The 72,089-nt window shown below is 44.0% G+C and overlaps 1 protein-coding gene across 6 annotated transcripts; it reads right to left on the reverse strand.

Moving 5' to 3' along the window:
- Positions 1–13,566: 13,566 nt before the first annotated feature.
- LOC115458967 (coiled-coil domain-containing protein 126-like) lies at positions 13,567–43,866 on the reverse strand. 6 transcript variants are annotated; one of them, XM_030188826.1, is made up of 5 exons: positions 43,769–43,866; positions 33,739–34,024; positions 33,419–33,540; positions 27,268–27,678; positions 13,567–15,968 (listed from the first exon to the last, which is right to left on the reverse strand). In XM_030188826.1, exons 4-5 carry the CDS (start codon positions 27,503–27,505, stop codon positions 15,784–15,786), a joined length of 423 nt encoding a protein of 140 aa, XP_030044686.1. In that variant the 5' UTR covers positions 27,506–27,678; positions 33,419–33,540; positions 33,739–34,024; positions 43,769–43,866; the 3' UTR covers positions 13,567–15,783. The 6 variants fall into 6 exon arrangements, with proteins under 6 accessions (XP_030044686.1, XP_030044687.1, XP_030044683.1 ...); XM_030188827.1 differs by having other exon boundaries at positions 33,946–34,104; XM_030188823.1 differs by having other exon boundaries at positions 33,750–34,104.
- Positions 43,867–72,089: the final 28,223 nt, after the last annotated feature.

Raw genomic sequence — 72,089 nt, forward strand, 5'->3', positions numbered from 1 at the left:
CATGACCAGCAGGAAAAAGGTGGTGATAGTGCCATTGTATAAGTCTCTGGTGAGGCCTCATTTGGAGTACTGCATGCAGTTCTGGAGACTGCACCTACGGAAAGATATAAACAGGATGGAGTCGGTCCAGAGGGTGGCTACGAAATTAGTAAGTGGTCTTGAATGCAAAAATTATAGGGACAGGCTTATGAACCTCAACATGTATACACTGGAAGAGAGGAGGGAGACATGATAGAAACGTTTAAATATCTCAAAGGCATTTATGTACAGGAAGAGAGCCTTTTTCAAATGAAGGAGAGCTCTGGAATGAGGGGGCATATGACAAGGTTGAGAGGGAATAGGCTTAGGAGCAATCTGAGGATGTATTATTTCACAGAAAGGGTGGTGGAGGGGTGGAATGGCCTCCCGGTGGATGGTGGAGTCGAGGACTGTTCCAGAGTTTTAAAAGGCATGGGATAAGCATGTGGGATCGCTTAGGAACAGGAAGAATTAAGGTTTACAGAGGATGGGCAGACTGGATGGGGCATATGGCCTTTATCTGCCGTCATGTTTCTATGCTTATGTTCTTATAAAGAAAAAAAAATTAACAAATTAGCCACAATTCTTCTCCTGGACAAAAATGATTGGCTTGCCTCCCTATTATACTATTTTGCCTACACCCACTTCCCCCATCCACTTAACCCATTGGCAACATCTTTGCTTTATCTTCCTACAACGACAATTACAGTTCAGGATGCTACCATTTGGACTCCCAACGGCACAAAGCATGTTAAGTGGCCACCACACATCTCTGCAAAAGCAAAAATACATCTTGCTATATCTAGGCAACAGTAACATAACTGATACACTCTTGTATTCCGCAGCTGCCTTACAGTTCAGTGTAGATAAAGTGTTCTACTACTTATCATTTCTATAGCGCTACTAGACGTATGCAGCGCTGTACACTTGAAGATGTAAGAGACTCCCTGCTCGACAGAGCTTACAATCTAATCAGGACAGACAAACAGAACAATAAGGGATAAGAGAATTACTTAAGATGGGAATGACACAACAGACATGGGTACTGAACAAGAGAATAGGGGTTAGGAGTTAGAAGCAATCATCAATCCTAAAATAAATTCAAAGTTCTAACGTTGTGCTACTATACAGTATCATTCTACCCAGCTTCAAAATATTTGTAAATAGGAAAAAAATTTTAAACTACAGTGAAACCTCGGTTTTTGTTGACTTCGGATTTCGTCGGTTTCGGTTATTGTCGATTTATTTCACGAAATTTTCGTCTCAGTTTTCGTCGATCACCTCGGATTTCGTCGGCATGCCCACGCAGCTAATCTTGCGTTCTCGCATGTCGTTCTTCTGGGACGTTGTTTCCGGTTGTGGGATCACACTGCTGCTGTTTTATGAACAAAATTTTGTCGTTTTGCCACACTACTGCTGCTGCTGGTTGAGTGCCTGTATAAAAGTCCCTGCTGGTTTTGACCAAATTTTCGTTGCTTTGCCACACTACTACTACAGCTGGTTGAGTGCCTGTATAAAAGTCCCTGCTGGTTTTTGACCAATTTTCGTTGTTTTGCCACACTACTACTACAGCTGGTTGAGTGCCTGTATAAAAGTCCCTGCTCTCATCATGGGACCCAAAAAGTTTCTATAGGCAGCAGTCCTTCAAAGAAAAAGGACAGGAACACGATTGAGTTGAAGAAGGAAATCATTGAAAAATACAAGTGGCATTAAGATTGCTGAAATCACCCGCATGTACGGGAAGTCACCATCCACGATAAGTTCAATTGTGGCAAAAAAGGAAGCAATAAAGGAGGCAAAAGTAGCACAAGGTGTGAATGTGATATCAAAACAGAGATCACAAACAATTGAAGATGTGGAACAGTTATTATTAATTTGGATCAATCAAAAACAGTTAGATGGCGATTCTGTTTCTGAGGCCATCATATGTGAAAAGGCCAGACTGCTGTATGCCGATCTCATTAAGAAAATGCCCGGGACGAGTGCTACTCCACTAAGTGATTTTAAGGCCAGCAGAGGCTGGTTCAAAAAATTCAAGAGGCACACTGGCATACACAGTGTTACTAGGCATGGAGAAGCTGCGAGTTTGGACAGGTCTGGTGCTGAAAAATTTGTGTCTGAATTCAAAGATTACGTAGAGGCTGAAGGATTCATCCCCCAACAAGTCAACTGTGATGAAACTGGCCTGTTTTGGAAGAAAATGCCAAAGAGAACGTTCATTACACAGGAGGAAACGGCACTGCCAGGACATAAGCCTATGAAAGATAGGCTTACTCTTTGTTGTGTGGTAATGCTAGTGGTGATTGTAAAGTGAAGCCCTTACTGGTGTACCATTCAGAAACTCCTATTTAGCAGAAACAATGTGATCAAAAGTAAACTGAGTGTGATGTGGAGGGCAAACAAGAAAGCATGGGTCACGAGGGCAATTTTCATTGAGTGGATGAATGAAGTGTTTGGCCCGAGTGTGAAAAAATACCTCCAGGAAAATCATTTGCCCCTTAAGTGCCTCCTGTTAATGGACAATGCTCCTGCACATCCTCCAGGTTTGGAAGATGCACTATTGGAGCAGTTCAGTTTTATAGTGAAGTTCTTGCCCCCTAATACCACACCACTCATCCAGCCCATGGACCAGAATGTCATTTCCAATTTCAAGAAGCTGTACACAAAAGCATTGTTGCAAAGGTGCTTTGAGGTGACATCAGATACAGAATTGTCCTTAAGAGAGTTGTGGAAAAATCATTTCAACATTCTCAACTGCATCAGCCTCATAGATAAGGCTTGGCAGGGAGTGACATCCAGGACGATAAACTGTGGATGGAAGAAATTATGGCCAGGATGTGTGCATGAGAGAGATTTAGAAGGGTTAGATCCTTCACCTGATGACCCTACACATGTTGTGCAGTCAATTGTTTATTTAGGTAATTCCATGGGTTTGGAGGTGAGTGGTGAGGATGTGGAAGAGTTGGTGGATGACCACAGTGAAGAACTCACCACTGAAGACCTGCAAGACCTTCAACTAGAAGTGCAACAGACAGCAGATGAAGAAGTTCCTTCGGATAAGGAGGAAGAAACTGTAGAGAATGTGCCTTCTTCAGAGATTAAGGACATCCTCTCCATGTGGAGTAAAGTACAGGTGTTTGTGGAGAAAAATCACCCAGACAAAGCTGTTGCAAGCCGTGTCTGCAACTTGTTTAATGATAATGTCTTGCCCCATTTTAGGCAAATCTTAAAGAGGTGACAGAAACAAACCTCTTTGGACAGGTTTCTTGTGCGGCATGGGTCCACAGACTCTGAAGCTGGTCCTAGTGCCAAAAGAACAAGAAGGGAAGTGACCCCCCCCCCCCCAAGAAGCTGGTCCTAGAGCCAAAAGAACAAGAAGGGAAGTGACCCCCCCCCCCCGAAGCTGGTCCTAGTGCCAAAAAAACAAGGGAAGTGACCCCCCAGATAGTGTCCGTATGGAGGGGGATCCCCCTTCCAAACAATAATCTCTGCTCCTCTCTCTCCATCTTCCATACACCTAGAAGAGCCTTCAGAAAGGTAAATGCCATGTTAAATGTTCATTTATTCTATACATTAGTCTTTTTACTTCATTTAAAAGAAAAATTGCTTGTTGCCTTGGTTTTCGTCGATAGTTTTCGGACGAATTATCGACAAAAACTGAGGTTTCACTGTATTTATTTATTGCATTTGTATCCCACATTTTCCCACCTCTTTGCAGGCTCAATGTGGCTTACAATACATCATGGATAGTGGAAATATAATAGAAAAATAGGCATTTAGTGTTACAGAAAATTTTTGGTAACATGATAATGATAAGACATGATAGTAGTATGACAAGCAGATATTATAAGACATTTCTAACTACGTGTGGAGATTTATGTATATTCACATTGGTTGATCTTTGTGTTAAGCCTTGCTGAAGAGATGGGTCTTCAGTAGTTTGCGGAAATTCATTAGTTTGTAGGTCATTTTTAAGTTGCGCGGCAGTGCGTTCCATAACTGTGTGCTTAAGTAAGTGAAGTTTGACGCGTGCATTACTTTGTATTTTAGAGCTTTGCAGTTAGGGAAGTGCAGATCAAGGAATGTGCGGGATGATCTTTTAGCATTCCTGGGTGGTAAGTCTATCAGGTCTGAAATGTAGGCTGGTGCATCTCCATGAATGATTTTATGAACTAGGGAGCAAATTTTGAACGTGATGCGTTCTTTGAGTGGGATCCAGTGTAGTTTTTCTCGTAGGGGCTTGGCACTTTCATATTTTGTTTTGCCGAATACGAGTCTAGCTGCAGTGTTCTGGGCTGTCTGAAGTTTCTTGATTATTTGCTCTTTACAGCCGGCATAGAGTGCGTTGCAGTAATCTAGATGACTGAGCACCATTGATTGTACCAGATTATGGAAAACATTCCTTGGGAAGAAAGGTCTTACTCTTTTTAAATTTCCACATTGAGTGGAACATCTTCTTGGTTGTGTTTTTCGCATGGCTTTTGAGTGTTAGGTGTCGATCGATGGTAACTCCAACAATTTTTAGGGTGTCCAAAATAGGAAGGTTCAGATTTGGTGTGTTAATGGCTGTAAATTTGTTCTTGTTATGTTGAGATGTGAGTGTTAGGCATTGGGTTTTTTCTGCATTAAGTTTCAATCTAAAAGCATCCGTCCATGAATGCATGATATGGAGACTTCGGTTGATGTCGTTGGAAATGTCCTTTAAATCTTGTTTAAATGGGATGTAAATCGTTAAGTCGTCTGCGTATATGTATGGGTTAAGGTTTTGGTTTGATAGTAGTTTGGCTAAGGGTACCATCATTAAGTTGAATAGAGTCGGCGATAGGCGGGATCCCTGTGGGACTCCGCATTCGGGTATCCATGTGGCAGAAGTAGTCGAGTTGGATGTCACTTGATATGATTGTGTGGTTAGGAATCCCTTGAACCAATTGAGAACATTGCCTCTAATTCCGAAGTATTCAAGGATATGTAGTAATATTCCATGATCAACCATGTCGAAAGCGCTTGACATGTCAAATTGTAGAAGTAGTATGTTCTTTCCTGTTGCGATCATTTTTAAATTTAGTCATGAGGGTAACTAGTACTGTTTCAGTACTGTGGTTAGACCGAAATCCTGACTGGGAGTCATGGAGTATTGAGAATTTGTTCAGATAGCTTGTGAGTTGTTTGGTCACCAACCCTTCCGTTATTTGGTCAATAATGGAATGGATGCTACTGGCCTGTAGTTGGTTAGTTCACTGGCGCTTTTCTTTGTGTCTTTGGGGATGGGGGTGAGTAGAATATTTCCTTTCTCCTTCGGGATTTCTGGTAGTGGTATTCCTTCAATGCAACAAAAGGCTAATAAAATCTTGCATATATATGGGAGTCTTTCCATAAAGTATTTTTAAAACATGGGTACACAATTTAAAATGAAGTCAAGCATCCACTAGTGACCAATGAAGCTTAATCAGCAATGGTGAAGCCCTATCAAATTTATGGGCCGAGAATATAAGACAAGCAGCTGTATTCTGGATTGTCTGAATCCTTTTCAGCAAAAACTTAAAGCATCCCAGACAGACGCTATTACAGTAGTCTATCTGACCTATTATAAAACTTTGCATGATTAGCTTAAAAGCATCCAAATCAAAGTAAATTTTTTTTACCCTTCTAAACTTTTTAATTACATAAAAGTTTTTTTTAACCAAGGCTTCAATTTGTAAATCTGGACAAAGTACTAGTCAGACTAGATAAGAATTTGAATTGAGGATTCCATATCATCATGCTGATCAATCCATAGACTGGTGGGTTGTGTCCATCTACCAGCAGGTGGAGATTGAGAGCAATCCTTTTGCCTCCCTATATGTGGTCATGTGCTGCCGGAAACTCCCCAGTATGTTCTCTATCTCAGCAGGTGGTGGTCACACACAGCAGCAGCTCTGGCTAGGCCTCCAAGTCTAATTTTTAGGTTTTGTTGAGTGCCTGGGGTTGAGGGCTCTTCTTGAGCAAGTGCAAACCTGGTGGCGCCAGGTCCCTCCTTTTCTCCCCCTCCCGCTGGCTCCGTAAAAAAAAAAATTTTTGAACGTCCTTAAGGGCGTTTATTTCGACGTTTATTTAAACGTTTATTGCAGCTACTCACTGGGACACCAGGTCGTTACAGCTCGGAGCGAGAAGCAGGTAATTTTTACCTTTTTATAGCGGGCAGGGGGTTCCCCGATTGATCTCCACGTGGCCTATGGCGTCGGAGGGCGAGGGCGCGAAGAATCGCTCCCCGGACCGCGTGTGCGCTTCTAGCGGGGATGCGGGGGTTTTAAAGTCTGATTCGCCCTTGGGTGTCAGTTTGGAGGCCGGTCAGTGTCCCGGGTCTTCCTCTGGCGCGGCGGTTTTTCCCCCATAAACGCCCATCCCCCGCTGCTCGCCTCCGCCATCTTGGCCGGCCACTCTGCTCGGACGGCTTCTTCTTGGGCCGCCCTTGAGCTGGGAGACGTTCATGCCATGGCCGCCCTTGATTTGGGCGACGGCAAAAAAGCGGCTAAAGTTAAGCGCCGTTCTTCCCGCGCGGCTCCTTCGCGGAGTGTCGCGCCGAACGCCATCTTGGATGCGCAGCATGGTTCTCCCCCGCTCTTGCGAGCGCCGGTTGAGGGTGCGTCTAGGGCTGTGGCCCAGGCTGCTGAATTGCACAGTTTGGGGGTTTCTCCCCGAGTTTATTTTGCTGCTGCATCAGGCCTTCCTTATGCAGAACGCTGCCCCTTCTCCCTTGTCCGATAAAGGGGTTGAGGCCCCCGGAAGTAACGCCCTCGGGTTGATGCCCAGGCCTTAGAGGACGCTGTTTCCTCTGATGTAGATGAGGGCAGCGTATCGGAGTTCTCCCAACGGTCCTTTGGGGATTCCTTGGAGGAGACGGATTCCCGCTCGGATGGAGCAGATGATCCCTCTGCAGCACGGATTTTTCGCTCAGAGGATTTGCCCAACCTGTTATTGCAGGCCATGAGCATTTTGAAGATTTCCTCTCCGGAGGACGTCTCTCCCTCAGCCCCTGTTGGCTCCGCCATTATGCTGGGGACGAAGCGCCCGCCTAGAACCTTCCACGTGCATGATGCCATGCACACCTTAATTTCGGCTCAATGGGATGTCCCGAAGCGAGCCTCAAAGTGGCTAGGGCTATGTCCCGCCTCTATCCTTTGCCTGAAAGTGAGCGTGAGGCCTTTGTTTGGCCTACCGTGGATTCTTTAATCACTGCGGTGACTAAGAAAACGGCGTTGCCGGTGGAAGGTGGCACGGCACTAAAGGACGCCCAAGAGAGAAGATTGGAAGCTGCTTTAAGGTCGTCCTTCGAGGCGGCTGCCTTAAGTTTGCAGGCCTCAGTTTGCGGCTCCTATGTGGCCAGGGCGTGCCTGACGTTGGTGCAGCGGGCTTCCCCCTCGGATCCTTCCTTGAGGGCTGACTGGCCGGCCCTGGAATCGGGCTTGGCTTGTTTGGCAGACTTACTGTATGATGTCTTGAGAGCCTCGGCTAAAGGCATGGCTCAGACAGTCTCTGCGCGGCGCTGGCTTTGGCTGAAACATTGGTCTGCGGACCACGCCTCTAAGTCCCGCCTGGCTAAGTTGCCTTTTAAAGGCAAGCTGCTCTTTGGGGTCGAGCTGGACAAAATCGTGACCGATCTCGGCACGTCTAAGGGCAAGAGGTTACCAGAGGTCAGGGCTCGGGCCAGTGCTCGCCCCGGTATCTCCAGAGGACAGTTTCAAGAAGCCCGTCGGTACCGCCCGGGCAAGTCGGGCTCCTCTGCCCCCTCTTCCTTCAAAAGGAACTTCTCCCCCCAAGCAGCATTCCTTTCGCAGAGACCGCCGTCCCGGAGGTACGCCCTCCGGTCCTCCCCCAGGGTCTCGTACCCAATGACGGGGTCTTGGTCCATGGCCCAGTGCAGATTGGAGGACGCCTGTCCTCGTTTCTGGGCGAGTGGACCAAAGTAACTTCAGACGCTTGGGTGCTGGAAGTCATCAGAGACGGCTACAAGTTAGAGTTCTGCCGACCCTTAAGAGACGGGTTTGTACCCCATAATTAACAAGTGCCTTATTTAACAGAAGAGATCCCAAATTTATTTATTCATTAGGATTTATTTACCACCTTTTTGAAGGAATTCACTCAAGGCGGTGCATAGTAAGAATAAATCAAACATAAGCACAAGACAATTACAGCAGTAAAAATATTCAAACAACAATACAACATATGGCATAGTATACTTCTTATGATATCAATATGTATTAACACATTTTAATAGCGTAGGTTACAAGCAAAGATGGAACATATAGATAGGTAAGAGAGTAAGAGGAGTCAGAAAATAAGGGGACTAATTTAAAGAAAATTGCACATGAAGTCAGAGAGGTAATTAAATATTATCTCAGCTAGGGTAGGAGTGGATAAACATGTCCTGCTTCAGTATGTTCAGCAAATGTTGCAGTCCGGGGTTGCAGTGCAGCAGACCTTGGACAACCTGATCCGCCTGGGTGCGGTCGTTCTGGTGCCAGAAAATCAGACTGGCAAGGGACGTTACTCCATTTACTTTGTGGTACCAAAGAAAGGAGGTTCTGTCCGGCCTATCCTCGACCTCAAAGGGGTCAATCGGGCCTTGAAAATGCGGCACTTTCGCATGGAGACTCTCCGCTCTGTTATAGCGGCAGTGAAGGCAGGAGAGTTCTTGGCTTCCTTGGACATCAAGGAAGCGTACCTGCATATTCCCATCTGGCCTCCTCATCAACGCTTTCTGCGTTTTGCAGTCCTGGGACGACACTTCCAGTTCAGAGCCCTCCCTTTCGGGTTGGCTACTGCTCCGCGGACCTTCTCCAAAGTAATGGTGGTCATCGCGGCCTTCCTGCGGAAGGAAGGAGTACAAGTCCATCCTTATCTGGACGACTGGTTGATCCGAGCCCCCTCTTATGCAGAGTGCGGCAAAGCTGTGGACCGGGTAGTTGCTCTTTTGAGCTCTCTGGGATGGATCATCAACTGGGAGAAGAGCCAGCTGCGCCCGACTCAGTCCCTGGAGTATCTGGGAGTTCGATTCGACACCCAAGTGGGCAGAGTGTTCCTGCCGGACAATCGGATTGTCAAACTTCAGGCTCAGGTGGACCAGTTCCTAGTAGCCTCTCCTCTTCGGGCTTGGGACTATGTGCAGCTGTTGGGCTCTATGACGGCCACGATGGAAGTAGTGCCCTGGGCCAGGGCTCATATGAGACCACTTCAACACTCTCTGCTGCAGCGCTGGACTCCGATGTCGGAGGATTATGCTGTGCGCCTTCCCTTGGACCCAGCAGTGCGCAAGGTGCTGAGCTGGTGGCTGCAGACAGACAGGTTGTCTGCAGGAATGCCTCTGGTGACCCCGGAGTGGATTGTCGTCACGACGGATGCCTCTTTGTCGGGCTGGGGAGCCCACTGCTTGAGAAGGACAGCGCAGGGGCTCTGGTCTCCTGCAGAGGCAAAGTGGTCTATCAACCTCCTGGAACTCAGAGCCATTCGGTTGGCGCTTTTGGAGTTCCTCCCAGTACTGGCGTTGAAGCCAGTACGGGTCCTGTCGGACAATGCCACGGCTGTGGCCTATGTCAACCGCCAGGGAGGTACCAAGAGCGCCCCTCTAGCCAAGGAGGCCATGAATCTATGCCAGTGGGTGGAAGCGAACCTGGAACAGCTGTCAGCGGCCCACATTGCCGGAGTCATGAATGTCAAGGCGGACTTTCTCAGTCGCCATACCTTGGAGCCCGGAGAGTGGCAGCTATCTGCTCAGGCGTTCTTGGACATCACGAAGCGCTGGGGCCAGCCGAGCCTAGATCTGATGTCGTCATCGGCCAATTGCCAAGTGCCGCGTTTTTTCAGCAGAGGACGGGACCCTCGATCCCTGGGAGTAGATGCTCTTCTCCAACAGTGGCCGACACAAGAGCTTCTCTGTGTTCCCGCCCTGGCCCATGTTGGGCAGGGTGCTAGACCGGGTGGCAAAGCATCCGGGCCGGATAATCCTGGTGGGTCCGGACTGGCCCAGACGTCCCTGGTATGCGGACTTGATCAGGCTCTCAGTCGACGATCCTCTGCGGCTGCCAGTGGAGCAGGGCCTGTTACATCAGGGTCCCGTGGTGATGGAGGATCCCTCCCCCTTTGGTCTTACGGCCTGGCTATTGAGCGGCAGCGTCTGAGAAAGAAGGGCTTCTCAGAGAAGGTCATCACCACTATGCTGAGAGCGAGGAAGCGCTCTACTTCTACTGCTTACGCCAGGGTTTGGCGTATCTTTGCAGTGTGGTGTGAAGCAGGCTCACTTTCTCCCTTCACTGCTCCAATTTCTTCAGTGTTGGCGTTCCTGCAAGAAGGTCTGGAGAAAGGCCTGTCGCTCAATTCCCTTAAAGTCCAGGTAGCGGCTCTGGCTTGCTTCAGGGGCCGCCTGATGTGGTGCGCTTTCTCAAGGGAGTTAATCACCTGTGCCCTCCTCTGCACTCAGTGGTGCCTGCATGGAATCTCAACCTGGTGCTAAGAGCCTTGCAGAAGCCGCCTTTTGAACCCTTGTCGAGGGCATCTCTGAAAGACCTGACGTTGAAAGCAGTCTTTTTGTTGGCTATCACTTCATCCAGAAGAGTTTCCGAGCTCCAGGCGCTCTCATGTAGAGAGCCTTTTCTGCAGTTCACTGAGGCAGGAGTGACTATTCGCACAGTGCCTTCCTTCCTGCCCAAGATTGTTTCTCGCTTCCATGTGAATCAGCAGCTCTGTCTCCCTTCCTTTCGTAGGGAGGACTACCCAGAGGAATACTCTGCTCTCAAATATCTGGATGTGAGACGTGTCATCATCAGATACTTGGAAGTGACCAATGATTTCCGGAAATCGGATCATCTGTTTGTCCTGTTTGCAGGTCCTCGTAAGGGTCTGCAGGCTGCTAAGCCTACAGTGGCAAGATGGGTCAAGGAAGCCATTGCGGCGGCTTATGTAGCCGCGGGGAAGGTGCCGCCTATCCAGCTGAAGGCTCACTCCACTAGAGCTCAGGCGGCCTCGATGGCAGAGGTCCGTCTCCTTGGAAGAGATTTGCAAGGCGGCAACTTGGGCTTCGGCCCATACCTTCTCCAGGCATTACCGCTTGACTGTGGCTGCTCGGGCGGAGGCCCGGTTTGGAGATTCAGTGTTGCGGTCAGGGATTTCTATGTCCCGCCCTGGGTGAGTACTGCTTCGGTACATCCCACCAGTCTATGGATTGATCAGCATGATGATATGGAAGGTAAAATTATGTATCATACCTGATAATTTTCTTTCCATTAATCATAGCTGATCAATCCATAGCCCCTCCCAGATATCTGTATTGTTTATATTCTGGTTGCATTTCAGGTTCAAGTTTAGTCTTCAGTTCCTGTTCAGGAGGACTTCGTGTTCAAGTTTTTCAATGGATTCTTCAAGAGTTGAGACGAATTTGTGTTACAGTGAGCTGCTGCATTCCTCTCCCCTCCGTTTTTCGGGGCTGGATTGAGACTTAAATTCTGCCGGCGCTCCCTCCCGCTTCGTGTGGCAGTAGGGCAGCTTTATACCCCTCCCACTTCGGCGGTGTTAGGGTCAGTCAGCTCCTCCCGCGGTTGCGGTTGCAGGATAAGCCAGATCCCCCCGCATCGGCGGGTGTGGTGTCCCTCCCCCGCTCCGCGGGGATGTGCTGGACGGATTCCCCTCCCCCACTTGTGTGGGGATGAGCTGGGTTAATTCCCCTCCCCCGTTTCGGCGGTGGTGAGCTGGGCAGAGTGTCCCTTTGTGGGTGTAATTCTCTAAGTGCTGAGTCCTGCGGATGGAGCTTGGATATCGACATACTGAGGAGTTTCCGGCAGCACATGACCACATATAGGGAGGCAAAAGGATTGCTCTCTATCTCCACCTGCTGGTAGATGGACACAACCCACCAGTCTATGGATTGATCAGCTATGATTAATGGAAAGAAAATTATCAGGTATGATACATAATTTTACCTTAGCTATTCTTAAAATACAGTCATTCCATATTTCTGATCTATTAGAAGAAATTTGGTTTTATCTTTGTTCAATTTTAGAAGATGAGAAGAAATCCATTCCTTCAAAAGACAAATACATTATGCAATCTTGTTTGAAATATCTGTTGTAGATGACAGCAAATAAAGACATGTATGGTACGTCCAGTCTGCTCAACAAGATATAGTAAACTCATAGCATAAGGTATAATGTGATACTAGATATGTATTCTTGATCTTGATTTGTCCTTGCCATTTTCAGGGCTTAGATTGTAGAAGTCTGCCTGGTACTGGCCTTGTTCTCCAGCTATTGAAGCTGAATCTGTCCAGCCACGATCAGGGGACAGATCGTAGAAGTCTGCCCACCACTGACTTTGCTTCCCAATTAATGGTGTTGCAATCTATGTCAATCTCAAGAGACCATCCTCCTCTGAAGGAATCTGGGGGTCTCAATCAACAGGGAAAAGTCCAGTCTTGTGCCAAACAATCCATATTTTTCATAGGGGCACACATAGATATAAAGAAGACAAACTTTCTTCCCAAGGGACAGGGTATTGGCTTTCATCCTTCTCAGTAAGACTAAGTTACTCACACTCGGCCACTGCCCAGTATACTAAAGCTGCTAGGACATATGCTGGATGCAAAAAAACATTCTGCCATTTAGCCAGATTACACAAGATCGTTAAGTGGCACCTTAGGAAACACAGGGATCAACATGTCAACCCCTCAACAAGATGGTATATCACCTTAAGCAACCTGCTGGGGTGTGTATGTGTTTGGGGGGGAGGGGCTGCAATATCACACGTCTGCCTGCCTCTCACAACTGAAAGCACAATATTGTAGGACCCCCCTCCACCCACACCAAGCAGGAACCCTGGTGGACTCCTGCACACCTTGAAGCTGCCTAGTGGGAACACGGCACATAGCATATACAGAGGATTGCACAGTCTTCAGCAACATTATTCAACAGTTAAAATAGAAATCACACTTGACACTTTGTTCTCAATTTATTATGTAGAATGGACATAACAGAATATAGTGCATCTTATGTAAATGTTTTACAGAGCTTCTGTGGGTTGGGACCTCAAATGGGGTGGGCTGTCCATAGGTACATCAGTATTCTGCACCTCCGGGGGGGGGGGGGGGGGGGAGGGTCACACAATTTTATTTGGCAGCAATCATGGGATTACAAGCACAAAAAGAGTGGGAAACACTGATTTACAATGAAGCTAGGAACCCAAGAAATGTTGCCTCAGGTTAGCAATATCATTACATAGACACACAAATAAATGTATGTTTTAAGGAGATCTGACATAAAGCTACATTTCTTGGGTTCCCAGCTTCATTCTAAACAAATTCTGTATAAAGCATGGTCTAGAATGAATACCATTCCCTAAATTGAAGTGTTAATGTTAAAAGTTTCACAATTATTAAACCATCAAAGGAAAAAAAAAAAACAGGACAGCCTGCTGGCAGTGCTGTGCACTGCTATAGGAAATGTCTCTAGCTCATGTCCTTGATCAGTCTTGTACATCTTAGTTGAGGCTGGGAAGCAGCATTTACAGCTTACAGGGAGGGAGGAATCATGATCAGCATTAAGCCTGACAGCAGGTAACTGGATAGAAAGCTCATGAAAGAGTTCTGGTGCCTGGCTCCCCACCTTAGGACCGCTACTACAGCAGTAGACAATGAAAAAAGATGAGTCTAAAACAAAGGAAAAAATTTCTAGGGAATTACAAATGAAGGCTCACTGCACCAGGACTCCAGCAGTGGTTTTTGATTTGATCTGGAAGGTTAATTGATAAAAGGAGGAGCTATTAGTTCATTCCCCAACACCCCCCCCCCCCCAAAAAAAAAAAAAAAAAAAAAATGAAAACAAACCCTACACTGCAATATTACAGCGTGAATTACTACACTTTTTTAATTTCTACCAATAACTCCATCTTCAGAAGCCATGATACATATGTGAAACAATATAGACTACATTCCTGATGACCTTCCTTGTCTCTGCAGAAACTGATACCATAAATCAAGAGTGGCTATTTACAAAATTATATCTGTGGAGAAAAAGGTCAAATTTACTCATAACTGTTAATTTCCTTTCCTTGAATCTTGTTAGACCAATAAGGTGAGTCCCCTTAGCAGCAAACGGAAGTAGAGATGCTGACCTATTCCAGTGACCAGTATAAGGGCTGGTGCAGCCTTTGAATTTTTTAGTATGCTAGTATCACAGCAGGATTAGGTCCACTCTGCCACACACCAATTTAAATGCCATCGAACCGATTGCCCCTTCCCAGTAACGCTTCAGAGGAGCCTTCCTTGCCTCCCACTCCAGAGGTGCCACTCTCCCCTAGTAAGCACATTAGGGTGGGAAATTGTGGCAAAATGGCTGCTGTTTCTGTCACATCTGGCGTAAGGCCTTAACTTGGGGGGTGAGGGGTCAGGAGGACCATGATTCCCCTCCAAGAGCTCCTCCGTGGCCAGCAAGGATAAACTCAGGTCAGGTACATTGCAAATAGGACAAAAGGAGCTGGTGGCAGTGCTAAGATGCCAGTTCCCACACATCATGCAACACTGGCTGCCTGCCATGACACCACCTATGAACCCAAAACCTGGCAGACCATTCTTCAGGAACTTCCCAGACTTACCACCCACTTGCTCTGGCAGGACTAACTGGCTTTTTGCAGGGTGTGTGGACTTTCCACCATCTTACTGCTTTTTATTTATTTTTTAAACAGCTTTATTTTCTTGACAATCTAATCCAAAATTCAATAAAAAGAATTACAAAAATAAAAAATGAGGGAAATCCTATGGCCCGTAAGCTAAAGCCTGAGACTGTGGAAGGCAAAACACACCCAAGTTCAACTGGGGTAAGGACCAAGGTCTGATCCCCAAGAATTCTATAGTTTTCTGTCTTCTGAATGTATTTGTATATTGTAAACCACTCTGACTGCTACGTAAGAGCAGTATAGCAAGTCTTAATAAACTTGATCCCCAGGAGCAATGCAGCCTAAAGACTCAACTTTGAAAGATGCAGGCTGTGGACTGTGCTTTGTGGATTTAGGTCTACTCCAGGAATCTTCACCACCAGACCGGGGAGGGGGGGGGGGGGGGGGAGAGAGAGACAAATACTGGATAATTCCAGGCTGCAGCAGCCCATATGTTGGTGATATCACTGGAAAAATTCATTATCTCTTTCTCCATCTGCCGGTAAGGGAACTCAACCCACTGGTCTGGACTGGTCGAGCAGGATAAGGAAAATGATTTCCTAGTCAATAATTAGAGTCACTTCTGACTAATAGTGCAAGTGAAGGTACTTTTTGGTTCACAACTTTTTAAACTCTTCAAACAATTTCTTTGCACAATACCAAAATAGATCAATTTTAAGTATACACTCTAGTACGCAATCATTTAAAATAATTTAAATATAAGTTGAGGCCTCTTTAACACGAGCAGAAACATTATTATAAAGGACAATAATCCACATCTTTATAAATTTAATAAAAACTCTTCGGATTAATCTTGCATGATGAGCTAAGAGACTCTGAAATATAAGCTTGAACGTTAGCTCTAGAAATGTATATAGCGGTCGACTCTCTGGTCACACTGCTTGTGTTTCTTATCCATAAGAAACTACACTGCCTTAGAAGTTCTTTTTGAAAGCAACATACTGATCTCATGTTCTTATAGACACAGAAATGAAGACTGCCTTTATGAAATGTCTGTCGCTGTAAAATGAAGCAATATTTACCATCATCCTATAAAAGAGAAGGACTTAAAACCTATAGCGGCTTCTGCTGCTATCTCACAGTGCCTGTTGTACTGGTGCGCTTACTTGCGATCATCGGCACCAGGTTACCACTTGTGCCATTGGTGGTGTTAGCTGACAAGCCATTTCCAACAAAGTCATCAACTTTACTTTCCAATTTCACCAAACGCTGCAAAATATCATCCAGAAGGACTGCTATTGTTCTCTTCAGGTCAGCTAAAAGGAACAGAAGAGACCTTAGTACACAGCATCTTGATTCCTTTGTGTGGAACTAATATTCACATTTACTACAGATGGAGTGCTAGTATACAGTGTCTTGCAAAAATCTTCAGCCCCTTGTACGTCTCCTGCTCTGCTGTCTAAAATATACAATTCAAGATGCATTCAAGTAGGAGTTTTTCATTAATCTACACAACAAATCAGGGATGGAGCCATAGCTGGGCTAATGTCCTCATCTCCATCAGTGTCAACAGCATAGAATGAGGGGGAAACTGGACACAGTTTCAACTTCCACACTGCCACATGCCCACCTGTGTTCACCTTGGATCCCACCAAAAAAATGTGTCCTGGCTACCCTACTATTTCAATGTGAAAGAACTGTAAAAATATTCAAGGGATAATAATCAATGTTTAAAAAGTCTATTCCATAAGTCTTCACCCTTTGGCTCAGTAGTTGCAGGAAGAGCCTTATAACATTTAGGATGTGTGGCTACCAGCTTTTGCATTGCAGAGGGTGCTGCTTTTGCCCATTTTGCATGGCTGACGATCTTCTGTGGACTGCAGTCTTTAAGTCATGCACAGATTTTCTATCAGATTCAAGTTTGGACTTTGAATGGACCACTCAAGCAGATTTTACTTTCTTTCTAAGCCACTCCACTGTTGCTTTTGGTTTATGCTACTGAAAGATAAATCCTCACCCTAAGTCCCATGTCTACAGCAGGTGTTTTCCTCTAGGATTTGCCTGTGCTTTGCTCTATCTTCACAAGCCAACTCCCTCTGTTGCAAAGCATCCCCACAACAGAACGCTGCCATCAGTGTGCTTTACTGTATGGATGATTTAAGCAGAGTTAGGTGCTTGTGTTTGCCTTATGCCATAAAATACTATAGCAAACTGACCAAAGTTCCACCTTTGGTGTGATCAGACCACAAAAACTTCTACATGCATGCAGTGTCCTCTAAATGTTTCTTTACAAATGCTATATGGCACATCACATGGACTTTCTTTAGCAACAGTTTCCTTCTTTCCACCTGTGGGGCATAAATGACCCCAATGTTCTTATGTGCAACACAGAGCCAAACTTATCCAACTATGATGGATTTCTGCCTGTGATTTCACTGCTGGAGCCTTGGTTTGTGGGACAGACGTGAAAAGAAACACTGTGCTGCTATATTTATTTCTTGCCGTGTACTGGTTCAATCCAGCTTTGGACTTGGTGCCTTCAGACAGCCATTATCTGAGCAGAACTACCTACCAAACCATGACATTCCTGGATAGGGATTGTCATGAGAACATCATAGATATTGTCCCTTGGTCAACCACATAAGAAGGACTTTATCAAGTTGGCTATATCAGTGTAATGAAGCATATGCCACCAATCGCAGAGATTGTTTACGGAGGCCATGCAAACAGCCATAGGCGTGAAATGTTAATGCCTGGTTGGAGATGGAAGAGACACACATGCTTCCTCTCTCTCTTGCTCCAGAGAAAATTTCTGAAAAGTTCAGTCTCTTGCCTTCACCCTTGCTTGCTCACCCTCTGGTGTCTTTCAGCTCGCCACCTTTGGTTGACTGGAACAGAAAGGACATCACCTTATAAGGGATCACAACTGCTTCTGGGACAAGGTTTCATAGGGCAAAAGCCACCACTGTACAATATTTTAAGGTGCTTATAAATTTTCTACTACTTGGGATAGATAAAGTGTTTTTTTATTTTTTTTTATTTATAAGTGTAAACTGAGCCAATTGGTGTCCTGTCTAATCTTTAGAGGATCGTTGTTATTTTGGCTTTTTGCTTAGTGTTTTATCTAGAACATTAGTACTAGGAATTATAATTCAACCATTATTAGGAATCTGTACTGTATTAGTATTTACTAGCCAAGGTAAATCCACTACCATATTTTGCCAGATACTGCATTGCCAGACACTAGCATATCTGTGAGGGCTATTGGGCCCAGGGTTGGGGATAGGTGAGAATACCCCTGGATATCCTGTGAGCCAGTCAGATCTATCTCCCACAGAGACCATGTATGTGGAATAATATTGAAATTGTTCAAACAGCAAACTAGATTCCTCTAGCTCTTTTAAAGTAATCTTAGGCATGACAATTGCCTTCCTCAGCAGTTTCCTTAACCCACAGCTATTGATTTTGGAAGGACAGCTTGATCATAACAATGTCTTGGTCACATAAACCATTATGTGCAGGTATTTAACAAAGAATACCTGCACATAAAATATTTACCATTATTCAAGGCCAAAGAATCATATGTGCCTAGGCGAAAGACTTGGACATGATAGTGTCTCAAGGTACATTTAAACACACTGAAATTTTCTTATTGGCTTCCCCCACTCTGTACTGTTCACTAGCTTTAGCCTGAGTTCTAGTTGTTCTGTGTTCAGCATTTTGAGATCTTTAAACAAAAATGACAATACTTTGGCCAGGAATATTTGAATCACTTCAGCTACTGTGGCTGGACACATGTAGGCCCTATTTAACTTATTATAGGCCTTGTTAAGGCAATTTCTGGAAATGAAGCTATTTAATTTACTCTTTATTTGATAGACCACCTTTCAGTCATAAACTCTCAAGCCAGTGTACAATATCTAGAAATGACTGAAAAGAAATAAACTCTGATGCATAATGGAGGAAAATTAATAGCACAACATTAGTTACCAAAGCAAAAACTGGAACTGAACTGTAAACAAGAGGTGAAAGACACAGGGTAAGGGAGAGATAAAAGAGAAAGTGGATATGACAAAGGGTGTGAAGACTTATCAGGACTTTCTGGATTTAGTTTTAATTCTTTTTCAATAGCGCTGTCATGGTTTTTTCACATTGAAAAGTGAAGAGTGTGTTGGGTAGATTAGAGAAACAAACTCAATAATGCATTTTGAATTGTGCTTTTTAGATAGCAACATGTGAAAAAATGTACAAGGGTGTTAAAAGACTTTTGGAAGGCACAGTACAACACAGTAATTCTCAAAATACTAAGAAAAATTACCAACTGCTTAAAAATGGACAAAACAATCTGCAAGCAAAGAAAACAATCCCAAGTGTTTCAAAATGGTTCAGTATGTATTTATCGTACTTCAAACGTTAGAAAATAACTAGCCGAACAGCACAATACAGTAAAAGGACATGGGGTTTGCTCTTGGTGAAAACATGGTGTCAACAATCACCTGAACCAAATCTGGTTGAACCCCTTCTAATAGCCAGAGCTCTGCCTTAAAAAAAACCTGCCTAGTCCTGGTTCTACCCAAAGCAAGTTGTCTCCCACTTTCAACTACAAGTATGCAAGGTGGCAGGTGCACTCCAAGCATTTCCAGAGCTTATAAGCCAACTTATATCAGGACCTCCTTTAAAAGTACCTTTAGCACCACACGGAACAGGAAGAAAGTGGAAACAAAACAGGTTATTTTGCATAGGCTATACTGATCATCATTAGAAGCAAGTTGCTGATGATGGTATTTAAAGGTCTGCAACTAGGATACCCTTTACACCTAGCAACACTTGTGAAGATAAAAACAAGCTGTGCTTTACATTCAGGGAACTCATCAGTTGTAGTGGTTCCTTCACCTTCTGCTATACAATTGGATGTGATTTAACTCGTCATACTTATGAAATTTGCAGTTTTCATTGGAGATTGAACGTGAACTTTATTATATTTTGGAAACAGGTAAAGAACTTGTTCTTTGACAAATGTTTTATATCTTTGTGTGTGGAAAGATGGAAGTGACTGGATGAAATACACAAAAGGATACAACCGAACATTAAAAAAAACATGAAATGAAGGTAGGACACAAGTTTTTATTAGAATTATCTAGGGGTATCTAGTTAATTTAGTTCCTGCTTTTAAAATGGAATTTTATCATAAACCGCTTTGAAGTACTTTCTTATGAGAAGCAGTATTTCATATTTTAACAAACAACTCCCGTCTCTTTTTCTCCCTTCCTTCTGTTAGTTCTACAAACCATACAGATGTTTCCCAAAAATATTGTTGATCCCTGATGTGATGACAACTTGCAGGAACAAAAGTGTTAAGTAGCACCAACCACTCAATTCTGCATAAAGTCCAGCACATAAAGTCAGTAGTTGTGAACCTCAGTACCCTCTTCAGCAGCTACTGACCAAACACAATATAAACTAGCAGCAGACAATATGGGGCATGGAAAGCATGTTTGCATGTTCCCTTTCTCCAGGGACAGCACTGGACTAAAACAAACAAAAAAACAGAATATTGCTCCCTTTCTCCTCTAGAAGTTGCCACACAGCCCACATACCAAAAATATACTGCCAGATCACTCCATGTCTACTACCCCTGAAAGACAAACTGCAAGTCAGAACACCATTTAGATGAAAGGTACTATGATGTGCGCTCAACTCCCAAATATTTGTTTTATTTACTTGGATACTTATTTAACTGTTTAAAAAGCTCATAATATTTTATTAGCAGAAGTAAGTACAAAGACAGAACAGTAGTCCACCGAGTCCAACATTTTAATTCAGCCAAAGGCCAGTCTGGGTCATTTGGAAGTACTTAGCACAGCCTAGTGGAAAGATCCATTTCATGCTACTCATGAAAAAGTAAAAGTTAGCAATTCCAATGTCTACCTGGGTCAAACTTCTTAATGGACCTGTTCTCCAGAAACCTGTCTAAACTTGTCATACTATTATGACTTCATCATCCAGTAACAAATTCCACAGCTTACCTGTGCATTGAATGAAAATCTATTAGTTTCATGGAGTACCCTCATAATATTAGTACTACTTTAAAAGGTAAATAGCCATTCCCTTCTTTAAACTGTCCCTCCGCACTCATGGTTTCAGGATCATCATACTTCATTCTCAGCCATCTCTTCTCAAAACAGAACAGCCTTAACCTGTTTAGCCTTTCATCATAAGGGAATCTGCTCCATCCTCATCATCATTTTTGTTGCCCTCCAATGTACCTTCTTTAGTTTTGCCATATTTTTTGTGTGTGAGACAAAAGTGCACAAAGTATTCAATCTGCAGTTGTGCCATGGATGAATTCAGATACGTAATGATATTCCATTTCACTTTCCATTCCTTTCTTGAATAACATCCTCAGGGTTCCAATATATATTGTCCACAATGACTTTTGTGAGGCTACATAGTTTTCTCCCTATACGCATCACTTTGCACTTGTCCACACTGCATCTTACCAAGGCAAAATTAATTTTTTTATTTTCAGTGTCATCATGCAGTTCCTCACAATCTGCTCATAAGTAACTGATTTTAATAATTTTGTCATATCTACAAATTTAATCAGCCCATTTGCTGATCCATTTTCCAGAGCATTAAATTTAAAAAAAATGTCTAGTTAGACTAGATTATGGAAATTGATAACAACTAGTATTCATAAAATCACTCTGAGTATGACCAGTTTTAATCAAATAAATTATTATAGTTTAGTGGCATAAAAAAACAAGCCATCAAATTTGTTTTTGCAGAAAACATTCTATTTTCCCAGTCTGCTTGCCTTGGTAAGTCAGAAAGCTTGGTGCCCTTTTCTTGCTGCGCATGTACATTAAGGGATCCTTGAATTTCTCAATAGAACCTCTATCCCTTCCAGTAGAAGAACAGGAAATGCAATGAGTCTGGGAACAAAAAGCTCTTCAGAAGCAGTTCCTTTAAGCTTTTCCCTATGGATCCATTTACTTCAACTTTTACCTCTTGATTCAGGCACGAATCATGTTCTCATCAAACCAGAGGCCTAATAATATTTCTTACAGCAATTTTTGATGTTCTAGGTCACACCTCTGGCCAATATGCTTCTATTGCTATAGCCTAACAAATATCTCTTAGGGAAAATAAATATTTTAAGATTTCAGTCACCTAGCTAAATGAGAGCTTCCAGTTTTGCATTAATAGCAGAGAACATTGAGGACAAGATTTAGAATTACATTCTATAAATAATATGAATTAAGGCAGTGACTGAAACAGAGCACAACTAAATCTAGGAGCCTGAAACATAAAACAGCAGTGTTCATGCAAGTGAAATACACAAGAATAGGAATGACTACTAGAGAATTACAGAGCTATAGATAGAACAGTTCTTATATTCATTGGTCTTGTTCTCACACATTGTTCACCACCCTAGGCATCTATACAGAAACATAAACAAAATAAGAATATAAGCACGAAGAACCTAGATACATGTTCCAAGATCAATCCATTTAGTTCTACAAGTACAGGCATAAAATACTGGCAAGTCACATTTACTCTAAATGTACAGTCAAGTATAGTCAGAAAATGAACTGCTTTGATCCAAAATTAATTTGCAGCTCAGAACATCTGACTAGCTGGACTGTGCTACCAGTGGACACAGAATGCAGGCACAACCGCAGGCAGTTTGGGTGGCTGATGTGAGAGCTGAAGACTTTGTCCCCACCATGGAATACCAGGTCCATTCAGAGCCACTGAGAAGCTACGAACTCTACTGGAATAGACAGGGAAGTGGAAGATCAGAGAGAGTGGTGATGGTGATTCTCATGAACCAGTACGTAAAACTGAGTATTGTATCTTCTGTTGGCCTCTTTCACATCGGGTAAATGAACCCCAGCACCCCAGTCTACAATGTCACAGGACAGGATTGGGTAAACCAGGACTGGAGGTGCTGTTCCCCTACGCAAGGTAGTTTTGCCTGGGGTATCCTCTCCTATGTCTTCGGTCTCCAATGATAGGGTCACTAACACTTTTCCTGCAGCACTACCATCTGTATAAAGGGGTTGATGTTGGAGCTTCTACTTTCTTGGTTGATGTAACTTTAAAAGGAAGTATGGACTACTATCACTAGGATGGAAACTAGTCTTCATGGAATTTTAGCTCAGCTCTGTAAGTTCACTGAGGACTCATCAGTAAAGTTCAAGGAAAATTTTGTAAGATGGCAGATCAGTGTTTTTACCAATTCCAAAAATAATGTTTTGCTTTAACACCAGCTGGAAAGAACATGAGAGTAAATTCTTTAGTTCTTATAATTTTAACAACTGAAGCCTCAACTGCTCAGGGAGAGTCAACTGTTGGGCGGTCATAGAAAGTGCAGCTTGAAAATTTTGAACAAGAATTATAAAGGACTGCCATTAAAGAGTGGTTACAGAAGGTCGTCATTTACTTTGAAAGTTGAAGATAAGTGACACTTGATTTTCATTCCTAGTGCAAATTAGATGAAATGTTCTGAAGTTTTTTTTTCTTATTTTCCGCACTAGTTTGGGGAAGCACATGTGAAGTGAGTGTGGTTTTTTTGTGCTAGTTTTGGTGTAACTGGTTTTTGAAGAAGTGTTTTTTTCTCCTTCGGAAGTTTTTTCACTGCTGGTTTTCATCGAGGCCAGTGATAAGAGCCAAGTAAAAGGTTTGGTAAAAAGTCTCTGACTCTCCCCAGGCAGTTGAGGCTTCAACTGTTAAAATTATAAGAACTAAAGAGTTTACTTACATGTTCTTTCCCAGCTGGTGTGAAAGCAAAATGTTTTTTTGGAATTGGTATTTGTGCATGTGTTTTGCTATCCATATATTTTTTTTTCTAAGTTGGATCAGTATTTTACTAATGCTGAAGTTCAGTCTGTAAAATTCAAACAGCAATGGCTACTGTTGCAAATGATCATTTAAATTTGCGTATGAGATTGGAAGCGATGGAGAATTTATCTACAGCTTGAAATCCTAGGATTTTGAGTTTTCCTGGCACCGATGAAATTATTTAAAATGTACCTGCAAGATGTAATGCAATTTTCCCAGGAGGATTGGCCTGCTACGGTGAGTGTTTATTATATACCCAGGAGGTACCAAGGTGGAGAATGAAGAAGGAACTTTAGACTCCATCTCCTCCCCTGACAGTTTGGAACTATCTAAGGGGGTCTTTTACTAAAGCTTAGGTCGAGATATCTGCAACAGGACCCATAGAAATAAAATGGGCACTGGTGCAAATAGCTCGACCTAAGCTTTAGTAAAAGACCCCCTAAAATTTATTGAGTTCTCACAAGATCTCATAAGCTAAGCGAGTCACACTGTTAACTTTTCAACAAAAGAACAAGAGACACAGTTCTAAAGATGTATCTCTATATATAAAAGGCACCTCCAACGTTCCAATGAAGCCTCAAGCCGGAAACTTGAGGCGCCAGAGATATCCGGTTTGGCTGGCCTGCAGTGTAGCTCCACCCTCGCGTCAAAACGCCATGACGTTGAGGGTGGCCCGGGGAAGGCACGAGTTCAACAAAAGCCATGCAGGGCCAGGAGTACAGAAATACGGCCGCCGTTCCGCCGCCCTCGACGAAAACCTTGCTACCGCCCGTTTCACACGCTCCCCTTCGCATCAGGTACGCGGACAGCAGCTGAAACTCTCAACGAAGGGAGGGACGGAGGGGGGGTCTGGAACTCGGGAGGGGGGGGATAATACCTTGCTAGCGCCAGTTTCATTTGTTTCCGAAACGGGCATTTCTTACTAGTATTTTCATAAAATAAGTATTACTTTGTAGGCAGCTGGTCATGATATTTCCTGATGTAGACGGATTGATTCAGTTAAAATGGATGGCATTTCTGCCTCTTAAACCAAGGGAATTGGCTGTGGGACTTTTGTTTTTAATTTCCTTGCAAATATCTGGTTACACATGTCCCTACCTGTAACCTCCGCTCTCAAGACAAATCCCTCCTTTCAGTACCCTTCTCCACCCTCCAACTCCAGGCTCCGCCCCTTCTGTCTCGCCTCACCCCATGCCTGGAACAAACTCCCTGAGCCCATACGCCGTGCCCCCTCCCTACCCATCTTCAAATCAATGCTCAAAGCCCACCTCTTCAATGTCGCCTTCGGCACCTAACCACTACACCTCTTCTCAGGAAAACTTATCTACCCCAACTTGACATTTCATCCTTTAGATTGTAAGCTCTTCCAAGCAGGGACCGTCCTTAATTGTTAATTTGTACAGCGCTGGGTAACCCTAGTAGCGCTCTAGAAATGTTAAGTAGTAGTAGTAGTAAATAAATCAATATATTTTTCTTGAACCAAGTCAATTGGAGTGTTTCTTAGTTGATAAGACTATTTTGCAAAATTTATGTTAAAATAAAATGACCTATTTTCTGTGATGGGGACAAAAAATAAGGGTTCTAAATGATATCTACAAGTCCTTACTATAGTTTTTGTTGTTTTTTTTCTTTTTTAAGAAAACAAAGCACCTTTGAACTTATCACATTATATAGAATAGTCATTTACCCCCAGATTCTACATAGCGAGCCTAGAGATCTGCGCTGAAATCCAGGCGGATTCTATAACAACGTGCATAACTTAATTGGCTTAGCAAGCTAATTAGCTTTAATAACAGCACTTAACAAGCAGCAAGCACTAATTGGCAATAATTAGAATTTACACGCAAAACTCGCTAGAGGATAACATCGTAAATGTCACGAATGCAAGACTTGTACAAACCAGCTAGAATTGGATAGCTAGTTTGTGTATCCAATCACTAAGAAATCCTGTTTTCTAAATAGCAAGACTAATTGCACCTCTGATCATTTGCCCTTGCTTCAAAATCTGTGTTAGACAACGCAGCCTTTTAAAATACGTCTGGGAGAACACAAGAGTTGTCTTAAAAATAAGAATAGAGAAGCTTTGATAGTAGAACATTGTTTACCATTTGAACATCAATTCACTTCCTTACAAACGTGCCACTGAACAAGTTAGAAAGGGAGTGGGCAACTGTCGTAAATGTCTGTTATAAAGAGAACGTTTTTGGATCTTTAAATTACAGACGGAAGAACCCAGTGGACTGAATGCTAAGATTGACTGGAAGAGTCGGTTGTGATTAGTTGCAATAAAGGTGTTTCCTTGAAGCCGAGTCATAGGATGATGTCACTTCTGGGTAAGATGAAAATAAAGCGTACCGCAGCCATGTTTTGAGGTCCAACAACGCTGTAAGCAGACAATGCAACTAGAAGCTGGCAAGTACTGTTTTTAATTTATATAATAAAGAATGAGTCTTTCATGGCATTGTTCACGGTTTATGAAAGTTCACATTAGTTCATGACACTAATTTATTATATCACTTTATTTTATGATTTTTTACAAGCACTATCAGCACTTTGACACAGCCCGCCCAGCGAAACTCTGGGCACAGTCGGTGCAAGAGGAATAAGAGAGCCGCATGATTAAGTTTTGCATTTGTGAAGATCGTATTGTGCCATTTAGTGTATTGGATCCATGAAAGTTCAATTATTTTCACTGAAGCTTTAACAAATTCTTACTCTGGGTTTTTTTTTTATGCCTGTGAAGTAACTTTACCCTGTTAATCCTACCATAGTTCCTTCCGTTGTTTGGAAGTGTACTTCAGTGAACTTACAGATATTCTAAGTTTTGAGAGCTATTATATAAGAGAAAATGTATGCACAATCTTTACAAAACTCTATCTCTTTCGTCCTCTAAGAACATTTTAAACTTTGGTTAGTAGAGTGTCATATTATACTATAATTTAAATATATATATATTTTGCAGCTAGTTTACACACATTCCTAAGAATTTCTGCTCTTCTAAGCAGCTACGGCCCTTGTAAAATCTTATTCTGATTAATTAATTCCAAATTGAATAATCAGTGAATCTATTTTTCAAGCCCTTAGAACAGGAACCAGCAACCTGTGGCTCTCCCTGTGCCTAAGTGCAGTAGATTGCCAAATACTTTGTAACTGACCAGGGAAAAGGAACTGTTGACACCCCACCAATCCAATGGGATGAACTACCAATAGCAGTGCATAAATGACTGCAAGATGGAAGAGGGACAACCAGGGAATAAGGAGGAGCACATTGAAGGAAAGAACACAGCTGGCTGTAGAGTTATCTTGGAGCAGTGAATGCAGAGCTATCAGCAAGCAAGGAACTTGACAGCAAATCACACTGCTTCCCAGATGACAAACTAAACAGGAAGGTTGATAATGGGTAACTGAAATGCATCATCCAACAATTTCCTTAACTCTCTCAACCCTTTACTTTGTGAAGCAATTACAACCAACTCCTTTCTTTAAAAGATGCTGCTGCCCTCTGTTTCTTGGGAACCAGAAATATACCAGATAACAAGTTCTTGTGCAGGTATGTATTCTCTGGCTGCTAACATCTAAGCTCCACTGTTTGACTGCAGCAGAGGAAAGACAACAGGTGAAAAATATCAATAGCAAACTAGAAGAATACCAGAAATCTGCAGGCCAGGCTGCATATTTTGCTGTCAAGAATGACAAAAAAGCCCCAACAACTTAGCAGCATAGGCCATCATCTGTAATATTCCAACTGAGACAGAATATGTATCTTACCATATCCAGTCATCGAGCCTCCATTCCCACCATTGACTATGCTCTTATTCTCCTCTGCCAGTGCTTTCACATATTTTTTGCTCAAGTCCAGTATCTGTACACGTAATTCAGCACTGCTCTGATGTCTTGGATGCTGAAAAGTGTAACGTAACAACATTAAGCCCCAGATAAATCCAAATATAAGTAACATGCAGCTCAGCTTTTGGGACATAGTTTTCCTTGAAAATGTTAAAAGCATATTGTTTAAGAGGCAAAAATTAAAAAACAAAACAAAACCGCTTGCACTCTTAAGCAGTTTGGAGCCACCTCAACACAGCACTGCTGGCACAGAAGGACTTCGGTGAAAGGAAACAACCTCTGATGGGCTCACTTTGCAGGGCATTCTCCTAAAAACTGTTCATCTTGCAGATCCTGTTCAAGAAAAACAATTTTTTACTGAAAGAACAAACGTGTTCAACATCTAAGAATAGTTAATATTTTACAATCCACTACAATGCACGTGTAATAATAGTTCTAGAGAGCTACATCATGGGAGATCATACCTTTTTTTTTAACATTAGATTTTTATTAAGCGTAATACTTTTTTTTTTTTAACATTAGATTTTTATTAAGCCTATGAAAAAGTAAACAATATAAACAGTTAGCAAATGGTGGAAAAGTCAATAGCACCACAGAAATCATCACTTCATCATATTCCAAACTCTAGACCAACGTTTCCTAACTGCTGATTCACAGACCGGTACCAGTCTCCAAACTTTTTTTTGCCAGTCCGCACAAAAGCTAACATCACCTTCCCTGACTTTCTCCTGCCCAGCAGCAGCAAAACAAAAAGCAGGCAAAGGGCCACAGTGTTCAGGTACACACTATCACAGAAATTGACATCAGAGGGGGCACAGGTCCATCAGAGATTACAGCGTGAACCTGAACACTGTGGGCTATGCCTGCTTATTGTTGTTTTGCTACTTCTGCTGGTCAGAAGCAGCAGGGGCTGCAGGTAACAGAAGATGCCAAATGGAAGCTGAATGGAAAGGGAGTGAGAAATGATGGATATTAAGAGTAGAGAGGGAAGGGGGGACAAACTGGATGGAAGGTTGGGGAAAATGCTGGATGGAAGTGGAGGAGGACAGAGTTAGTAAAAGACTGGGGAATAAAAGGAAGGGGAATGGGAGGGCTGGGAGAAAAAAGAAAGATGGAAAGCTGTAGGTAGCAGTAAAAAGAGGGAAATTAAAGACTGTATAGTAAGAATGAATAAAGAAAGGAAGAAAAATAAATGGAAGAACACAGAGGAAAAAAAACAATGTTAGAGAGGAGGTGCAGGAGGTGAAGAATACAGGAGAGAGAAATATGACAAATGGACATGAAACCCTGGCATGAAAGTTAAGAGAAGACAGAGGAAAGCAGAAATTGGGAGCAACACAATAAGAAAAATTAAATGGCCAGACAACAAAAGGTAGAAAAAAGAATTTTATTTTTGTATTTTGGATAAAGTGGTGTAGTAGCCATGTTATTCCATTCTAATTTTAAAAAAATGGAAATTTCAGAGGCCAAACCTCCTTCCACAGGTCAGGATAGTATACCATAACAGCAACATATTGTCAGTTTTTTTAAATGTTATACCTGCTATCTTCATATTTTTCATGAGTCACTGTTTTCTCTTAGTGTGCCTCTTGGGGGTTCAGTTTGATTTGACATTCTTAAAACGAAGTGTATTTTTTAAAAACATGGATTGAAAAAAATATTATCTTAATATTTTATGTTTGACTGTATATTAAAGGCATGCCTAGAGGGGGGAGGTAATAGCATATAGAGCGAGGGCTAGAAAGATGAGGGATAAGGAAATTTTACGCTTGGAGAAAGAAGTTCGCAGGCAACGAATTCGGTTCGGGAAGGATACTACGGAGGACAATAAGAAAGTATTATTAACACTGCAAAGGGAGTTGAATGAATTGCTCCACCAAAGAGCGCAGAAGTCCCAGCTGTATTACCAGCACCAACTTTTTAGGTTCGGGAATCAGGCGGGAGCTTTTATGGGACGTTTGATTCAAGGGAAAAGGGGCCCAACGAAAGTCCTGCAAGTCCGGGACCGCGGGGGACGGTTACTTCGAGAGACAAAAGACATAATGGAATGTTTTAGGAATTACTATAAAGACCTATACAAAGAGCCAACAGATATAGTGGAGGATAGTAATCTGTTCTTGGACAATCAAATCTTGCCCACAATTACGGAGGCACAGAGGGAGGCACTGAATAGTCCAATTGAGGAGGGCGAACTGATGTTGGCCCTGCAGCAAAGTAATATTCATAAGGCCCCGGGGCCAGATGGGTTCAGCATAGCTTTCTATAAACTGTTACAGGAACAGGTCACCCCCCCGTTGCTTAATTTGTTCAACACCATGGCTTCTTCGGGAGAAATATCTGCCACGCTCAATATGGCTAAAATAATAGTATTGTTAAAACCGGGCAAAGAGGAGTCTGATGTGGGTTCTTATAGACCCATATCGTTGTTAAACTGTGACATAAAATTATATGCAAAGATTTTGGCGAATCGCCTGGCGCGGGTACTCCCCCACTTGATAGCAGCCCCGCAGGCGGGATTCGTAAAAGGTAGAACAGCAACTAAAAACATAAGGGCTTTGTTGGCTTCATTGGAGACAGTAGAAAGACAGAGCAGGCCCTCTCTGCTGGTCAGCTTCGACGCAGAGAAGGCTTTTGATCGAGTGGTTTGGGGATTTATGTTCGCAGTGATGAGGCGGATGGGTATAGAGGGGTTGTTTGGGAATGCTGTGGGAGCCCTATACAAAAATCCACAAGCTTTCATGTGGATCAATGGGGAGCGGTCAGCGCCATTTACAATTAGAAGGGGCACGCGTCAGGGGTGCCCTTTGTCACCCTTGTTGTTTGTCTTGGCGTTAGATCCATTGATCAGAGAAATCGACATGCACCCAGAGATAGCAGGAGTTACTTGGGGTCCATCTTCGTTTAAAGTCTCCGCTTTTGCGGATGATATCTTGGTCCATCTCACTCAGCCCAAGCAGTCCTTGGAGGCATTATTACAGCTCCTGCAGGAGTATGGAGATTTTGCTGGATTTAAAATAAATTATCTAAAATCTTGGGCATTAACTGGTAATCCGAGGGTGAGGGACCTATGGGGAAATGGTTTTCCTCTGAAATGGGCTACAGAGTCCCTCCAATATTTAGGAGTGCGAATCCCCATGAAAACATCGGCCTTATATCAACTTAATGTAGCGAGCAGAATGGAGTCTCAGAGGGGGCGTTTCGAAAAATGGAAGGTCTTGCCGCTTACGTTACATGGGAGGATCCATTTATATCGCATGGCGGAGTTTCCGCGCTGGCTTTATCTATTACAGGTTCTTCCATTGCGACTAAAGGGTAAGGATATAATCATGATTAATAGGAATATCCGGAAATTTATTTGGAGGGATTCAAAGCCAAAACTTTCATTGCAGTTCCTAATGGGTCCCTGGAGGGAAGGAGGCATGGGACTTCCGGACATACGTCGTTACAATCAAGCTTGTTTGCTGCGGCACCTGGGAGATTGGCTACTAGATAGACAAGACTACACGCCCCGAACTCTTGAGCAGGATTATTTTAAGCCGTACCACTTATATTTCCTACTGCATTGCCCAAAGAAAATGCTGCATACATTGGTGGGTTGTAGTATTCTCTTGGACCCCTTAAGGGAGACTTGGCGAGAACTAAAACCGGGTATGGAGAATAGAGTATTTCATAAATGGGCGGAGGTGGGAATTACCAGGTTGGAGCATGTATTAAGCTTTAGAGGACAGATGTTAGAACTGGGAGCACTAGGGGTGGGTATAGAGCATAGTTTTATATTTGCCCATTATCAATTAGCACACTATGTTCGGGCGTTAGAGGCAGGGAAGTTGGCGGGCGGACATGGGCGTAAGGTTAGAGAGTTCTTTAGGTCTGGGGAGCGCTTATCGATTTCTGGGCTACAGAAGGTGCTGAGGGCCCCCGGTGTTGGGAAGGATACAGGGGTGATAACACAACGCTGGGCTACTGATCTGCGGCGACCTAACTTAATCCTGAACTTTCCGCAACTGACAGCTCGTATACCCACTTTGTCTTGTAATGCTGCTATGCGAGAGTGTCAATACCGTATACTACATAGAGCATATATGACTAAACTCCAATTATTTAGATTTGGAGGGGTCACAGATCCATTATGTTTGAAATGTGGTAGGGGAGAGAATACTTGGTTTCACTCCCTATGGGAATGTCCAAAGATTAAACTTTTTTGGGGGCAAATTATAAAATTTACAGAATCGGTGGTACAGGGCAGAGTGGTCTCTTCTCCAATGGGGTTTTTGCTAGATAGATTTGAAGTTTTCACTCAGCAAACGAGGGGGGGTAGACAATTTCTCCGTAAAGCAGGCATTATAGGGAAGAAATTGATTATGCTCATGTGGATGCAGAAGGAGGCGCCGGATTATTGGCACTGGAGGAACCGATTGCATGAATTACTGTTGCAGGAGCGTAGGGTGGTGGGTTCCTCCCCGAAGAAACGAAAAGCATTTATGGAGATTTGGGAGCCATATATACAGACATTGTCGCCAAGAGCACGCAGCTTTATATTGAATCGTTTTTAATTTTTTTTTTTTTTCTGGTTTCGAGAAGGGGTGGTGAGGGAGGGGATGAATGGGCAATGGAATTAGGGGTAATTTTAAAGGCGACATGGACAAGCTCTTATAAGATACAGAGTATTGAAGGAGATGCCCTGGCGAGAGGGCAGACCAGTAATTTGGGAGTAGCCTATAAGAATACTTTGAGGGAAGGTTGTAACAGGTATAATTTGTTTTAGGCTTCATATGGTTTGAAGGGAAAGGGAGGAGGACACAGATTTTAAGCCATATGTATAATAATGAAGTTTAGTGTTATTTGTTATAGAGTTCGATCTGTTCAGTTGGGGGGACATATATTGTGCAAATGTCAAAGGTTGGGACTAAAAACGGAGGGCGTGAGGGGAGGGATTTAATGGATAGAGTTTTGCAGACTGTAAGTAGTATATTGTTTCCCTTGATAGCACATTCAAGAATGTTCTCTTGGGTGTTTAGAAGGTGGAGTGTGATGTTAATTCTGAAATGTTATCAATAAAAATGATACCACCAAAACAGGAGAGATAGGAGAGAGGGAGAGATAAGGGGGGGGGGGGGTTTGGAAGATGGTTAAAGATATCTATGTCTCTCAAACTGTTTTGTTTAGAGGTTCAAGTAATACTGTTTTTCATAAACACTGTTGGAACAAAACACAGTTGGGGGTGGGGGGGAAAATGTAAAAAGTTTGATGACTGTAAGCAGTGCAGTATATCTGTTGTATTACTACTGAAAGTGAGGCAATATTGTCATGAAGTCACTGTGCTGAGGTGGATTTGTACTTTTTGACTTGTCATCAATAAAAACCGTTGAAACATAAAGGCATGCCTAGTTATATTGCTGTAATCCGCCTTGACTCCAAGCAAGTGTCAACATTTGCAGCTCAGGCAGTTGCCACAAACTGTGAAGTGGAGAGAAGCGCTTTCAGCGCCATCCGGGGAGGTCTTTAGCTGGCGGGGGCTTGAGATCCCCACCAGCTCAGGTATATTCTTATTTTGAGGGGGGGTGGGGGGGGGGAGAAGAATTCAAAATCTGCTGATTTCCACCTCCTGAGATGCTGGATCAGGAAAACAAGCCAAATAGGTACCCTCAAACGAGACTCAGGATAAAACTGGCGCAGGAGTAGAAAACTCCAAAAGGATAGATAAAGCTCAACTGAAACTAGTTATAAACCACGTTAGGCGCAGGGCTGTTAGCCCGTCATCCATCCACTTGGGATACAGAAAACATACGGAACATTCTGTGCTGCATAATACCCTTAAGGAGTGAATCACAAGAACCATTTTTTCCTCTCTCTCCATCCGCTGGTAGAGCGACACAACCGATTAGTCTGGACTGGTCCGATAGGATACTATGGAAGGGCATAGTTTTTGCATACAGAAGTGCCTTCTCTTTCAGGGCTGGACTAAATTCTAGTTAAGTCAGAAATTCTTGAGGTGACAATACTAGGAGAGAAAAAACCAGACTAAACAACATGGTATTCAGCTGCCACCCCAGAACCTGGTCCAAATATGTACCTGTATTTTGATCTTGATTCACAATCTTTTAAACCTCGTGATGGACTGTGAGATCCTGACCTGCTCTCAAATTTTACACAAGCAGGGCTCCCAGATGGGGATTTGGGCTGAGGGTGGGATGCCTAACAAAGAAAACAGTATTACAAACAGTACTTGTGATATAAATGCCTAATACCTTACATTTTAAAAACAATTTTTATTTTACTGATTGCTCCTGAAAAAAAATGGTTAGGAACACATTACCTAGTTCAAGTTGGTTATTAAGTAATACAGCAAATTAATCTCTAACTTGATCATACAAACACCGAAACAAACCATACATTTACTTAACCTAGGACCCATTCTTCCAGATTCTTTTAATCCTGCTTCACTTTTGCTTTTTTTTTTTTTTTTTTTTATACTTAATTCAATTTCATTTTTCTTAGTTCTTGAATTCTTCCACAATTCAAATTCATTGAATCCTTAAAAACATTTATGGGCTGTTCAATTTTTCCCCCATTCAATTTTAATTTTATGATCTTCAATACTTTCCATTAGCCGCCTTTCATCTTTATTTATCTTCCACATTCTTGGAAATAATGCTTCAACATCTTCATGAACATTAACCTTGATGGAAAAAGTATTTAAGCATGTGGGGATAATATTCTGTTGGTCTTCAGAATTTTATCTGTGAAAGTAGGAATAGCCTGCAGGAGAAATGCAAAAGATATTTATATATCTTTTTACAAATATTTATTAGGATTTATTTAACGCCTTTTTGAAGGAATTCACTCAAGGCAGTGTACAGTAAGAATAAATCAAACATCAGCAATATATAATTGCAGCACTAAAAATATTCAAATAACAATACAAAGTATGGTATAATATACTACTTACAATGTCAACACAATACGTAATAACACATTTTCATAGACAGCGTTGGGTATAAGCAAAGATGGAACATATAGATAGGTAGGAGAGAGTAAGAGGAGTTAGAAAATAAGGGGTCTAATTTAAAGAAAGTTGTATATGAGGTCAGAGAGATGATTAAATACTATGTATCATAATTTACATTTCCATCTTCTAAAACAAAAACTACTTTGCCTTTATTAATATCTTGTGTAAAAAGTTCCAAAGCTAGTTTTGAAATCTTTTGTGAAATTCTATAAATGCTCAAAATGTGTCACCCTACGCTACTTAGAACAAAACAGGCATGTCTGGGTTCCACCAGGTTGTTGTTTTTTTTTAATGTTTTAACTTTTTATTGAAATCAACATTATAAAAGTTAGAGCTTCGTTGTACAAGTGATTTCAGTGTTACAGATAATAAAATCATCAATAAAAAGTAAATTGGTTGTACCAACATAGATCAAACAAACCTTATTGTTCTCAATTATTTGTATTTTAACCCCTCCCCTCCCCCATCCTCTACAGACCTTCCCACCACAACCTCACTAAACCCCACCCTCCCCCCTCCTACCCCTACTTCGTTCCACCAGTTTTTTTTACTTTTCTTACACAGAACTAAAAATTGCCCCTTCCAATTTTTTAAGCCAACTTCAAAACTAGAACTTAAAAGAAATCCATCTCAAAAAAGCAAATGCTTTATTGATGTAAAAAAAAAAAACATACCATATGTGGGCACATCAAAAGCAATATTTAAAAATATATTCAAGGGAGACCAAATATCCATTCAGAATTCACAACTGAGGTTCAAATCCAGGTATCAAACCAGTGAATCAGCACTTAAGCTATATGGAAACTACAACTCAACTAGAGATACTGAAGGTACTCTGCATGGTCAAATATTTAATTTCATGAATAAGTTAAAGCTAACAATTGAAATTCATAAGTAAAACCCCATTAGAGGCCACAGCAAAAGCTTGAGAAAAATAAAGAGAAAATCTTTCCAATTAGCTTATTCTGCAATTATCAGACATCTTATGTTTTTATTATTCTCTTCAAAGAATCCCATTAGTATTCCTTGTGACCTTGGGCAAGTCACTTCAGCTTAAACTGCCTTAGGACTAAAACAGGTGTAAACAACTTTAATGAAAGCCCCATTATTCTCAATGATGCCAGTTTACTAAGTACATAATATACATTAACACATTAATGTGCTTTAATGAACACTGCAATCTAAGGGCTAGATTTATTAAACCATATAGCAGTGCTTCTCAACACAGTCCTCGGGGCACACCCAACCAGTCAAATTTTCAGCATATACACAATGAATATGCATGAAATAGATCTGCATGCATTGCCTCCATTGTATGCAATCTAGAACATGCATATTCATTGTGGATATCCTGAAAACGTGACTGCTGGATGTACCCCAAGGACTAGGTTGAGAAGCACTGCCATATAGGGACAGGGAAATAACCTACTTGACCTGTGTATAACTCACTTTGCGCTACCAATGAAAAGGCATGAGCTAAATTCTGATCAAAATCAAAATGCTGTGATTTATGAGTTGTATTAATGTTATAAACAGAAGATAAAACATTAAAAATATTTAATTATCGCCTTTTGGCAAGAATTAAATACTGGGTGCAGAGAGCTGCGACCTGATGACAGGCTTGAACTTGAGTGGCAAGGGCAACAAGAGTGTCTGCCCTCAGCACAGGGAGAAAAGGTCGAGCCCACTGTATCTAGCAGGTCTCCAATGAACTCCAATTACTGGACAGAGAGCAGATGGGACTTGGAGTAGTTTAAAATTAATCCTAGTATCTCTAACACCCAAATAGTCTTTTCCATGGACTCCTGACCACCGTCCATCAACGTGATCTTCACCAGCCAATCGTCCAGATAGGGGAACATATAGACTCCCAGTCTGTGTAGGAACACTGTGACTACTGCAAGACACTTGGTGAAGACCCTTGGAGAAAACACAAGACTGAAAGACAACAAGCAGTACTGGAAATTATGTGTCTCCAGCCGAAATCGGAGATACTTCCTATGAGCTGGAAGTATCAGGATGCGAGTGTAAGCATCCTTTAAGTCCAGAGAGCATAGGCAATCATTTTCCTGAATCATAGGAAGGGTGCCCAGGGAAACCATCCTGAACTTTTCTTTGACCAGGAATTTGTTCAGGGCCCTTAGGTCTAGGATCTCCCCCCCCCCCCCCCCCCCCGGTCATTTTTCGCACCAGGAATTACCTGCAATAGAATTCCTTCTCTTCTTCCCCTGGTGGAACAGTTTCAACCAATGGGACTTTAGAAGGGCAGAGAGTTCCACTGCAAGTACCTGCTTGTGCGGAGAGCTGATCTGCTCTTGGTGGACAATCTGGTGGTCTCTGATGCTAATGCAGGGTGTAATCGAGACAGACTATTCGAAGAACCCACTGGTCGAAGGTTACAAGGGGCCACCTCTGAAAAAACTCTGCCTCCCTCAGACCGGTAAGTTGCCTAGGATGGTTACTTTTACTGCGGCTATGCTCTGCTGGAGCCCATCAAAAGCTCGTCCCCTGCTTTGACTGGAAAGCTGTCTGGGCTTTGGGCACATGTTGTTGACGAGAACGAGCATGCTGAGGCTGAGCCTGATGAGAAGGTGTGTGAGTAGTAGGGATCCCTCTTTGACTTGCCTAAAAAAACACCTGGATAAGGCGGTAGTTGCAGAAGGCGTCCAGCTGGAGACAGCATCGATGGTATCAATGTGTTTCTTGATGAGGTCAGCAACCTCCTCCACCTTCTCTCCAAAAAGATTATCCCCCCAGCACATAACGTCCACTGATCTCTGCTGGACCACCAGATCCAAGTCAGAGACATGCAGCCAAGAGAGTCTGTACATCGTTATACTTTGAGAAGATATCCTGGATGCCACATCAAGTGTAGTAGGCGCCCCTGGCCAAAAACGTACGACATGTCTTCTGCTACTTGACCAGCTGCCAAAGTGAATTGGAATCAGCCTACTCCGGTGGGAGAGAATCTACCAAATCAGACATACTGCAAACCAAAGACCGCATGTGAAGGCTCGTGTAGAGCTGGTACAACTGGATACGGGACATGAACATCATTTCCTGGTGGTAGAATCTGCGCTGGAAAGAGCCAGGATTTCTAGGAACTATGCTTCGGCACCCGCTGGCAGAGAAGCTAGAACCCTGGAATCTTTTGGACAAGATGTTTGCAGGCGCAAACACCCCAGACGCCAATGCATTCTGCTATAAGAGCCCCGCCAAATGTTCAGGGAGCAATGCCTGGAGGCACCCATTGAGGGCCAACATCGGGAAAGGTTGGGGCATTGGTGTGGAGACAGGCTGCTGAACTTGAATGGTCGAAGCGGGTGCCTGGTCCTGGCTGCCTGGAGACCCACACATCGGTACCTCCTGTATGGAGGAGACCGGTCCTCCCGGTGCAGACACTTTTTGAGTACCAGGACATCCCTTGGTGTCCCAGAGCTCCCAGCACCATGTGTCGAGGGCAATCTACGCCAAAGCTTCTTGCAATGCCGGGCATCAGCGCCCCATGGTGCTGACGAGGATGCTAAATCCTCACAGGGTTGGGTCCGACTCTGACCGGTCCCAGAGGGGCCTGCACGGCGGCCGGTGTTGAAGTAGGTGGAGACCACTCGATATACGATAAAATGGGTCCCTTGGATGTACCGCTGGTATGAAGACTGATTGGGGTCTTTTCTTGTCTTTGAGGAGGCTGCTGAGAAGCAAGCCTCAGAAAACACAAAACAAACCAACAAAATAAAACCTACGGCAATCCCAATCCCCAAATCTGGTCCAGGAGTTCAGTCTTGCTTAGAGTGGCTCCCAGTAATTCTTTAGTAGAAATAGTTCTGCAGTAGTGCACAATACATGTCTGTTTGTCCTATTATCCACAAAAAAAGAGAAGGCACACTTCACCCTTCCCGATAAAGCCCTTTGATAATCAGTTTGTTTAAAGTTTGTCCTTCAAAAGGGCTGGAAAATTCAGAGAACTTTAAACGTCCACCTCCTCTGAGTACAGTCTTATCTCCAAAATATAGCACAAAAATGGAACAAACACATCTACTACTTGTCAGTTTAAAGTTCATTTCACAGTTCAAATAGTTAATAGCTTTTTACACTTTGACAGTCAGCCCCTCCCTCTTACTGGTAATAGCCGACACCGGTCCTCCCCCAGGGATTGTGCGAATGAGTCCTTCCAGCCACTAAAACTCCCAGCTGGTTTCATTCACTCTCTGGAGATACCTCCATTCTCTCCTCTTCAGGAACCATTGTCTCTGGGACAGTCTGAGACACTACCTGATCAGTCCACTCCATCTCCGTCCCTTCACTTATATTTCCTCTTTCTTATTTACCCATGGTAGCTCTTCCCCTTCTTAGCTGCAGCCCGTGTCCGTATTATACTGTCTAGTCAGCCAGAGAGCCTGAGCTAATTTGGGATCCTGGGCTGTCTGTAGGGATTGCCTCTGAAATTGCCAGGTCCCTTCCCTTTCTCTGGCCGTACTGGGTTTTCCACCTCTTTCAAGAATCTATGCTATGGCCGGGGGTAATACAGGTTAGAACTTTCCCTGCTCTACCTGTCACCTTTAGGCAGCGCCCATGAGTCATTACAACAGTAACTTCCAGTATCTAAGGGCCTCACAGCCATGCGGACCGATCCCCCCCCCCCACCCCCCCACCCCCCCCGACACAGATGCCGATGTCAAGGCTTCAGACCTAGCTCCAAAAGGTTTCTCTTGTTGAGCCTCTCTGGCTAATTGGGTTCTTTTCTTCATATGAAGACAAAGAACACAGAAGGGGTATGTCTTTAAGAATGCGTGTCTTTTCCAGATGATCCTACTGCACCGGCTACAACGCTTAAAGCCACTGGGAACCTTCAATGACATGGCAGAAAAAACAGGCATGGCTAAATCAAGAGTTGATGGTGCTATAAAAGAAAAAAAAAGGGAGGCAAAGCACCAGAAAGGAGCTCAGGCTTGAGTGCAACCTACCTTAATTGTTCTGTTTACCCGTCTTATCTAGATTGTAAGCTCTTTGAGCAGGGACTGTCTTCTATGTATGGTGTACAGCACTGCATATGCCTTGTGGCGCTATAGAAATGATAAGTAGATAGATAGATTTAAACAAAAAAAATCAGAACAAGGGCAAAAAGAACCTAAACTGTAAGGGAAAGAGAAAAACAGGAAACCCTAAAGAAAAAATAGGGCAAAATAAAAGAAAAATAAGATGAGAAGGCACAAAAAAATATTCGCTCTTAAGCCAAAACCAAACCGAGCTGTGAGGAGCAGTCACAGATGTTATCCTCTCCTTACCGTGGAAAAAAAAGGAGAACTGACGGTCCTGCGCTCTCACGGCGGGGGGAAAGGCACTCGCATATGTGCAGTGGAAGCATAGCATGATGCTCTTAAAGCTATACTAAGCTTTTTCAAGTTCCAGACCAGGAAACGAATTATCTACATATGAGAATTATTGGCCTGCTTTTCCTCGGAGAATCATTGCCTCATTTGGAGGCTGGTTATAGGGACTCCCTGTATTCGTGTGGCGATATTTTCACCTAGTAAACAGCCACCAAAACAGACATGTGCTCAACAATCAGAGTTATTATACAAAAGTACAAAGATATTTTTTAAACATCAGGTTGAAACCTGGGAGCATTTAATGTTTTTTTTCTTCCTGTGCATACATCAAAAGAAAAAGATGGTATGTGGGAACTTGCTCCTTTTGTTTGTAGAATGCAGTGGTATATTATAAAATGCACTTGCTTTTTTTATTACTACTATTTCAGAGAGGTATTGAATAAAGAGGGAAGAGCTTCCTTCATGCAAAAGTTCTGTCCAGAGTCAGTCTAAATGTGCCAGCATCGTCCAGTTCAAATTGAAAGGCCAATATATTGAAATAGCAGGGATATTCACATATAACACAGTGCTTCAAGGACCCAATGCTGGGTACTTGAAATAATGCATTAAACATTGCCCAGTTCTGCATACTATTAGCCACCAAGTTTATACAAAATTAGGGGCCCTTTTACTAAAGCTTAGCATGCTCTAAATGCTAAGAAGCCCATTTTAAACCTATGAGCCTCTTAGCATTTAGAGTGCGTTAAGCTTTAGTAATAGGGCCCCTTAATTATGTTCAGTGGAAAATAGATCTGTTGGCTTAGGCTGCCTGCTATGTGAATATTCCATTATTCTTTCATTATTGCTATCAAGTATTACATATTATGGACATTTGCGTTAGACTTTGTTTTAATTTGCTTATCCAGACCTTAAGTGCATATGGTATTGCTTTTTAAACCCAAAAGCAAATCCTACAGTTGGTTGAACAAGTAGGTATAAATTGTGTTGTTTCTGACTTTGCCTGTTTTGGACTACTTTGGGTCCTACTGATCTGTACAACTGCTGTCAAGAATTTTGTAGATGGAAATGAGGAAATAAAAATTAAGTTTTGGATGTACTCGGTAGAAACTGTTATTTACTTTTGTAGTGTGTGTATAGATGCCTGCTCTGGTTTGTACATGTGATAAAAGTTTGAATGTTTATACATCTGGCTATGATTTCTTGTATATTCCTTCCTATACTAGGCCTGTAATATGGCCCTGCTAGCCCTCAGTTTTGAACATACGGCATCATTAAAGGACTTAAAATGCCCAGTTAGGTATATATGCTAATCTCAACTTTGTTAAATGTTTCAGATGTATCTATCTACTTGCTCCCATGAGGTTTCTGAATTCTATTATTCTGTCTCACTGTATTTTCAAATATAAGCCACATTGAACCTGAGTTTGCTTCGGATGACATGGGATATAATTGTCAAAAAACAAAAAATGCTTCGGATGACATGGGATATAATTGTCAAAAAAAAATCCTTTATCCTCCACTTTTTAACGACTGCCTATCCAGGAAGATGGTGATGGCACAAGGAAAGCAAGTTTGGACCAGTGAACACTAACTCAAAATAACCTTTTCCTCCGCTGGGCTCTTGTATTGAAAATGCAACCATACCATTTAGTTACATTTAAAGAAATGAGAGATCTGCATGAAACAAAATATTTTTTTACTTTGACTTATAAAACCACTTATCCCCGAAACATGCTCTAAACAGGATAATCCATTTGTGTATCTAAAATGTAAACTTTCATGTGCCCCAATAAGAGTTTAATTTTACTTCCATTTAATTACAATATATTCCATCTTTATAACACTAGGCTTCCTAAGGCAGATTACAACAGTTAAGATGAACCAGGATATCCTCACTTAAATCTGACCATGTATTAGTGTATTCTATAGAACAGTGTAGAAAAATGAGCACAAAATACAGAGTTTATTACTGCTGTTTCTACCAGCTACAATCATTTTTAAACTGAGATGGACCATACATAGGCAGTTCATTATTTCTAATCTTTTGCTATTGTATTCAATAGTTTGCTGGCTTCAGTCCACATAATGGGCTAAATAGGCTCATGCCGCCTCCTATTCTCAATCTAACTTTGTGGCGATCACTCCTGCCCTGAATACACCCTAGACCTCCAGATATTGAAGACAGGCCTGAGAGAAGGAGGAGGGGGGGGGGGGGTAAGGAAGATAAACAGGGCAAAGCACATATTTTCAGCATCTACCAAAAACCCTGTTTCGCACAAAACTGAAACCATGGCCACCACAGCCTTTCGGCCGAAACCAGGCAAAAAAAGGATTCTGGTCCAGTTTCAGCACTATAACCAAAACCAAAATTCAGGTTGGCCTCTATTTCAAACAAGTCAGTAATCCACATTAATAGTTTTAAAGATCTATTTATGGAGCAGAAATAATACCAAACAATAAAGAAAGGTCTGCACAAAATTAATGGCAGTTAGTTGTTCACTTAGGTACAACAGAAAAATGGTGTATGCCCACCAAGACCAATGACTAAAAGATAGAACCAAATCAAAAGGGTCTTTTACAAAGGCGCACTAGCGGTTTTAGTGCATGCTAAACACTAGAAACACCCATAGAAATACATGGGCATCTCTAATTTTCAGCTCATGCTTATTTTTAGTGCACACTAAAAACACTAGTGCACCTTTGTTTTAAACAAAAAAAAAAAAAACCTAGTGTGGACACCTGTTAAGCTTCATAGACTAGATCCTACATACATAGCATCTTGCTGATCCTATAAGCAGCATTGAGGAAACTCTGGTACATAAATGACTGCCCTAATGTTTGAAGTTTTGGGCAGCAGGTCTGGACTTTCATACAACCACTACTACATAGCTCCCTTTGTCGTATGAAGGAGTCCTGTATAATACATGACTCATGATAGAATATCTCTGCCGCCCAGACTTGCTCGATATTGATACTGACTACCGTAGCTCTACAATCAATACTGCAACCTTGGCAGAATTTCTCTTTATTGAACTTTCAGTTCTGGTGGAATATGATCTACCTGATTTCTAAGTATGAGGCACACATGGCAGAGAAGACTGGAAAGATGGCTAAATATAAGTTCACCTGGTCCCCTATTCAAGACTTATGCCCACAACTACTGACAACTCCCTACCTAACCCTGATGCTGGCAAATCCTGCCCCTGGAAGTGAATTTTGTTGCAATGTGCTATTTTCGCTCTGCTTAGTGCTGACTACAGGGTGGGAACAGGGGGAGGGGAAGGGAGGTTTTCTGGAGCATCTTATGGACAGGCATCATCCCATTGTCTTTCTAGAAAATTCCTTCTGGTGTACTTACGTTGCATAGGGTGGTATTCCATAGTTATGTTAAACAAATTTTCAATAAGTTTTGAGGAAAAAAAAAGATAGAACCAATCCAATACCCTTTCTAGTACAAAATGGATGCTCTCAAAAGCATATTTTTCAGGCATGTCAACTAATCCTCGTTTTTGGCTAGTGTGGGAAGAGGTGTTACTTGCCGAAATGATACTTAAAATCTAAATCATATATATATGATTTTAGATTTTAAGTATCATTTCGGCAAGTGACACCTCTTCCCACACTAGCCAAAAACGAGGATTAGTTGACATGCCTGAAAAATATGCTTTTGAGAGCATCCATTTTGTACTAGAAAGGGTATTGGATTGGTTCTATCTTTTTTTTCCTCAAAACTTATTGAAAATTTGTTTAACATAACTATGGAATACCACCCTATGCAACGTAAGTACACCAGAAGGAATTTTCTATAAGCGGCAAAATGGGATGAGCCACGGCCCCACCAATATTTTCCCCAACACTACGTCAGCAACTAGAGAGCTTAAGTACGGGAATGAAGATTGTTTTGTTCGTTACCTGCAACCAAAATTATGTTCCAAAAGATATTAAATCACACGTAGTCGGATGCACTCACACGCATTCCGGGGTGCGATTTCTCCTCCCCATTACCTGCCATTTCTCTACACTTTCCTCCTTATCCGCGATCCGGCACCTCTCCCTCAAACAACCTCCCCCCGTCAACTCATACCTTAAGTAGCCCACCAACAATCCCACAGCTTTTCTTCTCCAATGCCCTGTCCCTTAAGTCACAACTCTCGCTAAGGCATCCTTCTTGCCGGAAACAGGAAGATGCGTCACAGGAAAACGGGACGCTAAAAAAAGGGGTTAGATATCTAGGCTCCTTGGGTACTGTCTGTCTCCTCCAAGGAGGTTAGATTGAGAACAGGAGCCGGTACGAGGCTATCGGGTTGAAGCCAACAGCGGAGCTTGCTGTTAGTAGGCGGAGTCACTGGGTCACCCAAAACAATAGCAAACGCTATTGGAAATAATAGTAAAGATTATTAGAAATAACGGACTGCCTACAATGTCACTAACAATTATTGTAGCTGATGGAAACAGCACTAATGAAGGCTGTATTTTGTACTCATTTTCTACACTGTTCTGTTCAATACAGTACATGGCCAAATTTCAATGAGGATGTCCTGTTTACTGATGGGTTCATGTTAACTATTGTTGTAATCTGCCTTGGGAAGCCTGCTGTTATAAAGATTGGAAGTAAAATTACATTTTCCTTTCCTTGGGGCACATGGATCACATCTTCACCTCAACTCTTTTATAAATGGTTTATTCTCATTTGAGCATTGTTGGAAATAAATAAAGGTATTGTGTTTCCATATAACAGTGTAAATGTATAACTCAGGCTCTAACTAGCACCTTTGTAACAAAAAGAAGTTTTCTGTAAGAAGCAGGAACAGGAGAAGGGGGAGGTAGGGGATGTGAACAACTTTAGTCATGCCCCAGACCTGAAATAAACTGTTGCATGAGGCAAGGTCAGAAGGCGGGCGGGGGGGCGGGGGGGGGGGGGGGGGGGGGGGAAATAGACATCTGCAAGATAACTATGAACAAAGAAACTACAGAGAGAAAGTTAGAAAGGAGAAAGGGAGTGAGAAGTACCAGCTGCTGTTAACAGAACACTAGCTGACGGGCAGGTGACCGTTGGCCAATGAGAAAAATTTAGGGACAGACACTTAAATGTAACTATAAAAGCTGTGGAATCTTAAAGGTGTGTGTGTGTGTGTGTGTATGCAAGCTTGCAGTTTAGAGCTTGCAAGGATGACTTTTGAATAATAAATTGCTTAATTAAGCTTTGGTTCATCAATCTGATTTTATGAGTCCTATTTTTGTACAGGTTCTCAGGTTATCTGGGGGCTATTTATAACAAGCACGGTTCAGGAACAAATGGTTTTCATAAATCAAAATAATAAAAATAAATATTTTTTTCATGCAGATCTCTCATTTGTTTAAACATAACTAAATGGGCTATAAGCCCCTAATGCAGTCCATTGGTTTTCTTATATTTTAGTCTTGTGATGACTTATACCGTGCCAAAACTGGAAATACAGTGAGACAGAATAATAGAATTCAGCAACATCCAAAACTTATTTTTTGTTTTAATCATCTTTATTCAAAGCACAACACGTTAGTTGATAAGCTTCATACAGAACAAGAAAAAAACAGTGAACCGTCCAACATGGCACAATAAAGCGAATGCTACATACCTGTAGAAGGTATTCTCCGAGGACAGCAGGCTGATTGTTCTCACTGATGGGTGACGTCCACGGCAGCCCCTCCAATCGGAAACTTCACTAGCAAAGTCCTTTGCTAGCCCTCGCGCGCCCGCGCGCACCGCGCATGCGCGGCCGTCTTCCCGCCCGAAACCGGCTCGAGCCGGCCAGTCCAGTATGTAGCAAGACAATACACTTCAAGGGAAGACACAACTCCAAAGGGGAGGCGGGCGGGTTTGTGAGAACAATCAGCCTGCTGTCCTCGGAGAATACCTTCTACAGGTATGTAGCATTCGCTTTCTCCGAGGACAAGCAGGCTGCTTGTTCTCACTGATGGGGTATCCCTAGCCCCCAGGCTCACTCAAAACAACAACATTGGTCAATTGGGCCTCGCAACGGCGAGGACATAACTGAGATTGACCTAAAAAATTTACCAACTAACTGAGAGTGTAGCCTGGAACAGAACAAACAGGGCCCTCGGGGGGTGGAGTTGGATCCTAAAGCCCAAACAGGTTCTGAAGAACTGACTGCCCGAACCGACTGTCACGTCGGGTATCCTGCTGCAGGCAGTAATGAGATGTGAATGTGTGGACAGATGACCACGTCGCAGCTTTGCAAATTTCCTCCATGGTGGCTGACTTCAAGTGGGCTACCGACGCTGCCATGGCTCTAACATTATGAGCCGTGACATGACCCTCAAGAGCCAGCCCAGCCTGGGCGTAAGTGAAGGAAATGCAATCTGCTAGCCAATTGGATATGGTGCGTTTCCCTACAGCCACTCCCCTCTTGTTGGGATCAAAAGAAACAAACAATTGGGCGGACTGTCTGTGGGGCTGTGTCCGCTCCAGATAGAAGGCCAATGCTCTCTTGCAGTCCAATGTGTGCAGCTGACGTTCAGCAGGGCAGGAATGAGGACGGGGAAAGAATGTTGGCAAGACAATTGACTGGTTCAGATGGAACTCCGACACAACCTTTGGCAGAAACTTAGGGTGAGTGCGGAGGACTACTCTGTTGTGATGAAATTTGGTGTAAGGGGCCTGGGCTACCAGGGCCTGAAGCTCACTGACTCTACGAGCCGAGGTAACTGCCACCAAGAAAATGACCTTCCAGGTCAAGTACTTCGGATGGCAGGAATTCAGTGGCTCGAAAGGAGGTTTCATCAGCTGGGTGAGAACGACATTGAGATCCCATGACACTGTAGGAGGCTTGACAGGGGGCTTTGACAAAAGCAAACCTCTCATGAAGCGAACAACTAAAGGCTGTCCTGAGATCGGCTTACCTTCCACTTGGTAATGGTATGCACTGATTGCACTAAGGTGAACCCTTACGGAGTTGGTCTTCAGACCAGACTCAGACAAGTGGAGAAGGTATTCAAGCAGGGTCTGTGTAGGACAAGAGCGAGGATCTAGGGCCTTGCTGTCACACCAGACGGCAAACCTCCTCCAATGAAAGAAGTAACTTCTCTTAGTGGAGTCTTTCCTGGAAGCAAGCAAGATGCGGGAGACACCCTCTGGCAGACCCAAAGAGGCAAAGTCTACGCCCTCAACATCCAGGCCGTGAGAGCCAGGGACTGGAGGTTGGGATGCAGAAGAGCCCCTTCGTCCTGCGTGATGAGGGTCGGAAAACACTCCAATCTCCACGGTTCTTCGGAGGATAACTCCAGAAGAAGAGGGAACCAGATCTGACGCGGCCAAAAGGGAGCAATCAGAATCATGGTGCCTCGGTCTTGCTTGAGTTTCAACAAAGTCTTCCCCACCAGAGGAATGGGAGGATAAGCATACAGCAGACCTTCCCCCCAATCCAGGAGGAAGGCATCCGACGCCAGTCTGCCGTGGGCCTGAAGCCTGGAACAGAACTGAGGGACCTTGTGGTTCACCTGAGATGCGAAGAGATCCACCAGGGGGGGGCCCCACGCCTGGAAGATCTGTCGCACCACACGGGAATTGAGCGACCACTCGTGAGGTTGCATAATCCTGCTCAACCTGTCGGCCAGACTGTTGTTTACGCCTGCCAGATATGTGGCTTGGAGCACCATGCCTTGACGGCGAGCCCAAAGCCACATGCTGACGGCTTCCTGACACAGGGGGCGAGATCCGGTGCCCCCCTGCTTGTTGACATAGTACATGGCAACCTGATTGTCTGTCTGAATTTGGATAATTTGGTGGGACAGCCGATCTCTGAAAGCCTTCAGAGCGTTCCAGATCGCTCGCAACTCCAGAAGATTGATCTGTAGATCGCTTTCTTGGAGGGACCACCTTCCTTGGGTGTGAAGCCCATCGACATGAGCTCCCCATCCCAGGAGAGACGCATCCGTGGTCAGCACTTTTTGAGGCTGAGGAATTTGGAAGGGACGTCCCAGAGTCAAATTGGAGCAAATCGTCCACCAATACAGGGATTCGAGAAATCTCGTGGACAGGTGGATCACGTCTTCTAGACCCCCGGCGGCCTGATACCACTGGGAGGCTAGGGTCCATTGAGCAGATCTCATGTGAAGGCGGGCCATGGGAGTCACATGAACTGTGGAAGCCATGTGGCCCAGCAATCTCAACATCTGCCGAGCTGTGATCTGCTGGGACGCTCGCACCCGCGAGACGAGGGACAACAAGTTGTTGGCCCTCGCCTCTGGGAGATAGGCGCGAGCCGTCCGAGAATCCAGCAGGGCTCCGATGAATTCGAGTTTCTGCACTGGGAGAAGATGGGACTTTGGGTAATTTATCACAAACCCCAGTAGCTCCAGGAGGCGAATAGTCATCTGCATGGACTGCAGGGCTCCTGCCTCGGATGTGTTCTTCACCAGCCAATCGTCGAGATATGGGAACACGTGCACCCCCAGCCTGCGAAGCGCCGCTGCTACCACAGCTAGGCACTTTGTGAACACCCTGGGCGCAGAGGCGAGCCCAAAGGGTAGCACACAGTACTGGAAGTGGCGTGCGCCCAGCTGAAATCGCAGATACTGTCTGTGAGCTGGCAGTATCGGGATGTGTGTGTAGGCATCCTTCAAGTCCAGAGAGCATAGCCAATCGTTTTGCTGAATCATGGGGAGAAGGGTGCCCAGGGAAAGCATCCTGAACTTTTCTTTTACGAGATATTTGTTCAGGGCCCTTAGGTCTAGGATGGGACGCATCCCCCCTGTTTTCTTTTCCACAAGGAAGTACCTGGAATAGAACCCCAGCCCTTCTTGCCCGGATGGCACGGGCTCGACCGCATTGGCGCTGAGAAGGGCGGAGAGTTCCTCTGCAAGTACCTGCTTGTGCTGGAAGCTGTAGGACTGAGCTCCCGGTGGACAATTTGGAGGTTGAGAGGCCAAATTGAGGGTGTATCCTTGCCGGACTATTTGGAGAACCCACTGATCGGAGGTTATAAGAGGCCACCTTTGGTGAAAAGCTTTCAACCTCCCTCCGACAGGCAGGTCGCCCGGCACTGACACTTGGATGTCGGCTATGCTCTGCTGGAGCCAGTCAAAAGCTCGCCCCTTGCTTTTGCTGGGGAGCCGCGGGGCCTTGCTGATTCGCACGCTGCTGACGAGAGCGAGCGCGCTGGGGCTTAGCCTGGGCCGCAGGCTGTCGGGAAGGAGGATTGTACCTACGCTTGCCAGAAGTATAGGGAACAGTCTTCCTTCCCCCGAAAAATCGTCTACCTGTAGAGGTAGAAGCTGAAGGCTGCCGGCGGGCGAACTTGTCGAATGCGGTGTCCCGCTGGTGGAGAGACTCTACCACCTGCTCGACTTTTTCGCCAAAAATGTTATCCGCCCGGCAAGGCAAGTCCGTAATCCGCTGCTGGACTCTATTCTCCAGGTCGGCGGCACGCAGCCATGAGAGCCTGCGCATCACCACACCTTGAGCAGCGGCCCTGGACGCAACATCAAAAGTGTCATAAACTCCTCTGGCCAGGAATTTTCTGCACGCCTTCAGCTGCCTGACCACCTCCTGAAAAGGCTTGGCTTGCTCAGGGGGAAGAGCATCAACCAAGCCCGCCAACTGCCGCACATTATTCCGCATGTGTATGCTCGTGTAGAGCTGGTAAGACTGGATCTTGGACACGAGCATAGAGGAATGGTAGGCCTTCCTCCCAAAGGAGTCTAAGGTTCTAGCGTCCTTGCCCGGGGGCGCCGAAGCATGTTCCCTAGAACTCTTAGCCTTCTTTAGGGCCAAATCCACAACTCCAGAGTCATGAGGCAACTGAGTGCGCATCAGCTCTGGGTCCCCATGGATCCGGTACTGGGACTCGATCTTCTTGGGAATGTGGGGATTAGTTAATGGTTTGGTCCAGTTCGCAAGCAATGTCTTCTTCAGGACATGGTGCAAGGGAACAGTGGACGCTTCCTTAGGTGGAGAAGGATAGTCCAGGAGCTCAAACATTTCAGCCCTGGGCTCGTCCTCCACAACCACCGGGAAGGGGATGGCCGTAGACATCTCCCGGACAAAGGAGGCAAAAGACAGACTCTCGGGAGGAGAAAGCTGTCTCTCAGGAGAGGGAGTGGGATCAGACGGAAGACCCCCAGACTCCTCGTCAGAGAAATATCTGGGATCTTCCTCTTCCTCCCACGAGGCCTCACCCTCGGTGTCAGACACAAGTTCACGGACCTGTGTCTGCAACCTCGCCCTGCTCGACTCCGTGGAACCCTGTCCACGATGGGGGCGTCGAGAGGTAGACTCCCTCGCCCGCATCGGCGAAGCTCCCTCCGCCGACGTAGTCGGGGAGCCTTCCTGGGAGGTGGCCGCGGTCGGTACCGCACGCGGTACCGACGTCGGGGACCTCACCTGGGCGATGGGCCAGCCGGCGCCACGCTCGACGGTACCGGTGGCGCAAGCACCGCCGGTACCGGAGGGGTAGGGCGCAACAGCTCTCCCAGAATCTCTGGGAGAACGGCCCGGAGGCTCTCGTTTAGAGCGGCTGTAGAGAAAGGCTGAGAGGTCGATGCAGGCGTCGACGTCAGTACCTGTTCCGGGCGTGGAGGCTGTTCCGGGCTGTCCAGAGCGGAGCGCATCGACACCTCCTGAACAGAGGGTGAGCGGTCCTCTCGGTGCCGATGCCTGCTGGGTGCCGAATCCCTCGGCGACCCAGAGCTCTCGGTGCCGACACGGGGAGGAGACCGGTGTCGATGCTTCTTCGATTTCTTCCGAAGCATGTCACCGGAGCTCCCCGGCACCGACGAGGAGGACGTCGAATCCACCCGTCGCTTCCTCGGGGCCGAGACTGAAGAAGGTCGATCTCGGGGGGGCTGTACCGCAGGAGCCCTCAGGGTAGGCGGAGACCCACCCGAGGGCTCACCGCCACCAGCAGGGGAATGGACAGCCCTCACCTGCACTCCACCCGATGCACCACCGTCCGACGACATCAGCAGACGAGGTCCTGGTACCACCGACGTCGATGCAGCTATCCGATGTCTCGGCGCCGATGCAGAGGCCCGATGCCTCGATGCACTCGATGCAGGGGCGGCCGAGAAAGATGGTCTGGACGCTGACGACGTCGATGCACTCGAAGATCCCGGTGCCGATGCCGACGAAGAGCCCGAGAACAACACGTTCCACTGGGCTAGTCTCGCTACCTGAGTCCGCCTTTGAAGCAGGGAACACAGACTGCAGTTCTGAGGGCGGTGCTCGGCCCCCAGACACTGAAGACACGACGAGTGTCGATCAGTGAGCGAGATAACCCGGGCGCACTGGGTGCACTTCTTGAAGCCGCTGGAAGGCTTCGATGTCATGGGCGGAAAAATCACGCCGGCGAAATCAAAAGCCGAAATGGCGAAATTCGAAGCACCAAATTTAGAGGGAGAAAAAATCTCGACCGAGGCCGAAAAAAGGCCTACCCCGACGACGAAAGAAAACTTACCGGGGCAAAAAAGCTGGAAGTACGGGGAGGATTTACACGAAACCCGGCGGGGGGTTTGCGGAGCACTTCCCGACTAGGACAAAGCTTTCCCGAAGGAAAAAAACACGTTCAAACAAATTGGACGCGCGAGGTCGACTTTCCGGGGCTCGACACGGCGAAAACACGACCGTACCGAGTGCGGACAAAAGAAGACTGGCCGGCTCGAGCCGGTTTCGGGCGGGAAGACGGCCGCGCATGCGCGGTGCGCGCGGGCGCGCGAGGGCTAGCAAAGGACTTTGCTAGTGAAGTTTCCGATTGGAGGGGCTGCCGTGGACGTCACCCATCAGTGAGAACAAGCAGCCTGCTTGTCCTCGGAGAAAAACTTTTACTAAACTCATGCTGACTCATTTCCCCTCCACCAGATTTGTTCCTGTCATTTAACTCCAACTCTTATACTGCTGCTTTCCCTTAGTCATCATTATTTCCAGGACGCATCTATATACATTATTTAATATCTCTTTTATAAATAGTAGTAATAAACAATATTAAGTGCATTTTTACAATATCCCACTGCATTCCAAAAACAAGAGGAGTACATTCCCACAAACCATCTTTCTATTTTGATCTATTCTAGGCACAGAAAAAAAAAAAAGATTTTAAATGCTTCCAGGTTTCAACCTAGGTTTGAACCTGGGGCAATGGAGGGTTAAGTGACTTGCCCAAGGTCACAACGAGCTGCAGTGGGAATTAAACCCAGGTTGCCAGGATCAAAACCCACTGTACTAACCGTTAGGCTATGCCTCCAGGTACAACAAAATTAGATTGTGAGCCCTCTAGGGAAAGGACAAGTACCTGCATATAATGTGTACAGCACTGCGTATGTCTAGTATCGTATTATAAATGATTAATAATAGTAGTACTAGTTTCAACCTAATTCATGAGTGAAGTGGGATATAAATGTCATAAGTAAATAGACAGAAACTCTATGTTGAGCACCTGATTTTCATAATATGATGTCTGTTTTAGAAGCTTTACCAGGAGAAAAAAATGTCTGCATGCTAGGGAGTCTGTATAACCAGCCCCTACAAATGACACACTGATTACGGCTTTTTTTTAGTCAATATTTTTATTGATTTTGTAATAAAGAGAGAACATTAATAACAACAATTGTACTACAATATGATATTTAAATTGAGTTAAAATAAAATAACAAAAACAGCAGACACAAGAGTAATCCAGGCACAGGCAGAGTCAGCAACAAAGAACAAAGTAGAGAAGAAGCACACTACTGAGCAAGTAACACCTATCAAAGTAGAAGCCGAAGCAAGGAGTCTAGGGAAAGCTCAGCTGATAAAGTGATGGCGTCTGACATCAGCACGGAGAAGGGGCACAGCCACAGGACAAGAGCTGGGGAAGGAGGAACCGGAAGACCAATAGGAGAGAAGCAAGGGAAGCCAGGCAGAGGAAGAGCAGACCCAGGTGGGTGGAAGCAAAGCAATCAAGGAGCCTGTAGCCAGAGAAGAACTACACACACATGACTCAGGGCTGTGCCAGTCAAGTGTGCCTGTCGACGGGACCCTGCGCAGCCTGAGGACGCCGCTGGCATTGAGGTAGGGGTTATGACAACCACTAATTAACATCTAAGACTTGACACGGACTGTGTTTCAGCCTATTAGGCCTGCATCAGGAGTCTTCCCTTGATGTTAAACAGAATGATCTGTCTGGTGTCAGATTCAGCCCTATTTCATTCTGATTGCAGCTCTAGATGCTACTGCGATTTATAGAGTATTTTTATTTGTTGATACAATAGACACCAGACAGATTGTTCTGTTTAATATCGAGTGAATACTCTTAATTCAGGCCTAATATGCCGAAACATGGCCAATGGAGTCTTGGATGTTAATCAATGGTTGAACATTTTACGTCATCTGGTCATTGTTTTAGTAATCTTTGCTATGTCTGTGTTTGTTTAATTTCCAGTTTTGGTTCAGGCCCACCCAGCAGTGGAGGCAGCGGAGCGGAGGGAGCAGGCTGAGCTCTGATCCCGCATCTGCCTCCCTCTCTCTCACGGCAGCATAGGCGCCCCGTACCAGCCCGCCCCGCCCCCCGCCGACGCTGCCCGCCGTACCTTTAAATATTACAGTTTTGCTGGAGTCGCGGGCAGCCGGCATTGAAGACATCGGCAGGCTTACGCCGGTTCCAGCAGCCTTCCCTCTTCCCTCGTTGCAAGTCGGATGATGGCTCCGCCCTCTTCTGACGTATTTCCTGTATCTACGAGGGCGGAGCCATCATCCGACTTGCAACGAGGGAAGAGGGAAGGCTGCTGGAACCGGCGTAAGCCTGCCGATGTCTTCAATGCCGGCTGCCCGCGACCCCAGCAAAACTATAATATTTAAAGGTATGGGGGGGCAGGAAGGAAACAGGGCAGACGGGAGAGGAGGGTTGCTGCACATGGTGGAAGAAGGGGAGAGGAGGGTTGCTGGATGGCGGGAAGGGGAAAGGAGGGTTGCTGGACATGGTGGAAGAAGGGGAGAGGAGAGGGCAGGGGAGAGGAGGGTTGCTGGACATGGTGGAAGAAGGGGAGAGGAGAGGGCAGGGGAGAGGAGGGTTGCTGAATGGAGGGAAGGGGAGAGGAGGGTTGCTGGACATGGTGGAAGAAGGGGAGAGGAGGGTTGCTGGATGGAGGGAAGGGGAGAGAAGGGTTGCTGGACATGGTGGAAGAAGGGGAGAGGAGGGTTGCTGGATGGAGGGAAGGGGAGAGGAGGGTTGCTGGACATGGTGGAAGAAGGGGAGAGGAGAGGGCAGGGGAGAGGAGGGTTGCTGGATGGAGGGAAGGGGAGAGGAGGTTTGCTGGACATGGTGGAAGAAGGGGAGAGGAGAGGGCAGGGGAGAGGAGAGTTGCTGGACATGGGTGGATGGAGGGGAGGGTAGGGGGGAGAGGAGGGTTGCTGGATGGAGGGAAGGGGAGAGGAGGGTTGCTGCACATGGTGGAAGAAGGGGAGAGGAGGGTTGCTGGATATGGTGGAAGAAGGGGAGAGGAGGGTTGCTGGATATGGTGGAAGAAGGGGAGAGGAGGGTTGCTGAACATGGTGGAAGAAGGGGAGAGGAGGGTTGCTGGATGGAGGGAAGGGGAGAGGAGGGTTGCTGGACATGGTGGAAGAAGGGGAGAGGAAAGTTGCTGGATATGGTGGAAGAAGGGGAGAGGAGGGTTGCTGGATGGAGGGAAGGGGAGAGGAGGGTTGCTGGACATGGTGGAAGAAGGGGAGAGGAGGGTTGCTGGATATGGTGGAAGAAGGGGAGAGGAGGGTTGCTGGATGGAGGGAAGGGGAGAGGAGGGTTGCTGGACATGGTGGAAGAAGGGGAGAGGAGGGTTGCTGGATGGAGGGAAGGGGAGAGAAGGGTTGCTGGACATGGTGGAAGAAGGGGAGAGGAGGGTTGCTGGATGGAGGGAAGGGGAGAGGAGGGTTGCTGGACATGGTGGAAGAAGGGGAGAGGAGGGTTGCTGGATATGGTGGAAGAAGGGGAGAGGAGGGTTGCTGGATGGAGGGAAGGGGAGATGAGGGTTGCTGGACATGGTGGAAGAAGGGGAGAGGAGGGTTGCTGGATGGAGGGAAGGGGAGAGGAGGGTTGCTGGACATGGTGGAAGAAGGGGAGAGGAGGGTTGCTGGATGGAGGGAAGGGGAGAGGAGGGTTGCTGGACATGGTGGAAGAAGGGGAGAGGAGAGTTGCTGGACATGGGTGGATGGAGGGGAGGGTAGGGGGGAGAGGAGGGTTGCTGGACATGGAGGGGGAGGGAGGAGTGAGGAAGGAGATGAGATAACAGAAAAGGAAGAGAGTAGAAAAACTGCACATGGATGAAGAAAATAGGCAAAAGCTGGATCCACTGGACAGTCAAGTTTGCGGAGGACCCAGCTTTTACTTACGGATGTAGGACAAGAAATTAAGAAGAAAGGCGGAAAGTAAACAAATAAATGGAAAGGAAGCCCTGGAAACGGAGTTAAGAGGACAGATAGCAGCAGAATCGGATACTGGGCCAGCATGATCAGAAAAACAGTCACCAGACAACAAAGATAGAAAAAAAATCATTTTATTTTCATTATAGTGTTTGGAATATGTCCACTTTGAGAATCAGGTGCTCAACATTAAAAGTTTATATTTATTTACTTATTTATGGCATTTTATCCCACATTAAACATGAATTAAATTGGAACCTGGGATCATTTAATTTTTTTTTCCTGGAGACAGTAATGCATTGCCCCCCCCCCCCCCAGGCTCTCTCCCCGGCTATAGCCAGCTCTGCAATTTTGAGGGGAGGTGCACAGGTGGATGGGGGGGGGGTGCAGAGGTGGACCGGGGAGAGAGCCTGTTGTTAAACATTTACCAGCACACCACTGTCTAGTGCCCACCCATCCAACCTGTTGGCCCACCCAAAAATTGACTTCTGGCTACGCCACTGCTGTGGAGTTTTTGTACTTCCGTGTCCATGTCGACCCATTATAACACTTCATCTGCAAACAGGCTCATTAAGAAAATCCAAAACAGAATGTAAACTAATAGAAATTGGAAAGAGCTATGGAAGCACTTCACTTAGATGAAGTGCAACGTCTTCAACATTTGTAAAAATATAATAAAAATGTAGCAGACGCGCTTTTCAGCCTTTATATAGACAAGCTATAATGGCTGGCTTAAATTTATAAGCCAAACATTTAGAAGGAAGCTGAATTAGGTATTTAATAGTAATTTGTGTAGTTAACTAGAAATCCAAAAATGAGTTATTTAATATTTCAGAAAAAGATTAAAACCTTTTTATTTCAGCAACCTTAGGATGTTGTTTATCTGTTGAAGGTTTTATATTATGGCTATGTAATGAATGATAAGTTGATATCTTTTTTTTATTTTTTTTGTACACCATAATGAACCCTTTTAGGGAAATTAGCAGTTTATAAGTACTGTATTGATATTGATAATTTCTATTATACTTTTGGTGTCTGAATTTAATATCAAATCACTCCTATCTGTACCCTTCTCCACCACTGCTAACTCCAGACTCCACCCCTTCTGCCTCGCATCACCTTATGCCTGGAACAGACTTCCCGACCCCATACGCCATGTGCCCTCCCTGCCCATTTTCAAGTCCTTACTCAAAGCCCATCTCTTCTCCCTTGCTTTTGGCGCCTAACCACCTTCCCCATTCATGATACCTACACTGACTACATAGTTTGTAACCTTTAGATTGTAAGCTCTCTTGAGCAGGGACTGTCCTTCCCCATGTTTAAACTTGTACAGCGCTGCGTAACCCTGGCAGCGCTATAGAAATGCTAAGTAGTAGTAGTAATACCGCATACAGTTCAAGCTTCTCCTACTAACCTACAAATGCACTCGATCTGCAGCCCCTCCTTACCTCTCTACCCTCATTTCCCCTTACGTCCCTACCCATAACCTCCGCTCTCAAGACAAATCCCTCCTTTCAGTACGCTTCTCCACCACCAACAACTCTAGGCTCCGCCCTTTCTGCCTCGCCTCACCCCATGCTTGGAACAAACTCCCTGAGCACATACGCCAGGCCCCCTCCCTACCCATCTTCAAATCATTGCTCAAAGCCCACCTCTTCAATGTCGCCTTCGGCACCTAATCACAACACCTCTACTCAGGAAATCGAGACTACCCCAACTTGACATTTCGTCCTTTAGATTGTAAGCTCTTCTGAGCAGGGACCGTCCTTAGTTATTAATTTGTACAGCGCTGCGTAACCCTAGTAGCGCTCTAGAAATGTTAAGTAGTAGTAATATTAATTTTCCTTTCTTTTTTAGGATGCATTATAGAAGATAGAAGTAATAGACTAGGACATATATCCCTGGAGTTCTAAAAGATATATATATATATATATATATATATATATATATATATATACAGTGGGGGAAATAAGTATTTGATCCCTTGCTGATTTTGTAAGTTTGCCCACTGACAAAGACATGAGCAGCCCATAATTGAAGGGTAGGTTATTGGTAACAGTGAGAGATAGCACATCACAAATTAAATCCGGAAAATCACATTGTGGAAAGTATATGAATTTATTTGCATTCTGCAGAGGGAAATAAGTATTTGATCCCCCACCAACCAGTAAGAGATCTGGCCCCTACAGACCAGGTAGATGCTCCAAATCAACTCGTTACCTGCATGACAGACAGCTGTCGGCAATGGTCACCTGTATGAAAGACACCTGTCCACAGACTCAGTGAATCAGTCAGACTCTAACCTCTACAAAATGGCCAAGAGCAAGGAGCTGTCTAAGGATGTCAGGGACAAGATCATACACCTGCACAAGGCTGGAATGGGCTACAAAACCATCAGTAAGACGCTGGGCGAGAAGGAGACAACTGTTGGTGCCATAGTAAGAAAATGGAAGAAGTACAAAATGACTGTCAATCGACAAAGATCTGGGGCTCCACGCAAAATCTCACCTCGTGGGGTATCCTTGATCATGAGGAAGGTTAGAAATCAGCCTACAACTACAAGGGGGGAACTTGTCAATGATCTCAAGGCAGCTGGGACCACTGTCACCACGAAAACCATTGGTAACACATTACGACATAACGGATTGCAATCCTGCAGTGCCCGCAAGGTCCCCCTGCTCCGGAAGGCACATGTGACGGCCCGTCTGAAGTTTGCCAGTGAACACCTGGATGATGCCGAGAGTGATTGGGAGAAGGTGCTGTGGTCAGATGAGACAAAAATTGAGCTCTTTGGCATGAACTCAACTCGCCGTGTTTGGAGGAAGAGAAATGCTGCCTATGACCCAAAGAACACCGTCCCCACTGTCAAGCATGGAGGTGGAAATGTTATGTTTTGGGGGTGTTTCTCTGCTAAGGGCACAGGACTACTTCACCGCATCAATGGGAGAATGGATGGGGCCATGTACCGTACAATTCTGAGTGACAACCTCCTTCCCTCCGCCAGGGCCTTAAAAATGGGTCGTGGCTGGGTCTTCCAGCACGACAATGACCCAAAACATACAGCCAAGGCAACAAAGGAGTGGCTCAGGAAGAAGCACATTAGGGTCATGGAGTGGCCTAGCCAGTCACCAGACCTTAATCCCATTGAAAACTTATGGAGGGAGCTGAAGCTGCGAGTTGCCAAGCGACAGCCCAGAACTCTTAATGATTTAGAGATGATCTGCAAAGAGGAGTGGACCAAAATTCCTCCTGACATGTGTGCAAACCTCATCATCAACTACAGAAGACGTCTGACCGCTGTGCTTGCCAACAAGGGTTTTGCCACCAAGTATTAGGTCTTGTTTGCCAGAGGGATTAAATACTTATTTCCCTCTGCAGAATGCAAATAAATTCATATACTTTCCACAATGTGATTTTCCGGATTTAATTTGTGATGTGCTATCTCTCACTGTTACCAATAACCTACCCTTCAATTATGGGCTGCTCATGTCTTTGTCAGTGGGCAAACTTACAAAATCAGCAAGGGATCAAATACTTATTTCCCCCACTGTATATATATATATATATATATATATTGTGATAAACACAAGGGCTGCCCTACCCTGAGGAGGCCGCTAGATGGCACTCTCCTACCAGTAATAGAGAAAATGCCCTGTTCTGGTCCCTAGGGGGAGCTCCAAATGGGACATCAGGGTAATGACCTGAATGAGCCAGCAGGGGGAGCTCCAGCCATGGACTGTACATGGGGACCAGGGAGTATGTAGTAGAGGTTCCCTGTTAAGAGAAGGACACCCGGAAGACTCTGGACTCTTCCAGAATGGGGAGGAGGGGCCCAGAAAGGGTGTGTTGGACTATTAGCAGCCCTATATAAACCATAGCTCCTGAAGAGGAGGGAGGAGAACAGATGGGGGACCTAGGACCAGTTACCGGAATCCAATGAAGCCAGAAGCCTGATGCCCAGTAGAGGAGATACCTTTGAAGCATGGGGGAGAAGGATTCCTCAAAGACCAAGAAGGTACTTACTGGACTAAGGACATAGAATGGATGGAACTGTGTACTAGTGTTATGGACAATTGCTAATGAGAATGAACTAACAGCCGTGGGGTGGAGGATAGGACTATAAAGTTGTGGTGAATGAAGAAAGTCCTATCCAGGGGTGGAGTCTGTTAGACACTGAGACCCAGGGTCCCCACATTAAATGGGCTCAGAGAGAGAACTTGTGCTAGATGACTAACGGCTGGAAAGAAGTGAGTTCCACAAGACTGCAGTATAGTTAAATAAATTGAATTTGCATTTTGATGACTGTCTCATTTGCATATATGTGAAGGCTGGAGAATCCTAGTTGAAGTTCCAGGAGAGTGCGAGGGGTCACGGCCCGTGGCTCAGAGGGGTGACCAGGGCACACTGGATGGGACAGGGGAGGATTCCCAGCCGAAGGAAGGCATGCCTGAGCAGTCACCCTGAGCAAGGCAGAGCCCCAGATATAGAGGTGGGTGCTTGCAAGTGACTGGTGGAAGAGTAGCCAGAGTTCTGCTCAGGAGCCTGGGGCCAGTGAGGCCAGGTAGAGAGCAGGAAGGGCACGTGTCTTTACAGACTGTCCTGAAGCCAAGAGCCAGGGAGCCTCAAAAGGGCTTAGTTGAAGAATACCCTGAGGAGGGGAAGATAAAGGAAACCCCTTTTGTTTTTAACTTTGTTTTTGTGATGTGCTTGCTAGAGTCAGTGCTTTTTTTGTAGAAAAAAAGGTGCCGGTACTCATTATGGGTGGGGTCACCACATATGGCTCCACCCCTATGATAGCCACACCCACATTAACCACACCCCCTATACCAGCCATGGCGCATATAAACAGACATCATTGAAAATATTATAGTACTATAGGAGAAAAAAATAACGTGATTTTTTTTCATGATAAATAATCTCTGTAAGCTCTTACAGCTCCAGTATACCCAGTGCAAAATAAGACAGCCAATGTAAATTCTCAAATTGGACATATTACAAACACTAAAATGAAAATAAAATGATTTTTTTTCTACCTTTGTTGTCTGGTGACTGTTTTTCTTTCCATATTGGTCCCAGTCTGTGATTCTGCTTTCCTTTGTTTTCGCTTAACTCTTCTGTGCCATTTGTCATTTTTGTCTCCTTTTTCTTTGCTTTCTTCAATATTTTTCAGGCTCTCTCTCTGTCCAGATTTAATTCATTCTTACTATCCATTCTTTAATTTCCTTCATCTACCTGTGGCTTTTCATCTTTTCCTCACCCTTGTTCTCCCCATGCCCCTTCCTCTTATTCTCCAGTCTTCCTCTATTCCCCTTTTCCATCCAGCAGCTCTGCTTTCTCTCCCCATCCTTCCAGTGTCTCCCCTATTTCTTTCTGCATTCTTCCATCCAGCGTCTTCCCTCTTTCTCTCCCCATCCTTCCGTTTTCCCTCTCTCTCTCCCCATCCTTCCGTTTTCCCTCTCTCTCTCCCCATCCTTCCGTTTTCCCTCTCTCTCTCCCCATCCTTCCGTTTTCCCCCTCTCTCTCCCCATCCTTCCATCTGTTTTCCCCCTCTCTCTCCCCATCCTTCCATCTGTTTTTCCCTCTCTCCCCAATCCTTCCATCTGTGTTTTCCCTCTCTCCCCAATCCTTCCATCTGTGTTTTCCCTCTCTCTCCCCATCCTTCCATCTGTTTTTCCCCTCTCTCCCCAATCCTTCCATCTGTTTTTCCCTCTCTCTCCCCAATCCTTCCATCTGTTGGTTTCCCTCTTTCCCCCTCTCTCCCCAATCCTTCCCTCTGTTGGTTTCCCTCTTTCCCCCTCTCTCCCCAATCCTTCCCTCTGTTGGTTTCCCTCTCTCCCCAATCCTTCCCTCTGTTGGTTTCCCTCTTTCTCTCCCCAATCCTTCCCCCCCCCCCCCCCGTGACACTCCGGGCGAGTCCTGCACTTAGTTTGTTTTTTTTAAGACTCAGAACGCGCGAACGATGCAGCTGGCAGCGATTGAAAGAGGCTGTCTGGGCTGGCGTCTGCGTCGGAGCTTCCCTCACCCTCTGCGAGTCCCGCCTTCGTTGTTACAACTTCCTGTTTTGCGGGACTCGCAGAGGGTGAGGGAAGCTCCGACGCAGACGCCAGCCCAGACAGCCTCTTTCAATCGCTGCCGGCTGCATCGTTCGCGCGTTCTGAGTCTTAAAAAAAAACAACTAAGTGCAGGACTCGCCCGGAGTGTCGCGGGGGGGGGGGGGGGGGGGGGGGGCAGGCAAAAAAAAAAGGTGCCGGTACGCCGTACCGTTGCGTACCGGCACAAAAAAAGCACTGGCTAGAGTTACCCTGAAGGGGGGGGGGGGAAGATAAAGGAAATCCCCTTGTTTTGAACTGTTTGCTTCTGTGCTGTTTTTGCTGGAGTTACCAGGGATTTACCACAAGTTGTTTTGAACTGCTTTGGTTGGAACTGTCTGTGGCTGAGCAGTTTGCCTGGCCAATTGCAATACATAGCTTGTGCTTGGGAGCCAAGGGAACTCCGAGGAGACTGGCAAGTGAGACCCCGGCCAGCAGAGGGCTGCATTTCTGAATCACCCAGCGGCCGGGAGCTTCACAATATATACATTGGTCCTGCTTAGATAAAGATCCACACCACCCAAGGGATGTACTCATGGTCAAGAACAGCAGATATGCTGGAGAAAACTGTGAGCCCTCCAAAACTCACAAGAAACCTACTGTACCCACATATAGGTGCCCCCTTCACCCGTAAGGGCTATGGTGGTGTACAGTTGGGGGTAGTGGGTTTTGGGTGGCTCAGCACACAAGGTAAGGGAGCAATGGTCAGATGTGTACCTGGGAGCATTTTATGAAGTCCACTGCAGTGCCCCCTAGGGTGCCCTATTGCTGTCCTGGGATCTCAGGGGGACCAGTCTACTAAAAATGCTGGCTTGAATTTGGAGATTTTACACTTGGACTTTTTTTTTTTTTTTTTTTAAATGGCTGAAAAACAAAGACGTCCAAATGAAATAACATCCAGATCACAGGACGTCCATAGTATTTTCAAACACAAAAGATAGACGTCCATCTTTTTCGAAAATTACCTTCTTTCCTGTTTGGAATTTGGACGTCTTTGTAAAATGTCCAAATTCTGATTTAGACGTTTCTTTTGAAAATGCCCCTCCATACATTTGCATGAACAATGGTTTTGACAGAAGTTTAAAGGATGTTCAGCCTTACTTATTCAAAATGTTACAGATTCACATGGTATATCTGTCACCACTACAGTAATGAGACTGATCAGACATGCATCTTTACCGGCTTGTAGGAAGCTTTTATAGTTAGCCTCAGTTTGCTGTAGCTGATGTAACTGACACAGGCTATGTGTAGCCAGCTGGAATGGAACAGAGCACCTGCCTACCTGAGAGGATGTGGTATTTTAACTTTATCAATTCCTGACTTGGTTCTTTTTTTGTTTGTTTGTTCAGAACTCCTCATTCCTTTAAACAAAGTTATGAATGAGGCAGACTCTGGCATCTCCATATACCTTATTTTTTCTGTGCGTTTCAGAGCTTTTTGGTGCTGTGCACTAATAAAACTGGCTCTCAGGAGTTGCTGGCTTCAGACATCTCAAGAAAACAGTGCTATTATTTTACCATCTTTCACTGTGCACAGCAGCATCTCCTGCTTGTTCAAGCAGAAAAGTGTGCAAAGACTGAGGAAGGGTTTTTACTGTCTACTATCCCTGTGAATTGTGTTTTTCATCCTGATTGTTGGCAACATCTTATTTCATCAGTTCTATTATCTTACCATCTTTCACTGTGAACGGCAGCATCTCTGGCAGTGTGGCATGGCCCCACCCACTCTGTATCATCACTTCCTACCTGTATAAGCTGAAAAAAGCACACTGCCTCAGGCATGCCACCAAAGGAGCACATCGAAGGGACATGGCCTGCCCCTTTGGGGGTAACTTTGTCAGATGGTGACATAAGTACATAAGTAATGCCACACTGGGAAAAGACCAAGGGTCCATCGAGCCCAGCATCCTGTCCACGACAGTGGCCAATCCAGGCCAAGGGCATCTGGCAAGCTTCCAAAATGTACAAACATTCTATACATGTTATTCCCGGAATTGTGGATTTTTCCCAAGTCCATTTAGTAGTGGTTTATGGACTTATCCTTTAGGAAACCGTCTAACCCCTTTTTAAACTCTGCCAAGCTAACCACCTTCACCACGTTCTCCGGCAACGAATTCCAGAGTTTAATTATGCGTTGGGTGAAGAAATATTTTCTCCGATTTGTTTTAAAATTACTACCCTGTAGTTTCATCGCATGCCCCCTAGTCCTAGTATTTTTGGAAAGCGTGAACAGACGCTTCACATCCACCTGTTCCATTCCACTCATTATTTTATATACCTCTATCATGTCTCCCCTCAGCCGTCTCTTCTCCAAGCTGAAAAGCCTTAACCTCCTTAGTCTTTCTTCATAGGGAAGTCGTCCCATCCCCACTATCATTTTAGTCGCCCTTCGCTGCACCTTTTCCAATTCTACTATATCTTTCCTGAGATGCGGCGACCAGAATTGAACACAATACTCAAGGTGCGGTCGCACCATGGAGTGATACAACGGCATTATAACATCCTCACATCTGTTTTCCATACCTTTCCTAATAATACCCAACATTCTATTCGCTTTCCTAGCCGCAGCAGCACACTGAGCAGAAGGTTTCAGTGTATTATCGACGATGACACCCAGACATTTTTTCAGAAACCAGGTCCTTTATTGGAACAAATTGGTTGAAAGATAATCTTTTCTGGTAAAAGAAGCCTCACTCTAGAAACTTCTTCCAAATGCAACTTTGTTTGCAATTTTTAAGTTTGATTTTGTTTTTGGAATATGTTTTAATAATGTTATATAGGACAGTATTAACCAGATATTTTATTGTGAGCACTTCCCTGAAGTCTGCAGGCTGGTAGGTTCCTTATATTCTAAGATTTAATTGTGATGAGATAATTTTGTGACTTTATCATGAGAGCAAAGCTGAGATGGTTGGCATGTTTTCTGTTTATCTTACTTCTGGGAAACAGCAATATCCGCTACTGTCTTGCCTGGCAGATACTGACCATTTTATACCTCATTTACGTCAGCCAAAAATACATCATGTATGTCACAGTCATAATGCTTTACTTGACTGTGAATTGGTTATGAACACTTAAAAATAGGAATCCAAAAATTTTTTACTCATAGTAAACAGTAACAGTCATAAAAATAGAAAGTTTACCCAGAAATTATTTATATAATGCTAATTTATAACAAAAATTTAAAATATCATACTAACATTTATTAAATGTTTATTATTTATCAAAATGACCTACAAATAAATGTTTTATAAAACATGCACCAAAATCCCCTAACGTACACGCATTCTTTTCCCGATTCAATATAAAACAGTCCAATACAGTCCAATCACATTCCTATATTTCCTAGAAGGTTCACTATTGGGCTAATTTTCGAAAGAGAAGGGCGTCCATCTTTTGACATAAATTGGAAGATGGATGTTCTCCCAGGGACATCAAAATCGGTATAATCGAAACCCGATTTAGGACGTCCCCAACTGCACTCCATCGCAAGAACATCCAAAGTTCAAGGGGGTGTGTCGGAGGCATAGTGAAGGCGGGACTTGGACTTGGACGTGCCTAACACTTGGACGTCCTTGACCCATAATCAACAAAAAACAAGGACGGCCCTGACGAACACTTGGACGTTTTCACCCGGACCTGTTTTTATTACGACTAAGGCACAAAAAGGTGCCCAAAATGACCAGATGACCATCGGAGAGAATCGGGGATGACCTCCCGTTACTCCCCCAGTGATCACTAACCCCCTCCCCCTCTCAAAAAAAACATTTTTCAAAATATGTTGTGCCAGCCTCAGATGTCATACTCAGGTCTGTGACAGCAGTATGCAGGTCCCTGGAGCAGTTTTAGTGGGTGCACTGCACTTCAGGCAGGCGGACCCAGACCCATCCCCCCTACCTGTTACGTTTGTGGAGGAAACAGTGAGCCCTCCAAAATCCACCAGAAACCCACTTTACCCACATCTAGGTGCCCCCTTTCACCCATAAGGGCTATGGTATTGGTGTACAGTTGGGGGTAGTGGATTTTGGGGGGCTTAGCACACAAGGTAAGAGAAGATAAGAGAGCTATGTGTCTGGGAGCAATTTATGAAGTCCACTGCAGTGCCCCCTAGGGCAATTTGCAATTTGGACGTCCCTTTCGATAATGCCCCTCTATGTGTCCTTTAATCATTCAAGTAGTCATGCAAGTACGTTACCAAGTAAAGACTCTTCTTTTTCTCAGTGGGTGGTTAAAACAATCCACTGCCCCAGTCTCAAGTTATAATTGATCCGGACTTGCAATCCTCGCTGTTAGATTATTCAAATTGATATAATGCTGTTTTAGCTTGACACAAATTTGTGTTTCACCAAATAGACGTCCTCAGGAGCTGTTAACCTATATATACAACACATTGAATACCATACACAGTATCTTGTAAAAAGATGTTCTACTTTACCTATGCTGTACTGCCTCCCATCCCCTCCTCTGTCTTTTCTGTACCTGGCTGCTAGTCACTGCTGGTAGCCATAGACAGGAATGCAGACATCCCTGGCTTTCGTTACTATGGCAGCCCAGTATCTGGAATACACATCTTTTCTTCAGTTACAAGATGGTAAGGTCAAATGTACCAATAGGGTGTTGGCAGGACACCTATGCTACCTTCCACTGGTGTAGGAGGGGGGAGAGGTGACGACATCACTTTTTCTATAAGAATACCTGCACACAAAGAAATCTTCAGAATTAGCCATATTTTGCAAGAGACTTTTCTCTGTCCTGATTCAGGGCATCCTTGCTAATTGGCTATTCTCCAGGAAATATATTTTCCCTTCTTTATTTCTGCTTTGCTTCTGGTAAGAACTATTTATTTATAACAGAACTATCCTCTCCTTTCTTTATATTTTATCTCACTTCAGAACCACTGATATATTTCCTGCTTGAACCCCTGATATATTTCCTGCTATTTCTCTCTCTCTCTCTCTCTCTCTCCATACTTCCAGATAACATGTGCTGATCTCTCCATACTTTCAGATAACTTGTGCTGATCTCTACATGTTTTCAGATAACATGTGACCTATCTCTCTCTCTCTCCCCCCCTCTCTCTCTAAGAAAGCCTGGTCTCAGGAAACACCTGTGATCTCTCTGTTTCTCTCTCTCTCTCTCTCTCTCTCCATACTTCCAGATAACACGTGCTGATCTCTCTCTCTCTCATTTTCTTTGTTCTCCTTACAACTGTTCCTTATCAAATTAGTCTGATTGCTTATTATTATTACCTAAGCTGTTGATATTAGATTCTGTACATGTGATATTTTCCCAAGACTTTCAAACTGATATCTGAAGCTGTGCTGGTAAGAATAAAAACAACTTTTAACTCTCTGATTCCTTTAAACTCCTTCTATGATATTTTTCTTTATTTTGGTACAAAGTGAATAGCATATAAACGCAGCCAGTACAATCTATACAAAACTGTGTTATAACAAAAATATGCTTCAAACCATTTAAAATCCACTCACCATACAAGAAATAAATCATTCATAGCCCGACATGGCTGAGAAATCTCCAAGACTGTTTCGTACAAACATGTGTTAGAATGCCATAAGCACAAACGTAATGGACAGACTATGTCTTACTCTACTTTTAAAGAGAATTATACCACATGAAATCAATCAAGTATACCCTCCCATTCAACTGCACGATTTAATCCCATTGGTTCAACTGTATGAAAAGAGTAGATTAATTTCTGCTCTAAATGAATGAGCATTTGAGATGTATTACCTCCTCTAAAATCAAATAATTGATGCAAAATGACAAAACGTAATTCTTCCAATTTATGTCCTGCTTCTATCCGATGATTAACAACTGGAGCCTCCCTCCTGAGAACTGTAAGGTTACTGAGAAGTTCTGCTATTTGCATTTTCACTTTTCTCATAGTTTGACCTATATACCATTTTTTTACACGGACATTGCAGGGCGTATATTACTCTCAGTTACAATCTGTGTTATTTTTGAGGTAATATATTTGATGATTGCCAAAATCAACTTTATCCACACACATGGCATACTTACAAAATATACAAGCATTGCAGCAGAAGTGGCTTCTATCTAAGTTATTAACTACCATTTTATTATGGGTTACTAATAATATTTCCCCTAAATTTTGTGCTCTTTTATAAGCAATTTTGGGGAAATCAGTAAAATTAGGATAAACTGTCAATAAATTCCAATGTGCATGCAAAGTTTTTCGCATCTGAATTGCTTGTTTAGAATATGGTAAAATGCATGTTAGCATCTCCCCTTCGGTTTTACAAGGCTCACATAACAACCATTCTCTATGGGCATTTTTTGCTCTTTTATGGGCTCTCTTTATCACCTTTTTAGTGTATTTTCTCTGCTCAAATCTACTCCTAACTACAGGTGCTTGTTGTTTAAAATCTTCTTCCTTAGAGCATAATCTTTTTACTCTTAAAAATTGCCCAATTGGTATTTCATCCCATAAGCTTTTAGGATGGTAACTTCAATAGTGAAGAAGAGAATTACAGTCCGTCTGCTTTCTATAGATAGATGTATTAAATTGCCCTTCAAAAAACATAATAGAAATGTAAAAAAAATGAATTTGCTGATCATGTATTGTCATTTCAAAAGCGATATTACTGTCACACTGGTTCAGGTATGTTAAGAAATCATCGAACCCTGATTTATCTCCTGACCATACAAACAAAATATCATCTGTAAAGCGTTTCCATATACAAAATTCTGTTCAAATAGTCCCATACATAGACACGCAATCGTGGGGACAACTGATTTCCCCATTGCTACTCCCTTTGGAGAAAAAAACTGTTCCCTAAATTTCAAGTAATTGCTATCTATCACCAATGTTGTCATTTTTTTTCATTAATTCAATCTGTTTATCAGGTAACCCTGTCTGAGTTAAATAATGAGTTACAATCTGTTTTGCTTGCATCTGTGGAATATTAGTATACAGCACTTTAACATCATGGGGTTAATTTTCAAAGCACTTAGACTTACAAAGTTCCATAGTAACCTATAGAACTTTGTAAGTCTAAGTGCTTTGAAAATACGCTTCTAAGAGTTACCAACATTAATCTTGTTTCTTGAGGCAAGTCTACTGATTCCAAAATATTAATCAAATGTATTGAATCTCTTAAATAGGATGGTAACTGCAAGACAAATTGAAACAGATGAAAATTTAGATACCGAGATAGAGGTTCCAACAAAGATTGTTTGCTGGATACTATCAGGCGACCTGGTGGCGCTGTTAAAGACTTATGAATTTTCGGTATAAAATAGATGATAGGTATTTTGGGATATTTATTAAACAAATACTTGTATTCTTTATTCAAAATAATGCCCTCCATATTGGCTTGTGTCAGTAACTCTGACAATTGCTGCTGCAGAAACCCAGTAGGGTTTTCCGTTAATAATTGATAGTACCAGTTGTTGAAAAATATAGATCACAGGATCTATAACCCCCGGAGGCATCCACGTAGATGCGGAATGATAAACATCTGAAAATGTTTTTAATTGGGTATTATTATATGTTTTATTCTGAAAAAATAATTTCAATTGCAGTTTTCTAAAGAACTTATATAAATCTACACCATAGAGAAGGGGTCATAATACTCAGAAGGAACAAAAGACGAACCTCTAACTGATAATTCTGTGGATAATAGATTAAAGACATCAGTTATCGAGGTTGCTGCTTCTTGTGTGTCCTGCCTACCTTTTTTTGTTGTATCTGTGTTACCGTAGATGTTGACAGTGTTATTGTGAGTGGGCAGAGATGCTAAGGGTGACCCATCCCGGAGCTAGAGATTTACTACTGCAATGATGAAGATTTAAAGCCAATGAGTGGTATATTAAAAGCAAGAAGCCGGCAAAAGAATCAGTTGGACCGCTAGATGACCGAGGAGTAAAAGGGGCGATCAGGGAAGACAAAGCCATAGCGGAGAGATTAAATGGATTATTTGCTTCGGTCTTCACCGAGGAAGATTTGGGAGTGATACCGGTGCTGGAAATGGTATTCGAAGCTGACGAGTCGGAGAAACTTCATGAATTCTCTGTAAACCTGGAGGATGTAATGGGGCAGTTCTACAAACTGAAGAGTAGCAAATCTCCTGGACCAGATGGTATTCATCCCAGAGTACTGATAGAACTGAAAAATGAGCTTGTGGAGCTATTGTTAGAAATATGTAATTTATCCTTAAAATCGAGCGTGGTACCGGAAGATTGGAGGGTGGCCAATGTAATGCCGATTTTTTATTATAATTTATTTATAATTTTTCATTTTACAAGGGTCACTTGCAAACAGTAATACAGAGATGACTGTACATTCATACAATATTAGAAGAAAACAATCTCAACTAGATAAATGAATTATATACAATCTTGCTCTTTCTTGGACCACAAAATAAATAGGGAGAGTGAAACAAGACAAGGAGATCAATTAAACAACAGTAAACCAAGAAAACGTGGTATTAACCTGATTATCCCCAGTTATTATTTATCTGAATCATTATTCCACATTGATCATCTGGTTGGCCTCCTCAAACCCAAAACGGTGTATAGTCAATTAATTTCATTGGAAACATACTTATTGTCCAACATTAGTGGAAACAATACACCTGATTTAATTTTTCCCCCCTTTTAAAACCAGAAATAATTTAACAATAGAAACACTTGAATCTCTGATCCAATTCCCACTGATTAAAGTAATCCCAGTTTCACAGGCTTCACTCCTTTTGAATTAATATACTAAGAGGAATCATTTCAGAGATAAAAAAAAACTTTAGGAGTCATACCCGGAACTCTGGGAAAACAACAATCTCAATATTAATCATCTGTAACAATATTCATTTTATTCACATTTTTCTGGTCCATTAACATTTTCAAAATCGTAACCGTTTCCTATTCCTGCAGAACTTCATTTGCTGTATCAATTTGTCATTCTCAAAGGATTCGATTAGATTATCCATGTGGCTCACTAACAAGGTTATATCTGAAGCAAAATTATTTACTACCACCGTTAGGTCCTGGTGCACCTTCCAGATGATATTCAATGTAACCTCCATGGGAGCCAAAAACTCCAAGCTGATAGCTCTTACGAGTTTAGGAGTGGCACCGCCGACACGGGTTCAGCTGTAAACGACTTCCGTTTCAGCATACACTAACTCACTCCTCCACTCCTTTGGACATGGTGGTTAAATGATTTGAGAGCGATTGAAGTTGTTTCCAGGTCCAAGAGAACCGATGCTCCTTTGCCGGCGCTAATCAATGGACTCATCAACCCAGTCATCTGTGGGCAGCTTGTCGCGCAGCGCTTCCACACTTGCTGCACAGGGGACAAAACACTGGTCATCGGCGGCTGACCCCCCATTGTCCCCTTCCTCCCAGTTAAGGTAACTGCAGGTGCAAAGAGGAAATTTCAAGTAAAGACAAAACTTCAGAGGACAGCTGAGAACGTACGAGCTTTAGGACACCATCTTTCCACTCTCCCTAGTTTGGGACACTCTTTGGTTTCTCGTCAGAGGCCTGTCTGATATGGGTAACCCTTCAGCATAGCCCTCTGAGTCATTGAAACACGGAGGCCCCTCCACCACTACAAGGTGGTGTCCCTTCAGAGGGGGTAATGCCGATTTTTTTTTTTAAGGTTCCAGAGGAGATCCGGGAAATTATAGACCAGTGAGTGAGACTTTTATTACGAACAAAATTACAGAGCATATTCAAAAGCATGGATTAATGAGACAAAGTCAACATGGATTTAGTGAAGGGAAATCTTGCCTCACCAATCTACTACATTTCTTTGAAGGGGTGAACAAACATGTGGATAAAGGGGAACCAGTTGATATTGTGTATCTGGATTTTCAGAAGGCGTTTGACAAAGTACCTCATGAAAGACTCCAGAGGAAATTAGTGTAGAAGCACCGCTAGTAGACTAACAGATTCATATAGCATACAAAAAATGAATTATACACTTTAAACTTCAGCAGAAATGGAAAGAAAATGACACAATATAGAAAAACGCATGTTGAAGTATATGACGTTGCGATAGCAACGTCCTCAACTTTGTCCCTATTTCTAGGGCCTTATAAGCCAGTGATGAAAAACCAACCCTACTTTTTTAAGGGGTTTGAAACATGCTCTTTCTAATGAAAATGATTAAAAAGAGTTTCCAGAAGGTCTTGTTTTGTGGGCAAAAAGTGCCCTATTTTTGGCATTTTTGCACAACTCATCAACTTTGCACTCAATTTGTGAACTAATGGAAAATATTAGGAGAATTAAAATTTATATTCAAAAACCTTGTGTTGATAAGTTGTTGTGTGCAAAGTTTCACGTTTATCACACCTTTAATTCCAGAGATATAAAAAGCCAAACTTTACAATTTTTTCATGCTGTAAATTTTTCGGACCAAGTTTGCTCCAAATTCTTTTCATGGAAATCGCTCATGAAGATTTTTTTTATTATTTTGTTTAATAGAGCGCAAAAAGTTGTACAAGATGGCCAAGTTTTGTTTCTCTCAACAAAATATTGCCGGAGATACAGTGTCTCAAAGATGCCGAAATCTCGGAGTCATACCATAGAAGGCTGCAGTATGGGGTCAAACAGATTACTATATCTCAGCAAGTATTGCATCGGCGAACGTAAAACTTTACCAATGTTCATTGGCAGGGCCGTGCCAACACAGTAAGCGGGGTAAGCAACGCAGGGGGGCGCTGACCTCTGGAGGGCGCCTACTGTTTTCTGAGGTCAGCTCACTTGCAAAATGTTTTACCTGAAGCTGTGATTCTCCTCTCTCCCCTGCCCTCCCCTCTTCGACCACAGTGCTCACTGAGGCAGGCAGACTCTGCTGAAGTTGTTTGAAAGAATACAACCAGTGCTATTTATGTCTTTGGTGTGGGACAAACTCCTCATTCAGGGTGAGCTTGAACAACATTCAAA

This window comes from Microcaecilia unicolor, unplaced genomic scaffold (assembly GCF_901765095.1).
Source record: "Microcaecilia unicolor unplaced genomic scaffold, aMicUni1.1, whole genome shotgun sequence".
Lineage (NCBI taxonomy): Eukaryota > Metazoa > Chordata > Amphibia > Gymnophiona > Siphonopidae > Microcaecilia > Microcaecilia unicolor.

What these genes read in the sequence shown, in the direction of transcription:
- LOC115458967 (XM_030188826.1), bottom strand. Translation starts at nt 27,505, where the DNA reads ATGCTTTTAACATTTTCAAGGAAAACTATGTCCCAAAAGCTGAGCTGC. An exon ending in AGGCTCGATGACTGGATATG is followed by an intron (nt 15,969 to 27,267) that starts GTAAGATACATA and finishes TGTTCCTTTTAG; the next exon opens with CTGACCTGAAGAGAACAATA.